At 40.8% G+C, this 70278-nt stretch overlaps 6 protein-coding genes and 1 long non-coding RNA gene across 11 annotated transcripts in view; 4 read left to right on the plus strand and 3 right to left on the minus strand.

Moving 5' to 3' along the window:
• LOC108890481 (kelch-like protein 12) overlaps positions 1-8404 on the minus strand; it is a 9022-nt gene extending 618 nt beyond the window's left edge. The window contains exons 1-12 of one of the 2 annotated variants that reach the window (XM_018687349.2): positions 7865-8404; positions 6753-6979; positions 6333-6486; positions 5030-5247; positions 3325-3474; positions 3102-3216; positions 2909-3015; positions 2627-2822; positions 2364-2522; positions 1915-2013; positions 1642-1828; positions 1-612 (exon numbers count right to left, since the gene is read on the minus strand). The exon at positions 1-612 is cut by the window's left edge and continues 618 nt beyond it. In XM_018687349.2, the coding sequence (XP_018542865.1) occupies positions 486-612; positions 1642-1828; positions 1915-2013; positions 2364-2522; positions 2627-2822; positions 2909-3015; positions 3102-3216; positions 3325-3474; positions 5030-5247; positions 6333-6486; positions 6753-6979; positions 7865-7922 (1797 nt within the window). In that variant the 5' untranslated portion in view covers positions 7923-8404 and the 3' untranslated portion in view covers positions 1-485. The remainder of the gene's footprint in view (positions 613-1641; positions 1829-1914; positions 2014-2363; positions 2523-2626; positions 2823-2908; positions 3016-3101; positions 3217-3324; positions 3475-5029; positions 5248-6332; positions 6487-6752; positions 6980-7864) is intronic. The other variant, XM_018687350.2, reaches the window with a different exon arrangement.
• A 729-nt stretch (positions 8405-9133) lies between these two features.
• On the plus strand, positions 9134-18168 carry ptpn1 (protein tyrosine phosphatase non-receptor type 1). The gene is made up of 9 exons (XM_018687351.2): positions 9134-9444; positions 10680-10770; positions 12511-12611; positions 13382-13480; positions 13588-13725; positions 14143-14352; positions 14631-14792; positions 14935-15095; positions 16036-18168. Exons 1-9 carry the CDS (start codon positions 9388-9390, stop codon positions 16322-16324), a joined length of 1308 nt encoding a protein of 435 aa, XP_018542867.1. The 5' UTR covers positions 9134-9387; the 3' UTR covers positions 16325-18168.
• Positions 18169-18269: 101 nt separating this feature from the next.
• On the minus strand, positions 18270-34574 carry LOC108890487 (uncharacterized). Of its 2 annotated transcripts, none has more exons than XR_007813443.1 (3): positions 34379-34574; positions 25007-25083; positions 18270-18933 (listed from the first exon to the last, which is right to left on the minus strand). It is a non-coding gene; the product is annotated as an uncharacterized LOC108890487 (long non-coding RNA). The 2 variants fall into 2 exon arrangements; XR_001962166.2 differs by lacking the exon at positions 18270-18933 and adding an exon at positions 20538-22502.
• Positions 29657-31274, minus strand: cebpb (CCAAT enhancer binding protein beta). The gene has a single exon (XM_018687352.2). The coding sequence runs from the start codon at positions 31049-31051 to the stop codon at positions 30146-30148; it is 906 nt and encodes a 301-aa protein (XP_018542868.1). The 5' UTR covers positions 31052-31274; the 3' UTR covers positions 29657-30145.
• Positions 34575-34712: 138 nt separating the features above from the next.
• On the plus strand, positions 34713-41206 carry peds1 (plasmanylethanolamine desaturase 1). Its single transcript, XM_018687353.2, has 6 exons — positions 34713-34915; positions 36424-36543; positions 36700-36791; positions 36932-37076; positions 37180-37392; positions 37474-41206. Exons 1-6 carry the CDS (start codon positions 34780-34782, stop codon positions 37593-37595), a joined length of 828 nt encoding a protein of 275 aa, XP_018542869.1. The 5' UTR covers positions 34713-34779; the 3' UTR covers positions 37596-41206.
• Positions 41207-41762: 556 nt separating this feature from the next.
• Positions 41763-46623, plus strand: ube2v1 (ubiquitin-conjugating enzyme E2 variant 1). Of its 2 annotated transcripts, XR_007813442.1 has the most exons (5): positions 41763-41851; positions 42854-43002; positions 43651-43776; positions 44880-45186; positions 45897-46623. XR_007813442.1 is itself a non-coding variant. In XM_018687354.2 (4 exons), exons 1-4 carry the CDS (start codon positions 41830-41832, stop codon positions 45024-45026), a joined length of 444 nt encoding a protein of 147 aa, XP_018542870.1. In that variant the 5' UTR covers positions 41763-41829; the 3' UTR covers positions 45027-45492. The 2 variants fall into 2 exon arrangements, 1 of the variants encoding a protein (XP_018542870.1); XM_018687354.2 differs by lacking the exon at positions 45897-46623 and having other exon boundaries at positions 44880-45492.
• A 3595-nt stretch (positions 46624-50218) lies between these two features.
• On the plus strand, positions 50219-56511 carry slc52a3 (solute carrier family 52 member 3). Of its 2 annotated transcripts, XM_018687380.2 has the most exons (5): positions 50219-51282; positions 53156-53229; positions 53608-54697; positions 55195-55318; positions 55649-56511. In XM_018687380.2, the coding sequence occupies exons 3-5, from the start codon at positions 53685-53687 to the stop codon at positions 55865-55867; spliced, it is 1356 nt and encodes a 451-aa protein (XP_018542896.1). In that variant the 5' UTR covers positions 50219-51282; positions 53156-53229; positions 53608-53684; the 3' UTR covers positions 55868-56511. The 2 variants fall into 2 exon arrangements, with proteins under 2 accessions (XP_018542896.1, XP_018542895.1); XM_018687379.2 differs by lacking the exon at positions 53156-53229 and having other exon boundaries at positions 50221-51282.
• Positions 56512-70278: the final 13767 nt, after the last annotated feature.

The raw sequence follows: 70278 nt of genomic DNA on the forward strand, positions 1-70278 counted from the left end.
CTGTAACTATCATCAAAGTCAAATGGGAGGCAACATGAATGTAGGCCAAAGTCATAAGGCAAATAGCAGCAACTGGAGTCTTAACTGTGCTCCAACTTCTTATGTTTTCTTACGATGAGTAGAAATATATTGCACTTTGAAGACAAACTGAAAAAATAATCTCACAGGTAACGACAGCAACAAGAACCACCGACGGACGAGAGTCATGCAAGTGGTGATGGGCTCCTCGGAGGCCTCTTTTGAGGTGAAGTCGACCACGGCGAAGCTGAATCTCTGTTGCACGGTCCAAGTGGCAAAGGGTTAACCATCCACTGGAGGTGGCAGCCCAATCTGCTGCACTTTTTTTTTTTTTTTTTAAGAGAGAGATGGGGAGAATCTATTTGTATATTGGCAAACAAACATCTCCCTTTGTGGCTCTGTTGTAGTGGCATTTTAGCAAAGTCTAGCTGCCTGTCCTCCCGCCTGCTTTTTCCTCTTGGCAAAGTTCACTTTTCTCGTAGAACGCAGACACCTGCGTCGCACCGCTGCGTCGCCATCGAGGTGACAACTTCCCAGGAGTCAATGACCGGGTCGTAACATTCAATACTGCTGAGAAGTGAGTTCCCATCATATCTAAAGAAAGATACAAGCAAAGAGGAACTGAGAGTTTGAACCACAACACTCAACACTGCTTCACACTGTAACCTGAGAATTATCTGCTTCAGTTGTTCTCTTAGGGCCTCCAGCAAGTTTACATGTTGATAAACTTCATGCTGCATGCTAATGATTATTTGTACAGAACAAAAACACCCCCACATAAAAAAAAGGTGAGCGGTTGTGTTGGTGAAAGCGTGTTGTTTCACGGTCCAAGAAGTCCAGTCAGATCAACAGATTCATGACTCTGAAGGATCGTAACACTGTAAAACAATCTATAATACTGAAGCAAGACTTGGAAAAAAATCAGAAAAATTATCAGCATCATTTTAACTTTTAATGTGAGAGTCGTGAGGTGAACAGTAGAAATATGTCGTTTGTGTTTCAAAGTAATCTACCAGGAACGTGTGCATGCCAATCGTTGGCCTCATTTAATGAGTGAGGAGGCTGTGCAGGGCTGAAGTTGGTCTGAACACAGATTAACAGATGGGATATACACACATTATATCTAAACATGTCTACACTGAATATTTTATTTTGTTCTTATAATTCTGCACTGAAGTAATGAATATCAGTCTAGTCTTCATTTAAAGGATAGATTGTTTTTGGTTTTTTTAAGTTCATTTAATATAAGGCTTGCATGCTATATGTACATTAAAAGAGTCAGCTGTAATCATTCCTCCTCTTTATACTGGTCTGTCCAGACTACAGTCATTCTGACAGGTGCTGCAGTCTCAGTTTGCCAAGTAAGTGTTTTCCAAACGTAATCTTTTTTTAGTCTGAAATCCCCTACTTGAGTTCCCATGGACAGGGTCTCCTAGCTGAACCATGGTGGAGGTCCAGTTAGCTGTGCTGCCAGGACCAAACTGCATCAGTAAACCTACACTAGATTTGGTAAACTGAGACTGCTGAAGCTTCATATTAGCTTTGTCTAAACTTCAGGATGCAGTTTTGCACAGCACCAGGACTGTGGATTTTGTCCCCCATTTCTAGTCGATTCATTCTTACCCAGCGATGGCGTAGAGTCGTCCTCGGAGAACAGTTGCTCCTACGTAACATCGAGGAGTGGTCATACTGGCTACGGTGGTCCAATAGTCTGTTCTGATGTTGTAGACCTCAACAGAGTCGAGGTGTGAAACACCATCAAAGCCTCCCACTACATAGATGTGGTCGTTGAGTAGAGCCACACCAGCCCCTGAAGACAGAATAAAAGTCTCAGATAAACAGTATCTCACACACAGCTGGCTGTAATATCGACTCCGGGTCTCTTATCTCACCCACCTGACCGCTTGGTGGCCATGGGTGTAACACTTGTCCAGTGGCCTGTGTGTGGGTCATACCGCTCCACTGAATTCAGGATATTTAGACCATCGTATCCACCTGTGAGGAGATAGGAGGGATATGATAAGTTTAGAGATAAGAAAAGATTGATTAGATGATTGACAGAAAAGTAAACTGCAACAATTTTAACTGTCAATTCATAGTTTAAGTTGTTTTTCCAGCAAATATTCCCTAGTTCTAGCTCTATTGTTAGGATTTTCTGTTTTTCTTATGTGACAGAAAAACATTTAATAAACAAAGTGATTAACTGATTAAGTGAGAAAATAACTGACAGATTAATTAATAAAGTGAATAATCATTAGCTGCTGAGACATTTACTTGCAGATTACTAATCTGCAAACATAATCGTTTCTTGCATCCCTATTATGACAAGATTTTTTTCTGCATACCCAGACAGTATATGAGTCCACTGGCCACCACCAGCCCAGCTCCTTCTCTAGCTGTCTGCATATCTCCCAGCATGCTCCACTGGTCAATGTTTGGGTCATATCGCTCCATGCTGGTGTGACGCCGGCTGCCATCGAAACCTCCAGCGACATAGATCATGTCTGTAAAGAGCCAAACACAGAGGAAAAATAGTCACACAGGATTTTACAGAAAAACAACGTCCGAGAGGATGTGAGTCGTCTGGCACAGAGACTCCCTCCCTCACCTCCCAGTGTCGTGGCCCCTGCGAGGCCGCGGCGCACGTTCATGGTGGCGACGGTGTACCAAACGCCGTCCTCATCCGCCGTGTAGTCCAAGCACTCCACGGAGCTGAGCCTCGACCGCCCGTCGTAGCCCCCGATCACGTAAACTCGATCGTGGAGGGACACCGTGGCGACGTAACGCCTTTTCCGCGCGATGTTCTGTTTGAGAAAAATCTGTCTGTATCAGCGAAATCCACTGAGATGATAAGAATCACGCAGCTCTCTCTCATGTGTTCAGTACTTACAGGAAGGAAGCTCCATTCTTGTGTTTTGGGATCATATTTCTCTACTACGTCTATTGGTGATTGTTGGCTGCCAAACCCACCGATAACCAACAGGACTTCTTTGGCACCTGAAAACACCCACAAATCACTTCTCTTATCAACGACAGTGTGGACAACCATAGGGCTAAATCTCAGTCAAGAGCAGGATTCCTACCTAATCTGGCTTGTGTGCGCGGGCCCTGCATCTCACTCCTCAGCTCTGGTCTTAAGTGGAATTTCTTGGCCTCGTCGACGAGGTCTCGACACGGCAGGCTACACCGAATGAGGGGCTAAAACGTGTCAAAACTTGCTTAATTATGATGGCAAAGGTAATAAATGCGTCAACAGGTATACCTTCACTGGAAGCTTGGCGTGTGATTACACAACAACCTGCTCACCTCAGCATCAATGACATCTGTAATGTAGCGCGGAGTCAGCAGCGGCATTCGAACGAACTCGAGCATGTCTGGCAGATAGGGCTCCCGCTCTTTACGGTTGTGTTTGACCCAGTTTAACACGGCTTCGAATACCGGCTCCTCCGAGTCCACCTACACACGCACACACAGCATAAATACAGCGAGAATAATTACAGCTGCATTAAAGACATAAATAAACATGATAATTTAACAATTAGCTGACGGCTACTGATATGTATTAATGCTTCAGAGACACAATGCGTAAAAGTAGGACTGTGCAGTCTGCTGAAGGTAAAACAAACCATAAATTCTCACCCTAAAGAGAATGGTTTTACAGAGGGTAAATTATGTGTGTCTGCGATTTACATGTATGGTCTAGTCTTTATTTTTTTAAAAACAACAAAAATGACAGGAAGAGCCATTTGAGTGAATTGATGATCTATAAATCATCGTGCGATAATAACTGTGTTTTCACAAAGCAAGGCATGCGGTCGGGAAGAGGAATTTCCTGAGCGCAAAGGTAGACTTAAATCAGGTTTTCTTCTCTGCAATTTCATTGTCAGCCTGATCTGCACACCAGAGTGGGAACTGGAGGGGGACACACTGACTGAGATTACAGCAGGTTGGTACTTGCTTTTCTCTTTTTGCATTCAGGTGTTTGAAAGACAATATGAAAGCTGTGAAAGTCGAGCTCAAATCACAGCATTTTACGCTGATTTTAACTATTACAGTTACAGCAGGTATATACACAGGTGTAGCTCAAGTCGAACAAGATGGCCGCCCACCCGGGTTCTCCTGAATGTACTGGAGAGTGGATGTGTCTTAATTACAGACTGGTTTCAGGTATTTCCAGTAACAAATGTAGTTCTCCATAGTATTCATTAGGTGATTTGCTGTTTTTTAACAAGAGGGGAGGCCCAATGGGAGCACCCTGGTGCCTCATTCTTAATATTATAATATGCCATTTTTGTTTTGATTTAACAGAACTGCTATTAGGCTATATAGATATTTTTGTGTATGCCTATTATTTTAGTGGATGTGGACATTAAGCATTTTAATAATGCTTATTTTTCAAACCACACCATAATTTTGTTGGTTTAAATTCTACCAAAATAATACAAGTACAAGCTATGTCTGTAGTCATGTCTCCCCTTGCAATATTTGTTATAAAGGTAGATTGGTCTGGGCTGTATTTTCAGCAGCACTGATGCTACTAAATGATCATAGAAATATTAAAGGAAAATTACAGGAATACTGCAGGTAACAGTGTGTCTATAATCTTCTTACTACAGAAGTACATTATTTATTATCTATATCACATAGTGTAGTAATTATTATAAATCTAAGATTAAACTGACTGAGAGAAAAAGGCACAATTACAAAACTGTTTGCTACCTCAGAATCGCAGAGAGCGCCATGTATTTATGAGCACACAGCACAATAAGGCTACTGATAATTAAGAGCCATAGTCTGGGCCATAGATTCTGACTTCACCAACCTCCGTCAGATAAAGAATCAATGAGTCAGGCAGACTAAACTTACATATTCAACTACACAAACCCTACTCCTCCTGCAGCAACCCCATCATATCATCTACTGATAATATTCAGCGACAACACACCAAGCAACCTCCACAACACACTTGACACCAAATGTTCGAAAAGCTCAGAAAGTCTAGTTTTCCTACCTGGATTTCATCACATTTTATAAGCTTCTCCACCTCTGTCTGGCTGAGCAGCATGAACTCCTCGTGCTGAACCACCTCGGAGAAGTGCTTCTGGGAGAAAAGCTCAGCAGCCTGCATCAGGTCGAGGCAATTGTGAGTTTCGGCAAAGTCTCGAATACCCAGGCAGTTGGAGGGATCGAGCTGACTCTCCAAAAAATCACAACACGCTCTTTTCACTCCTGAGGAAAACAAAGGTACATCTGAATATTCACACACATGTATCGTTCAAATCAAATGTATTGTGCCACGGCATGCCTCAGGGTTTCTGCAGGGTTCAGCGAATTAAATTTAAGGCTTTTAAAGATCTTTTTAATACCACATAGAATTACATTTACCATCAGAACATGTGAGAACCTACAGTCTGGTTAAGTGTATTCATAAACCGTGTCTGTGCCCAGCTGGGACGTGGCATCTTGCCTCTGACAGTGGAAACTTAACACCTCCATTCAACTCCAGAGGAGTGTAAGTGTAAAGTGTGTGATCTGGAAGAGGTTGAAAATCAAATACACCAATGTAAACTTCAGTATCTGATGTCTATCGACAGTGTAGGAGGGCGCTTTATGTTTGATGCGTCAGAAGTACAGTTCATTCCTCAGATATTATGTTTAATAGCTGTGATGTCCGAAGAGCAGGATTGTGCTCATATCTGGTTTGACACGGAGTGACGTGTGAGGACCGGTATTATATTTGTTCTTCACTCTCATCATGTTACAACGATCTTATCTTTATTTGCTCTTGCTTGTTATGTTTATAGCGTCTTGTGGGCTGGGCACCTTTTTGGTGTATGGCACACTGAAATAAAACTACCTACCTACACACAACCTGTTTCATGATCACACCGACAGTATGAAAACTAGTAGAGATGAGAGAATTATTTATACTAGTGTCACATTTCTGTCAGTATTTTCTGTACCTATTTTGGCTAACAGCGGTGACAGGTTTTGCTACAGGTCAGATGATGCTGAAAATGGACACAATCCTCAGTCCAGCAATCACATTTTTAGTTTATAGGTGTGTAAGGCCTGCAATCACATATGATAACGTGTCAAAACTAACATTACTGCCAATGTCTTTTTTTCTTTTTTAAGAGAAAATATACATTTAATGTGAGGCCTTTAATGCCTTCTAAGGCCTTCTTTGAGGAATTGAATTCAACCCTTTTTAAGACTTTTAATACCAGCTGAAACCCTGTAGTGGTTCTCACAGCGATATCAACTAGCTTAAGCACTTATTTTTCAAATTACAGTACAACAGGCAAACCTACCTTTAAGCTGCAGCAGGCACGCTGCTGGGAGCAGCTCTTGTACATTCTCCACTGTGACTAACACGGTCTCTGTGTAGACAAAGTCCAACAGGATCTCCATAGTCGATGCAGTGAGCCCCTGAATGTCGACAAAAGATTTCCCCTTCTCCGCAAGCTGCAGAGCCACAACAACAGAGTCAATAAGGTGTAATGACAGGAAACATACAATTAAGGTTTTACTTATGAGCATCAAGTATTGGTAAAGTAACACTGCTTAGAGACTCTGATAAAGCAAAAAAGAGAGAATAGAATGAATAGGGTAGGCTGAGAATACAAATTATATTCTTTAATTCTATCAAGTTTTGTACAGTAGAGGCTATGAATGTGATGTATTTCTTTTTTAGCATGGAGAACTCAACAAATAAAGATCTTTAGTGTTACCTCACTGGTGAACATGGCACAAAAGTAGTCACTGCAGGCCGCCAACACAATCCGGTGAGCTGGAAAATCTGTGTTCTCCACCCTCAGAGTGATATCGCAGAGTGTGTTACTCTTGCGAAGTGAGTTCATTGCATTGAGGATGGATTTGGCATGGGAATTGGTCATGATGTCTTTGGGAGCCATGCTGCTTTGAGAATCTCTCAAGGATCTCAAACTACTCAAGGAATCTAAAATACACAGACAACCTGTTAAAAATCTTTATACAGTGAGTATAACAACCCTGCTACTTGTGTAATAATTTATAAATCTTAAAAAATATAGATGAAAAGTAGCAGAACATTATACATTTTCACTATCGGTTAATCTGTTGATCAACTAATCGAAACAGTTTCTTCTGGAAAACATAGGAAAATAGTGAAAAATAAAGATATTAATTTCCCAGAAGCCCAAGGTGATGTCTTCAAATACCGTTATGCATATGATCAATAGTCCAAAACTCAAATATATCATAATAACTTTAACATATGAGTGGAAAACAGTGACAAATCGTCACATTGGAGAAGCTGCAGCCATGAAAACTTTGGCATTTTTTGTTTAAACATGGACATAAATTAATTAATTATCAGACTAGTTGCAAATTATTCAAGTAGTCAATTAATTGATTGTGTGATCAATTAATTGACTATTTGTTTATGTTCTATATAATATCTAAGTGCAGTACTTCAGTACTAAGCTGATGATATTTAACTTCTGCATGTTAAATTTGTGAGATTACCAATGTATTTCAAATAGAAATATTATCCTTTATACAAATTTATTCCATTAGCTGTAGTTAACAGCATATGATTTCCCATACAAAACATACCATAGACTGATAATAATATTATGCTTTAGTTTGAAAATACGCCACATTATAGCAACACTTAGATCTCCACAATATTAAAATATTAAAAATACCTTTAGCAGGAAAATCAACAATTTAACAGACTGAAATGTTCATGTCTCCTGTGATGATACTGAAGTATTTCCTCCGTTGCAATTTGAGTGTAGGACTATTACTTTTAATGCAGTATTTTTTGCATTAAAACGTTAGTATTGCTAATGCAACTTACCGTTAAAAGATCTGAATACTTTTTCCACCACTGGGAGGCAATAACTATAGCTACACATTAGCTAGCAGCAGCCAACGACAGCTGAGGGCTAACGCCAACGCTACACAACAACAACTACGAAAACACAGCCATATAAACTGAGCTGATAGCCGGAGGAAGACAACACATGAAGCGACACACACAGAAGGACTTGTCATGAATTTGCATAATACCTGTCGCAGCAGTAAAGCTGATGAAAAACGTCTAGGCTAAGTTGCTTTAGCTGCTAGCTAACGTTAGTAGCACCAAAGTCCCTTGTCCCAGTTCTTGCTGTCAGTCAGAAACCACACTCGGCTAACGGCTAATCCATGATGACCTTTGCTAGGTCACTCCGTGCGCGGCCTCCCCGAGGACACATATGTCTGCGGTTTCAAAATAATTTCATATTAACCCCCGCTACGAGTTTAAACCAGCCAGAATATTTCGTGAACTAAACTGCAGCAGGTCACAGCAGCAGCACTTGAGTCCACGGTTTGGACGTAAACACAACACATTACGTGACTGTACGTGCGCGCTCCCGGATCGGGACGCGTAAAAAAATAAAATAATAACAGTATTTATATTCAGACGTAAAGTGGGATCATTTACACTTGACATATATCATATGTACATATATATATAAATCAGCTGGCCCCAGTAGTTCAGAATTTGACACCAAATTTATTATTATATTATTATTATTATTATTATTTATTATATTAGAAAAAACATTTCTAATATTGATAAATTATAGTTAATTATAGTAATTACAATAAAACCAATATATATATATATATATATATATATATATATATATATATATATATATATATATATATATGACCTACTGTAATTTTGTTTGTCAAAACATAATTTTGAAAAAAAACTGTGTAGGAATTTATAAAAAAAAGTTAAGTGGTATGTTTTTTTGTGACAATGCTGCACGGTTTGCCATGTTTACCAAATTTATTTTTACTTTACTTGGATTAATGTCTGTTCCCTAGTTAGAGATTGTTCATTATACGTTGTTTAATAAAGTTTTTTTTTTTTAAAGATGTCTTCCGCGCCTCCTCTGGTCTGTGTCTATAACAGTGAGCAGTGACTCTCTTACACAACAAAGTCACATATCCCGGTCTGAAAAAGAGTTTTAAATCCTGTTTTACATCCAGAGAGGCCACAGCCGAATAATATCTCTGTAAAAGAAAAAATATATACATTAAAAAAAAAAAAAAAAAGAAAAAAAAAAAAACACCCAAGGACGGCAGCAGCTCTTGGTGTGGGAGGAGCCAGCGGCGTGTTTCCGCTCAGAACAGGCCGACAGAGGTGATCTACGCAGCCGTGCGGAGAAATTACCGAAGAGTGGCGGAACAGTACCGAGGGGACACTGTTACTGAACACGATTTGTCTAATCACCGGGGAGCCGCGCGGTTTGTCCACATCGGGGTGGGTGGAAAGAAGAAGAGGAAGAAGAGGAAGAAGAAGGAGTGGCAGCTGGACTGTCAGCAATGGAAGCCGAGTTTCGGGAAATCGATGAAAACGGGAGCTGGAGCAGCGTTTACCAGGTAGGAGGACCTCTCCGTGAATCAAGGTGGAAACGGACCGTCGGTCGGCGGAGCTGTCACTTCTAGGCCAGAATAGGTTTCTACTGCACAATGAGTCTGCAGCATTTCTGTAGTTAACCAGCCCCCGCTGCTGTAGTTTAGTCCCGGGTTCCGCCTGCTCGGACCAGTCCGACGACCGATGAGTCTGTCCGGGTCTCAACCAAACACCACGTCCCATCACTGATCGGTCTCATTATCTGCTCTGTGTCCGTGTTTGTTACACGTGTTTTCACATAAATATCTCCGCACTGGTGGAGGAAGTACTCGCGTCTTTTACTTAGTTACTCAGAGGCTATGTAGTACTCCATTACAAGTAAAATTCCTGCTTTAAAAATGCTGCCAGAGAGGGTGATCAGTAGGACTGCAACTATGATGATTATTTTGTCCATTAAACCCAGAGATATTAAGTTTACTACCACATACAGCTGCAACCTTAGTCATTAATCGATTAGTCGATCGTCAGAAAAATAATTGATAACTCTTTTTGATAAAGATTCATCATTTAAGTCCTTTTTCAAGCACAAAAGGATCAAAAATGTTGATTTTAACCTCTCAGTTATTGTGATTTTTGGTTTTCTAACTGAATCAAAGAAACTGGGATGGATATTTTTTTCTCCTTTTCTCACTTTTGTTGATGATTAATTGAGGAAATAATTAACCAATGATGAAAATAAGTGTTACACCATCATAGAGTGCAAAGAAAACTAGGTAATATTCACATTTGAGAAGCTTTCTTACTAAAAATGACTCAAAATGATGACAACTATCTCAACAGCTGATTCATTTTCTGTCCATCGGCTAATCAATTAACCGACTAAGAAACTGCTCATCACATTGTCTTACAGCAAAGGTAAAACCATAAAAGCCCAAAGCCTGAAAACAGAAAAGGCTTTTGGAATTTTTGCAACTAAGAGATTAGGAGTAAAAAGTGCAATATTTCCCTCTGAAATGATGAGGAGTATAAGTGGCCTAAAATGGAAATATGTAAAGTACAAGTACCTCCAACTTTGTACTTAAGTGTAGTACTTGAGTAGATGTACTTAGTTACTTTCCAACACTGGCTTTCAGTCACCTCAGATTAAGTTCTTCATACATCAACAGTATGAGACTGATGGTGACTTTTCTACAGAATTAAAGATGGGAGAGCACGGTCTTTGCAGACTAACTTTGTAATCTATTTTTTATTTCTGTCACAGGAGATTCGTCAGCAGTCGTGTGAACTCCCCTGCAAGGTCGCCAAATTACCCGAAAACAAGAATCGGAATCGTTACAGAGACGTTAGCCCATGTAAGTTGCCCTTTTCCCAACTTCAGCGCAGCCATTTAAAATGTTTTAAGTTTGTGACTCTCTGCAGAAGACTTCGCCCACACTGCTGGGTCTGTTCCAACGGTAGCCTGTGGTGACTTATTCTTCAGAGTTTCTGAGTCTTTTATAGTCAAAGGTTTCACAAAACTGTTTGATCTCAGGCCGGGTATCATAATAATCATCCTAAATGACACAGTTTTCTTATTACACAACAAGCAGAACATTGTGTCACTGTTGATGGACTGACGTAAAGAAAGGATCTGACTCCCAAGTCATGGCTTTGGTTATTACTGTGTTTATTAAGGTCGTCAGTAATGGTGATTAGGGGTGTGACAGTTCTGAAACCAAGACCGAAACCGCGATATAAACATCTGCAATCTCATATCATGATACGGGGAGATGGAAATACAATATGCCCCCTCACACACACACACACACACACACACAAACAAACAAACCCCAACTCACGGTCACCACTGCTGAGCTTTCATTACCTTACTACTGTAACAAAACTCACCTTTTATTCCACACGTTACACAATAACTCAAATGTATTCTTCTATTTTATTGTGTTGTATGTGTCATGTCATGTGTCGTGTTTTGGTCCAGTTGTGATCAAGCACAAGCATTTGGAGTCGTAAACAGCTTTAATGGTGATAGTACGTGTAGGTAACGCAACATAAGGCTGCAGGTGATCAGACTGCCAATATAATCCTTTAAAATTATTCTCATTTAATTATAATTATTATACCCAGAGATAAGTCACTTTGTATTTTGTTTATTTGAATATTTTTAAGCAACAGTAATATAATGCAGAGCTAATGACTGTAGTTGGTTAAGCTTTTTTGGTGTTGTTTATCTAGCTTTTCCAAGGTTTTGCACACAGATGTGGGAATAAAATGGTACAAAATGATGTGACACATTGCAGATTTTAAATTGAAACCTTTTCCACCAAATACTTGCTGTTACTGCCTAACACAAATTTAGGGAAAACACTGTAACAGCCTTGGTATAAATGGTGCGTAACAGCTAATTTGCTCACACATTCCAGACACAACTTTATGCTGACAAATGATAAAAAGTATTAATACGTTCCATCTTGTTTTATCTTATCTCTCATTGTTTTTCAGTCACTCATCTTTAACGTTGTAAACATTGTCTAAAAAAGGCAACGTACACTATAAATAAATCTAAAGAGTATTTTATATGTTGCATGTGATCATTGTTCAGTCGTCCTGCCTTCGACGGCTGATAAGTGTTTCTGTGCGACAATAACAAGTCTAGCTCAGTGTGTGAAATTAATTATTATTCAATAAAATGTTTTTCTGTAACGTCACAATCCAACAGCTGAACTATGTGGTTTCCTCTTTTTCACACTGAATGATCTATGCAAATTGTACAGACAGGGTTGCAAATAGTTACTGGTATATGCCACCAAGCGTGTTTTTTCTATTCACTTTTAACAACGTGTGAAAATGAGTAACCTGAAACTTCTTTCCGCTGTTTACTTTTTAACTTAAGACGTTCTTTGACTGGATATCAAGAAACAGGGACGCCTCGGTGCTGAAGCCAAAACCTAACACCTGTGTTTTGTTCAAAGACGGACGACCCATTTGTTCTCAGCAGCTGTGTTGAGCTGTGAATTGCATCTACGCTCCCTGGGGGTTGTGACATATTAAAAACACACAAGTATTTACATTATTCTTTTTTTTTTTCTCCTCAGTTGACCACAGCAGAATATGTCTGCAGCTGGGTACGAACAACTACATCAACGCCAGCCTAATAACAGTAGAGGAGGCACAGAGGAACTATATCCTCACTCAGGTGAGAATATAGATGGAGATTAAAAAGAAAAGTCCATAAATCACACACTTATTCACCACTCATTATCTAGGGAATTCAGTGTAGAGGACTGTATAATGAGCTCAACAGTATGTTAAAACACTTTAGAGCACTACTCAGGTTGTTTTCACTACGTCATCGCTGTCGCACAATTAAAATGTCCATCCATACATTTATTGCTTTGCACTGTAACTTTTATTCTTATATTTTATTTGTTCTACTGTATCTCTTAACTCCTTAATAACTATATTTAATTGTACTTGAATGTCCATTTTACATATTTCTTTTACACTTTGTTGTATGCTTTTCAAGTTTTATCTAAAAAGCACAACAAGAGTTGTCTTGTTGAAATGTGCTTTCCTGCGGCCGTTTGTGTTTCTCACATTGCGACCACAAAGCATAACAGTACATATTGCTCGGTTAGTGACCTTTGGTTTGATACTGTGAGTCCACTATATACAGTTCTCATTATACATTCAGATAACTAAACAAAATGGTGATCGCAGTATGTAGTGAGTAGTGGGGGATTTTGGAAACAGTGGAAAAATTCTGGACCATTGGTCATTTAGCTAAAGTTTAGAAATGGAGAATATTAAGGCAGAAGACTGATGTTTCAGTCTACTCATCTCCTTTTAAAGCAGACGTTTTTAAGAATAGTAAGATCAACATTATCAAAAGCCTTGCCAGAGTCTTTAAATAGAGGCCAAGAATAAAATCCACTGTTCACTGTTATTCTGTTATTCTGTTTTTAGGGACCCCTTCCAAATACATGTGGCCACTTCTGGGAGATGGTGTGGGAGCAGAGGACCCGCGGTGTGGTGATGCTGAACCGAGTCATAGAGAAAGGATCTGTAAGCAGCACTTTTACTTTCCTTCTCCTCACAGTTAAACCTCTTAACCTCACTGCTTTTCTCCGTCTGTTATGATACTGTAATGTGCATCTTTCACTTGGTTTCAGGTTAAATGTGCCCAATACTGGCCACAGAGGGAGGAGAGAGATGCCATCTTTGAAGATACCAACTTCAAACTCACCCTCATCTCCGAAGACATCAAATCTTACTACACAGTCCGTCAGCTGGAGTTGGAAAATCTGTCTGTAAGTTTTCTTTATCTGTGGTTTCAAATTACAGCCTTAATTATAATTTGTCTGTCTACAATAAGTCTGTCTTAAGATGGTAGTTGAGTAGTCATATAAACCTCGAAACAGGTTTTGCTCGCTGTAATAATTTGGCCGTTAAAGGGGCAATTAGTAAGTTTTCTCTGCCGCTGAGCGTGGTTTCAGGAGCAGGTGGAGTTTCAGCCACTGCTGAGTTTACAATACATGAAGTTATAATACACCCTCTGAGCAGTGCTACTTCTTCAGGACAGCTACAGTGAGTCACTATCGGAAAGTGATGAGACAGGCCTGGGGCTAGTTGGTTAGCATGCTAACTTCAATAGAGGAGAAGAAGTGCAAGAACTAGAAGCAGCTAGTCTAAAATTACATGTTTGTCCATCTGATCTTTCTCTGCAGACTCAAGAGACTCGTGAGATTTTACATTTTCACTACACCACCTGGCCTGACTTTGGGGTACCAGAATCTCCCGCCTCGTTCCTTAACTTCCTGTTCAAGGTGCGAGAGTCCGGGTGTCTGAATTCAGACCAGGGACCAGTGGTGGTTCACTGCAGCGCCGGCATTGGTCGCTCTGGGACGTTTTGTCTCGTGGACACCTGCCTCTTATTGGTTTGTACCAAGAGCTATTGAGAAATCATGATAATAATAGACTTTATCTTTTACTTTTTACATTGACACTGTACAGGAAATTAGCTCACACTTATCTAGTGCAACAGTAGAATGACACTAGAGTCCTTGATCATTGTTACTAGCAACCAGTAATACTATAAGAAGCATGACTCTAGAACTCATCAACTCTCTCTTTAAAATATTTATAAGCTTTAATTAAATTACTCAATCGACTGCCTAAAACTATATATGTTTTATATTTTTGCTGTTAAATGTAGATGTCCATCCGTAAGGACCCGTCTTCAGTGCGTATTCGTGACGTGCTGCTGGAGATGCGACGCTATCGAATGGGTTTGATTCAAACAGCAGATCAACTTCGCTTCTCTTACCTTGCTGTCAATGAAGGTGCCAAGTACATCAAGGGAGATACGTCTCTGCAGGCGAGTGCTTCCTCTCTGTTCTGCTCTTCCTTCTCTCTTTTCAGATTAAGAAACTGCACATGTACTTTTTTGTCAAGAGAAATAAATACTACCAATTTATTTTTTCTGCAAACACTCAAAGGGATTTTTCTTTTTTCTGAAGGAGTCATGGAAGGAGCTCTCGAACGAGGAAGACGATCCTCCAGAGTTCACCCCTCCTCCTCCCCTCCCTCCTCCCAGAGATCCTCACAATGGCAAAGTTGAGCCAACGTTTTTCCCTGAAAATGATGAGATTGTTCAACACTTGGAGATCCGGAATCTGGGGTAAAAGACAAAATCAAGCCTGTGAAAGATTTAGTTTCAGTTTCATTCTTTGTCATAAATTGAAACAATTCTTCTTTAGTAGTTGCACCATCTGTTCTGAAAAACCTATGACTAAGTTTTCGTGCCACGCGCCGCTTGTTAAAGACGGGATATGTGATGAATGGAGTGCAGGCGGCAGGTGTAATGCTGTGTTTCTGTCAAACAGCAGCAGTCAGTAGAAATACTGTGGTGTGTGCTTTTCTGTTGGGACTACAAACCATGTGAAATATGTGTTTATTAGTCTGTCTTGTTTCCTGCTGGTGTACGTGGGATTTTGTTAATACGCTTCACAGCAGTATAAACAAAAATGTAAACGTCTTAGCTAGTAAAGAATTTACTGATGTGTAAATCGGTTGCAAGGAAACATCTGTAGCACCGTCCAATCACAAATGATCAGTCATGTAAACAGAAAGTCACTGTAGCATCGCAAGTTGTAGAATAACTTGTGCTCCAGCTGGAATATGACAAGACCTGACAGAAGTTTGTAAATATAGTTATGTAGTTATGACTTTGTTTTACTTCAATGTGGATCTGAACATGACGTTATTTGTTCTGATGTTAGTCTAATTAACATTTTATCTAAACATTAGCAGGCTAAAGTTAGTTTTGGCAGTTGCGTTTGGCTAGTGGGTGTAAATATTTAGTAATAGTAAGAGGTGGTTTTTGTGGAGCAGTCCATTTTAATTTTGATTTAATTCAGTAAGCACGTTATAACTAGGTGAAGTCTGAACCTCGAAGAGCGGCTGTATCCGGCTCCAGGACTGTTTGTCAAGGAGAAATCTTTTTAAGCTGGCACCTCATCTAATAAAACTAAAACAAATAGCCCCCTAGAGACATTAGAGCTCCTCTCTCCTCTCCTCTACTCTACTCTCCTCAACTGCACTCTCTTCTCCTCACTCAGGTCCTCACAAGAGCCGGAGCTGAGAAAGCGAACCGTTGCCATCCCTCAGCCTCGTTCTGACGATGACAATCAGCTCGATGGTCATGTTGGAATCCAAGACCTCACCTCCAAAGCTCCAACCAAACCCCAGCAGCATGAGGCCGAGGAGCAGGAGTCATCTGAGGCGGCGGAGCAGCCAAATGAAAGCTCTCCTGTGCCGGGGACTTGGTCCCCTCTACTAGCCAACGTGTGCCTGTGCACAGCGCTGGCTCTCAGTGCTTACGTCTGTTATCGAGCCTATTTCCACTGATGTCTGTCCCGTTCCTTCTCCCTTTCGTTCCTCGCTGTCTCTCCACTGATTTTGCAAAGTGGACTACGCTGGCCAATCAGCCTGCTTTGACTCCCGGGGGTTTACTCTGCGAGAGAGTGAGTGGATTTATTTGGACTTCAGCAGATTCAGGTTCACTCGTTTCATTTTACAAATGCAGCGCGAGGGGGTTGGCTGCCGCTCCTCGTTACCCCACCCAAACATTCTTTCAGTACGTCATCTTGGATGCTCAGGGCCTCAGTTTTTCAGGTGTCACATCCCAAATACGTGTGCCGACTTAAACACAGACTCAACAATATCACAGTACATATCGCGGTCAGTAGAGGGAAAAGGATTGTTTTTAGCTTCCCCTGAACCAGGATGAATGGCCTATCAGCCCATTTTACATGTGTCTCCTCACTTTCTTCACCAAATGACACATCGTATGAGTTCTTCCATTTCATCCTTTTACTAATGTGTCCGTTAGAATTTCACATTTTCTTTCTTTTGCTTACATCTTTGACCAGCCTGTCTGAGAATATGCCAGTAGGGGAGACAGTTTTTTTTTTGTTGTTCTTTTGTTTTGGGTCAATATTAAACCCAACAGTAAGGTGAAGTATGTGAAAGTAGGAGAGAAGCAATCCTGTGCCCACTAGATAAGAGATGCATGCTGTGGGGTGGGCACTGTGTTGTTATCTGTCCTCACTCGTGGCGTGTGTGTGTGCGGCTGCAGGAGGCATGCTGGTTGAGTCCATATAGTATGTGTGTGGGGTTTTTTTTTTTTTTTGTGTGTGTGTGTGTGTGTGTGTGTGTGTGTGTGTGTGCGCATACATTTGTGCGAGTGATCTGTTATCTGAGCTTTCTACTGATGCTTTACTCAGTGAGAAATATTAATATAACATTTACAGTACGGTAAATGTTAGATATGACTGATTTCCTCCACGATCCCCCTGCGTTTTCTTTCCCCTACGTGGTTCAACAGTGACACAGAAAAGTTTTTTTTTTTAAACTAAAATGGTGCAGGAACAGGGTGACATGTGACTCTGTCAGTTTGTGTGGCAGTCTCAAATAATATTGACATATTGAGATGTTTTTTTAAAGGTTGTAACACCCTGATTTTGCTTGTTTGGGACTCACAGTGGATTTTAAAAAATGTGTGGAGAATGTGTAACCTTAACCTGAAAGCAGCTGATACGCATTGTAAATGTAATTGAATGTGTGTTTGGCCAGCTCAACGAATGGAGACGCAAAGTAGCTAACACCCAACTCTTTTTCGCCAGCAATACAAATACTCAATAATGTGTCACCCTTTACTTAAACAAACTCTTTTGAGTTTCACAGGTAACCAAGGATTTTGAACAAACCAAAAAATCAAACACCAGCACAGGGATGGAAACAATACACTGTAGTAATGATCCGTTGTATCATGGTGTGGCCCGGAGCTGGCAATGTTCTTTTGTATGATTATGTTTTGTTTTTTAGCATGCTGCATTTGTGAATCAACAGGTTTGTCCTAAGAAGAGATTAGTTAAGCTGCTAGCATTCAGTTTACCTTTGTGACTCGACAACATTCAGTACTTGAGTCCGACAGCTGTACCTTCCTTTTAGAATGTATAAACGTCCTATCCAAGGACACACCCTTATTAGATAAATATATATTTTTTTTCAAATCAGGTTTCAGTGTGCTGATTTTTTTTTTCTGCTTTAGCGAGGGATTAAATCTCAGCACCTGTGCAGCCATTGCACCAGGTTTTCCTGTTTTCTATACTTATGCTGAGCTCAAAAACATGTATTTTTTTATTTACATTTGTTGTTTTCCTTTTTAAATAAACAAAAAGTCTACTGTTGTATTTGTTCTGGTTTTTAGAACAGATTCACATCTCTAACCTCATTCTGAGTCTTACTTCTGAATAATGACTATGGTAATAAAAGGTCACACAACGCTGTGTTCTTCATCTTATTGGTGGGAAAAGGCAAGTTTATTATTGCACCAAAGGCATGGAAATACATAACAAATAAGACATTTAGTTGCATTTAAGTAGATCAGAGATGTATTTAGACTTTAGTGCTTTTTAGGCAAGTGACTAAAATAAGATAGAACTTTATTAATCCTGAAAGAGATTCTTGTGCCACATGTAGCTCCAAAAAACGGTGAAAATACAGTATACAATAAAAACTATTATTAGAGACTGTTAAATATAAATGACATTCAAAGTAACATTGAATGAATGTAATGTAAAAGTAATATTGCACATGAAAAATCTGTCCTTTGACACACACAAGAAGCAGGTGCGGTCAGTTAAGGGCCGGTGTGATGTGCTTCATTTTGTTGGTGTTAGTGATGACTCTGGACGAGCTGCAGCTGTGAGGACACGATTACAAAAGGCAGATGTTTGTCCATCCATCCATCCATTTTCCTCCACTAACTTGGGGTCGGGTCGCGGTGGCAACAGGTCTCACTCGCCCTAGCAACATTTCCAGCTTCTCCTGGAAGATCCCAGAGCGCTCCAAGGCCAGATGAGACATATATGTACCGTAATCCCTCCAGCGAGTTCTGGGTCTACTCTGAGGTCTCCTCCCATTTGGGCTCGTCCTGGTGGACTCACCACCTGCTGGGATAGGAATTGATGTCAGGTGGTTTGTCTATTGGGTGTTTTTGTTTTGAATTAGACAGCACTAGAAAAACATCAGAGAAGCACACTTTTTAAAAAACTGTTATTTAAATAAGTGATCAAATAGTTCAACTAGTAAATGGGAGAATTCACAACCCAAAATTAGGTCTGATTGATGGTTTATAGTTGTTAGTTTATATCTTATAAATAATGCTGAAACATCTCCGGTGATCTCTGGAAATCCTCCAGTGATAACCTTTACACTGTTATTGTGCTCTTTACATTTCCTGTATTTCATTGCAGAAAATGTATTTTAACATCGTGAGCTCAGGAGCTCAGATGAGTGGAGTGAGGTGCTTTAAACACACCACAGGGTGGCGCTGTGGGACCATAATACTCACTGTCTCTCAGTGAATGAGGAACCTTGGCTTCTACTTGTTGCAGCCCACTCTTTCCTGTTTTCTCTGTTGTACCTGGGTTTGCTCATCAGTTATATTTTATTTACAGTGGACTGGAGTCGGGAGTGTTCCTGTACTGGCAGCCTGTACAATACCTTCAGTTGTTGAGAGGATAACTGTGCTGCACACCTCGAATATGGCTCTCATTTAAACTATTTTTCATATTAAAAAAAAAAAGCTCTTTACCTTCCTTAAATTGTGATGTTTATTCTGGCCACTGTTACCACAGTCATTACGGATATAAAATTATTTCTCAACAATTTGTTGTGAAAACACACCCAGTTCCTTTTTAATATACACATACACAATCAAACTTTTAATGCTGATGTACAAACTATAACACTAAACAAGCCCCCAAGAATGAGTTCAAGTTTGTCTTAGTGTAACGACCACCACAGTGTCCGTGAGGGAACACTACAGGAAGGACAAACATGTCTAGAAACACATGCACTGCTTGAGTAAAACTCCACCACACGGGTGTAGCACAGATGATTTGGCAAGAGTCCTGGCTAGAACTTCCTGTTTGGGAAATAGGAGGCAGGCACTGGTACGTGCTGTCTCTGTACAGGAATGCAACTTAAACAGAGTGAGTAATAGCACAACCACCGCTCTGCTGACGTCAAAGCGAACCAACAGGCTAAGACAAGCTGCCGTAGGAAAACTACAATCAAGGTGTGACCAGGGGACCGGAAGTCATCTTAAAGCCACAGTTGTTTATATTGAAACTATAGTCTGTCTGATCTGACAGCACTGTCATGACTCATGCTGTTTGTGGCAAATTCATTGTCTTTTTTTATTATTCTAAATAAGTGAAATGTTATTCTGAATGTATGTCACATCTATGTATGTCATCTCCCAGGCCCACTCTTTTTCACATGGTGTGATTTTGATGGGAATTTCAGATTGAATAAATGTCAGAAGTGCACTATGTGTTCTCCTATGGTGCCTCCTTACTCAGCCTAATTGTGCACAATGCTGACTCCACACTCAACAATCGACCAAAAAGGATATCTGCCCTGCCCTGCTGACTCTTCCAACATGTGTCCTCGGTTTAGTTATTAACCTGGAACTTCCCAATGGCTGGCCAGCTGTGAGGGTGGGTGGGACGATCTTTGACTGTAAGTCTCTTTTGTAGCCTGCAGATCATTTTCGCAGGGAGCCAAGCGAGGATCAGGAAATTCCTGAATGCGAAGGGAGTCAGGTCTTTCCAAGCGTGACTCTGCAAAGTCTGAGTCACCACAAACACCAAAGTTGTACAATGGAAAAATGATACCAAGAAGTGTGAGTACACCATCAGGTGTACCATGTCTCTTCATGCCCTTATCGTTTCAAAACTAAAAACACTGGGGGAGTGTATGAGACTTACACAGCTTTCAGTATCGACCAGTGTTGGAATGTAACTCAGCACATTTACTCAAGTACTGTACTTAAGTACATTTTTCAGTACTTGAGTATTTCCACTTTATCTGACTTTTACTCTACTAGACTTCATGACTCTATTGTATTTATCTGACTGCTATAGTTACTAGTTACTTACTAGAGTAATACTGATAAAATAAAAAAAAAACACAAGCTTGTAAAATACAACTATTAAAGGAATTGTTGGACATTTTTGGGAAATATGTATTTGCTTTCTTGTTGGGAGTTAGAAGAGAAGATCTATACCACTCTGTGTAGTAAATATGAAGCTAAAAACAGCAGCTGGTGAGATGCTTAGCTTAGTTTAGAATAAACCACAACAACAAACAGGAGGGAACAGCTAGCCTGGCTGTATCAGTGATTTATACATATCTTCAGTTTAATCTGTACAGAAACTGTAAAAACCAGTCGAGTTACTGTCCTGTCTGTACGCTTCCAGTTTTTGTACGAACATTAATCAATGAGATTTAAAGGTGCTGGCAGGTGGAATTTCTTATCTTTGGATAGAACCAGGCTAGCTGTTTCTAATCTTTGTGCTAGGCTAAGCTAACTAGTGGTAGCTTGATATTTAGCAGATTTGAGAGTATTTGTTAAAAATCCTCTCGCCTAAGTCTCTGCAACAAAGCAAATGAGCTTATTTCCCTAAATATTGAACTATTCATCAAAGATTAAACCAGTAATTCCCAACTTCTTTTAGCTTGCGACCCCTCACTAATAAGCTACATTTAGTTGCGGCCTCCTGTCAGTGGTTGTTAGCAGTTACACTAAAGACACATTTCCCTTTTAAACTTCTCAGATACTTTCCTTTAAATACCTGTCCATAAAGAATTGTGTAAAACTTTCCTTCTTTCCTTCCACACTAGTCATCTCATGACGCCTCAGATTTATCTTGTGACCCTTTGGATGGGCCTGACTCAACTAGATTACTTTGTGTAACATGGTTAAAACTAGCTCCAACTCAACCAGCTACAACAGTAAAATGCTACATAAAAGTATTAATGCATCAGTATATAATCTAATAATGTGGTAATATATCAGTCACAGGGGCAAGTTTGTGCAAAAAGGGGACTTTTGCTTTTGATAAGTTAAGTGCATTTTCAATATCCTGTACATGATCTCATTACGTCTTCACCGCTGGTATGGACTCCCCCTTTTTAGTCTTTACTTAAAGATGGCATTTTTCTCTACCTTAAATAAACAACTTCTTTTCCAAACTAAGCAGATTGATTGTTTTTTTGTTTTTTTAATTCAAATGGAAAAGCACTGTGTTGTTGTTCTCATTAAGCTGCAGCTTCTCTGTCACAGGCTGATGTCTTTGGTTGTTGTGTTTGGTCTGTTGAGACATTCACCCGTGAGCAGTTCCTGTTCCTGTTCCTGTCCCCCTGGCTGCTGCTGTTGAGGACCAACCGTCAGGCACACACACATACTGATAGTGACATATAATACCTTGACTGTCACAGCCTAAGTTGCATGCATGTAGGTCATAGCGTAAATACTAAGAGGTTGGAGCTGGTGCTTCCCCCCTTGGTACGCTTCAAGGCTCCCGCATCCTTCCGCTGAATGTCGAGTGATGACGTCGACGTTACATATTATGGTCCGCATGTAAACATAAGTGGCTGACCCGCCTGCCTCACCACAGATGTCACCATGATGTTCTTTTTGGGTTATTGTTGATGTTCTCAACAAGGCGGGCTGTGGAAAAACAAGACAAAATTTTGCATCTGTTGCATGACCACAAGTGAATTCTGGATTTTGGTATTGAGGTGAAAGGTAAAACATGGTGAACGTGAGGATGGTCACATATTTGAAAGCTAGTGTGGGTGGTGAATATTTTCATGGCTGCCACCATCGTCAACACACCCTGCTTCCTGTTGCGTAATCTGTACATATCAAAGCCCACACATCATTAATACAATTAAATCTAGCTGGGATTTAATGAGTGTACAGCGGAGAATTTACTCTACATTTTGTTATTACAGCAGCTCAGTATTAAAATATTCTCCCTCAGGCCAGGTCTTACATGCAGTCACAAGATCAAGGGAAAATATTCTTTCTCACAGATTTTATCTTCCTATCATTGATCTAGACCCACATCTGTCCTCTCTTACTGTATTTTTGCCCCTTCAGGTGGGGCAACCTTTCATTAAAACTGAAATATAACCTCCACCTGCACGATTGTCCTAGAAATCATCAAGGAAACTTTCCTTCCTTGATAGAATAACAATGAACCAGTTTACAGTTACTCACGCCCTGACATTTGCGCAGTTTGAGGGAGAGTTTCGTGCTCACTACAGTGGAGAACAAATTTTCACTTCCATAATATTCACACTTTTCGGCTTGGTTGTCAAAATAAAACAGGATGTTAGCTTAATTGACCAGTGTGTCAGAGTGTCTAGTAATCTAGGAAAGTTTTAGGGGTGAGCTTTGAGGAACAGTGCCGTAGAAACTTTGACACCTCGAAAGATCAGTTGGGCGTCTTCCTTTTTTCCAAGTCCCACGTCTCTGTGTGAACTATATGACATTACAGAGGTCTACTTATATCCATGGAGGAGCTGGGACGAAAGATAAAAGCATGTCAGTGTTAGATCAACTTTGGCTCGTATCTGATGAGAAGTGATTTGTTGACTGTGAATGACTTTCTTTGTTTGAGGTGATGCTGAATGACTGAAAGGACTCACATCTGCAATTCAATCACACCTGATTAGGAAAATATTATCAGTTCACTGTCTCCTGTCCTAAATAAAGAACATTAAATGTCAAGCAAAATCACTGCCGCACTTTAGTAAGATTTTTAAAATAAAAAAAAGAAAATACATTTTACTTCCAATTCACCATTATATGTTTCTTTATAGCTCTACTCCACTGCAGTTCGGAGGGAAATGTGGTAGTTACTTATACTTCTATACTATTGTATATGACATAACACTCTACTTTAGAAGATTTTGCAGATAATATTAATGTACTTTCATTAAGTAAAAGGTTAAATGCAGGGTTGTTTTTTTTTTTATAGTAGTGTGACATACCTGCATGAGTAATGTCCTCTACCACTGCTTCCTTTTATCAGTAAATGTATACAATTGTATATAAACAAAGAACATATTTAGAATAAAATGTCAGAAAATAGTGAAACATTATGTCATGAAATGTGTTTATTTTGCTTGACCAATGGAGATATTCAGTTTACTATCACATAGGACATGACTCTAACTTGACCAACCTGACTAGCTCCAGTGTGCTGAATAAACTTTTTAAAAAGTAATCCGATGGATCATCCTTAAATGCTTTTATTGCACTTATCCAGCCATTCTCTCAGTAATGATGATGAAATACTTATTATGCCTCTGATCTCTCCATCTTGTGAATGCAATATCTCAGTGATGCCCAGAGGTAATTTCTTAAAATTTGGTATAAACATTCACTTCAAGTAAAGGATGAACTGATGAAATTTGGTGGCCACAGGTCAAAGGTCAAGTTCACTGTAACCTCACAAAATATATTTTTGGCCTCATGAACATGATATCTCAGGAAAGCTTTGAAGGAAATTCTTCAAATTTGGTACAAACATTCACTTGGACTCGATGAACTGGTTAGATTTTGGGGGTCAAAGGTCATACGTCACTGTTTTTTTGCCAGTTAACATAATAAGTGCAACTGGACTGGTTGGCAGAGGCATACAAATGTTTTTAATTACCCTGACAAGCAACTAAACCACCATAATCCCAATTTACTCCAATTTGGCACAAATCATTTTTTCTATCTATAATTGACAATTTTCCGGTCACGTTCCAAAATTTTGTAAAAGCCCAGGGGAAAGTAAAGTTTCATCAGGCTTAATTTATATTAAAATGTATAAATGAATTCATTAATGAGACATCATTACAGTGCAATGTGTACATTTAGGAAAATACCCATTGATCACAGCACACAAAGCCTCAGTTAAACCTTCACATACTGCGAGTGTATTGAAATAAACTCTTCTCACTCTCAAATGTTGCTCTAATAATTAAGCCAACGCTCATTTTGCAAGGATGGCCCGCTGTTACACAAGATTTGGGCAGTGATACTTGCTGTGTAGTGACCGCAAGTCACTTCTGCTCATCAGTTTTTCACAGTCATCTACAGCAAAATAGCAGAAGTGAATGAAGATGTCGAAATCTTGGTTCACTTCAAGACAGATCATGTTCTGGTCCGTTTACCGTAGCTCAGGCGGTCTGGCTTCCCGTTACAACCCATGGTCCGGATATCCGCTGTTCCCTTTCACTTAGAGGAGGAACTGTAATTAAACATGTAAAATCACAGTGTTACTTATAAGTCATATTTATAAATATCTGTTTTAATTGTTTTGCTTTTTGCGATGTCAGATATTTCAGGGGCTCTGACAGCTTGAACATCTTTTGCATTGACTTGTGAGTCATAAGATGGTTTATGATGGTCAGTCATCTTATTTTCTGTGCCTAAAATGACATGGAAATGACAATGAAATTTTGGTGTATATGATCATTCATTTAGCTCTGATCATAAGTCAGTCTATGGGATGAAACAGGATTAGAAAAATTATGAACAACTCTTACAAATTCAAGAAGAATGGATCCTAAAATGGAAGCCACAACACAACAGCACCTCTTTAAACCTGTTGTTTAAATTGTGAAAGGAATCAAAGTCTGATAGAATCAGCTGCTTGACAATAACTGAGAATCACTGGGTTAAAAATACCACCTCAATTTTATCTGCATTCAGCTGGAGGTCATGTGTGACTTCCTTTCAGTCAGCAAAACAAATTAAAGACATAATGTGCAAAAAAGACATATAAATAGAAAAACAGAAGAGGACCCAGAACAGAACTTTGAGGTACTCTGCAGATTAATTGTGGTCTGATGGAAACAGATTATATAGGAGCAAAAGTCTAAATGATTGTCAGTCAGTGACAGATTACACTATGTGACAAAAGTGTTACAGAAAGCAGAAAGAAAGTGTTGTTTCCCAATTGCTTATGTCTAAAGTAAATGGAAAAGACCTAATTGTGTTCTAGCTGCCTTAGTGATGGCATCACAATGCTGCAAGAATTCTGTAGACACATTCTGCTATGTTTGTGGCCATTTTATCAACACCGCATATATTGAAAACATGAAGAGAGACTATATTGGGGGGCTGATATGTGAAAGTAATTTACATTACTGTCTCGAATCTCGAAAAACTACTCACATTTCTGTTCATTTTTGTATAACTTTAGTAGAAATACATGTAAATCTTGATTCATACGTTGTTTTATTGAGACCCTATGTAAACGAAAATGTGCAAATTTGGGTGTTTTTACATAGAAAATAGGTTAAGTTCTAAATTTCATTATCCAGGTCGCAAAATCTCAATAATGGCCATTTTCTATACTTTTACAATGTAAGCAATTAAGAAATAACACATACTATCTAGGAACAAAATTTGTGTTACATGTGTTATTAACTAAATTATTACTACTGTGGATATTCTGTATTTCACTTCTTGTAACAAATCCCATAAAAAGACCAAAACCAACAATTAATTGATTCCACCAGCCAGTGCTGTGTGTGTAGTCAAAACCTGATATATCATATTCCTCTGAGCACATAGAGGTCCATTGTTCAAAACACACCTTTTAGCCACAGTGTTGCAATAGGTGACATGTTCTTTCATTACTATAAACACTGGCACTGTAGTTTATTTTGACTCAGTCCCACACACACTGACCTGCTGCTGGAAATACTCACCACACCATCAAATCTGTCGCTTAATATAGTCCCTCAAAATGTACTCTGCACTGCTACTAACTGTTTTAGGAAGTTACAGAGCCTTTAAAAAACTGAAAGTATGTATTTGTAACTTCTGTTTAAAGATGTATATCTTCAATAGGAACCAATGAGCTTGAGGCTGAGCTCCACAGACAGGGTACAGAAGTATCAATATATTGAGAAACGGACTAACACATTGTTGATTGTGGTCTTTTTGTGGGATTTGATGACATCTGTTTAGATGCATGTAGTTTAAAGTGGCTTTTAGCCACAATTTTTCACTGTATTGATAGAAAACAGTTAATTTGTTATAGCTGCGATGTGCTGCTTTCTGCTTTATGGACAAAACACTAATCATATGGTTTACATCAGGCTTACATCTTGAAATGTCTTGTTTTGTCTGATCAACAGTACAAATGCAAATATATTCAGTTTAAAATCATGTGTGGCAAAGAAAAGCATCAAATCCTTGAATCTCAGAAGATAGAAACAGTAAATATTTGACATTTTTATTTACAAAATGACAAAAAAATTTGACTATCAAAATAATTGTGAATCAATTTTCTAATAACTAATCATTGCAGCTCTATATCATACATTAATTTGAACATGCGTCATACACGTTTCTAAATGACTCTGTCTGTGGAGATCCTACAAATACTATTCCACCCATGTTCAGTGTAATTTCATTTCAACACACATCCGCAGGTTGTGGTATTCATGATGTAAAACAGCAACAAATGTGTTGTGTCAGCTGAGACTCTGTTGAGCTAAATAAGTCAGAGAAACTGGACTAAAGCCAAATCAAATTATTAAAAGCGTTAAATAATCCCAGACTGCATCTTCAGCGTTGGACTTTTTTTTGACTAATTAGGGAAACGCAATCGGATGCAACATTATGGAAAAGCATTTTGAGGAACAAACAGTTGCTAATGAGCGTCAAAAACATATTAATATGAGTCAGAAGAACAAAAAAAATTTCTTCCATTTCACAACTGGTACAGAGTGGACATTAGGGTGACAGGTGTGTGTGTGTGTTTGTATTGCTTTATCAGAGGAGTTTTTAGGAGGCCAGTTGGCCTCTGGAAGGGCCTATGATGCAATGAGGAGTTTACGGACAGTCACTGCCCATTGACGGTAAAATGTTGAAAGGGGGCTGGGCTAAACTTTCAAGAAAAGAGGTCATCCTGTGTGGGAATTTCCCTCTCTCCTGTCAGCATGGGAGCCAGGAGCAGGGAAAGACTGCGTGGGGCTTAAATGGGAAATATGGGGTCATCGAAGAAAAGAATGCCTAGAATGTTTGAATGAACCGGTGCCAGCGCTAAAAGAGCTACGATGAGAGCAGCAGGAGCAGGATCTGTGCTGTAAAAGCCACAACAGTGGAGTGTTGGATGACAGATTATCCACAGATTATTTAAAACATCACCTTTTTTTCTGAGATTGTGTCATAATAATTGTACCACTCTGCTTGGAATCTGTTTAAAATTATCACTTTTGCTCGCACTGTTTTGTACCCAGTGAAGCCTAAAGCCAGGCCACAACTACTTACAGCTATTGTCTTGTACATGGAGGATAACAATGTCTTATTTAAAAGTGGGTGTAACATTCTTCAAGTGGTGATGTGTTGGAAAGGGAGGATATTGCACAACAACTAAAAGCCAAACTGTTCATCATTGAGTGTGTTGAAATATCCACTGTATTCAAAATGTCATTTCTCACTGCTCCAAAACAACATCACACAGTTTTTATACTTTTATTTAGAGACGATAATGTGACTTTTCGGTACCAAATGTCTTTGAAAAGATGAGCAGAGGTGGTTTTTCCTTTTTGCTGTTGTTTGAAGCGAGAGGTGGAAAACATTCCCCCACCCCTGAATCGTTGCAGATCACCTACAAATCCCACCGTGCTCCTTTTTCTTTATCTGAGGGTGGGTTTGCTCGCTGGTGACAGATAGGTTTCATATTGTGTACACAGTGAAATGCAGTCTGAGGGCTTGGTAAATTCCACCACAAACCAATTGTCAACTTATCTATCATGTCTGGTGTGTAACCTACTTTGTCACTCCCATTTTTTTTAAACTTCTACATTTTCTACATGACCAGCATTTTTTTTAAAACTGAGTGTTAAAGGAGGTTTGCTCAGGATTATTCATGTCTCTGTATTGACTCCGAGCCAGCTCTTGGCTGTCTAAGCATGACCTGAAGTGGTGTGAGGAGGTTAGTTGCTGATTAATTTCCATGCAACCTTGAACCCCTCTCTGGGCCAGTGGACCCAGCAGACTATTGACACAACCAATGTGCTAAAGATAAAACATTTCTGTGCTGCGTGCAGTGTGACAGTCCTTTTTTTTTTTGCTCCCTTTTCTTTTTGCTGCTCTCAGCAGTATCATTTCAGCATAAATCAGTTGGATATATTTCGGTTTCTGAGGACTTTTTGTGTCAAATCACTAAGTAAACAGAAGCAGAAAATGGCGGTTGCATTAAGAGTTAACCCAGTCACAGTGTGGAGAGTCTGCTTCTTGAATTTGATTCATCACCTCACATTTGTATTGTGTTTAATGGCAACAAAAAAACAAACAAAAACAAAACAAAACAAACAAACAAACAAACAAAAAAAAAACCCAAACACCCCCCCACTACAAATTCACATATGAATCCTCGTTTAATATTCTCTGTTCAGGTACGGAGGAAATTTCTGTCACTGTAAAGCTGTGCTGATCAAACCATGGATGCCATTTTCAATAAATCATAATTAACTGTGATAATGATTATCCATAGCATTATTCAAATTGTCTGTAGCCTTATTGGTGATCCCTCTGTTTATAAAATTCACCCTATCTCCAAAAAGAGACATCAAATCCCTACAGTGCGATGGTGTCTCTTTCAATTTTGGCACATTGGATTAACTGGCAAATGCCTCATTGTCAAACCAGTTCTTATCTGCAATATGTTGTAACTGACATACATGGTAATGCACAGCCTGACTATCATGAGTGTGAATGTTGAAGGGAAGCATTACACCCCCTGTCTGTCTCAGCCTACACCTGCTTCAAAGGCACAGAAAAGAAGGAAATTACGAAAGAAATTGTTAAGACAAAGTATAAATCTGTTTAATTCAATAAAATATCAAGTACAATTAAAGCATTTCACCTTTTAATATTAAATAATTAGACTTATTTCATTCATTGCCAATACTATTACAAAGAGTTGCATCATTTCACTGCAGCACAACTCTTCCCTTGACAACCATTGCTCTGAATACACATAAATGTAGAAATTCACTCGCATGTATGTAAAACCTGCACAGAAATACTGCATACACCAAAAAAATTACATCTGAGAATAAAGCTAAGGTGACATGATGAATCGTGAATGATTGCGCAATCCATGCACCCACTTCAAGTCCCATTCAAAGTGTCCTTGTAAACTGGCGGTCGCTGCCTTCACCTGTGAAGCGTACCGTTTTCAACACTTGCTCAGTGGATCACCTCCGGCTCTAAAGTCCATCAATGATTAGACAAGCAGCCACAGAGATCCGCTTGGAGTCTCTTGGCGGAGGTTTTTTTTTTCCCCTCTAACATTGTCCGGTGGCAGAGAGCAGGTTGCGCAGGGTGGCCAGCTCTCTGGACAGCTGCTCCACGCGCTTTTGTAAACGATCGTTCTCCGCAGCCAGTTCCAGCACTTTATGTTGAGTCTCCAAGTTGCGCATCTTGGCTTTGTCCCTGCTCTTCCTCACGGCGAGATTGTTCCTCTCCCGCCTCAGCCTGTACTCTTCACTGTCCTTGTCCAGGCGTTTCTTTGCCTTCCCGCTGGACATTTTGCCGCCGTGCGACGGTGACCTGCTTTTACCTGACGGGGCAGGTGTGCCGGGCGGGCTGGAGCAAGTCGAAGACGCGGTGGAGATGTTTCCAAGGCTGCCGCTGGTGGACTGGTAATGAAGGTAGGACCTCATGTCAAAACCAGACGACCCGTTCTCCATCTTTGCGTCTTCCTGACTGTCGTCTCTCTCAGCAGCAGCAGCGGCAGCTCTGTAGCGACTCCCGACGAGTTCAGGGCTGAGCACACTATCCACACGGGTCTCCTGCAGCTCAGTGTAACCCAGCGAGTAGGGCTCCCTGGGGTCCCGCAAGTTGTCGCACTGACTCGTCTCCAGCTCGTTCAACAGCGAGTAGTTCTTGTAGTTCTGTAAAGCTGTAACTCTCTTGATCTTGTTCTCCGCCAGGAAATCTGGGTAAACGTCCCCCTGCTGCTGCTGGTGGTGCTGGTGGTGCTGCTGCTGCGTCTGCGCCGCCAGCTGCGGACAGTGCAAAGCTGAATCCAGGTAAACACTGAAGTCTATCGCTCTCTCCCGCTCTTCAATGCCCAGCTCCGACATCGAGTCGCCGAGCCTCCAGTAAGAGCCGCCGCCGATGGGACTGATAATGCTGTCTCTGGTGTGGAAAGCAAAGCTGCCCTCGTCGTAGAAACCGGCCACTTCCATGGATCTTAACACCCGCCGGATTGCAGGAGCATGGAGGGCTGAGATGAGACGCCCCGAGTGATTTTTCTTAAAGTTCAAAGTTGCCTCAGTTGTGAAAATGTCTCAAGTGTCGAGAACGTGGTGAGTTTAAATCCCCTCTTGTGTCACCGCTTGTGACAGCATGTGAAGTGAGGCTACTTTGATGAGCCTCTGTTCATGGATTGGGAGGAATTGACAGGTCTTCCTGTCTCGGGGGGTTTTATTAGAAGCGAGGGGCGGGGCTCAGGTGTGTGACGCGTCGCGAGGAACCAACCCGGACAACCTGTGCTGCTTATAGGGGACCTTTTCCTACATTCAACTAATTGTACTCGGACGTTATTAAAAGAAAATAACTTGACGTGCTTTTTTTGTAGCGTTAGTTATGGCACAGACTCGGGGTTTGAGGAGACATGCCTCTGCGGCTTTCACTGATTTATCACGAACAGAAACGGAGACGCAAACTACGTCAACAGCAAAGAAATGAAAATAAAAAGTGAAAATACGACCCGAAAAGTCATTTAACCCAGATTACCAAACTATATCTGAATACTTTTTCACCGATTCTCCATCACAACGCGTCCATTCACGCCCCCTACAGTCTCATCTCATCAACTCGACAATAATGGAAAAATCCAACTCAGTGGCAACCTGTTTACCATTTTCTAACTTCATGCGTAATAACCTCATAACGGCGACGCTCATGAAAGCACCCCTGGACACATCTGTACACAGCTGTTTCCACACAACATTCGCGGACCAGTTTGAACCAGTCTGTGTTTTGTTGTGTGGTTGAGCTGTTGGGGATGATGATAATGATAATGATGATGATGATGATGCATCCACTCCAATACTGTATAAAGGTCAGGGCGGGTGTGTTTGGTCAAGTTCTGCTGTCTGCAAGGATTCTCTGTGTTTCCACTGACAGCCAGGAGGATTTTCCATATGTGTTGCTCTCAGAACAAATAAAAATAAACAAACAGCCCATAACCAAACACTCATACCCACACACAGTGACCTGACTCCTGGTATCATATACAGGTGTTCAGGTGGTCCAGTGAGTCTAAATGCACACAGTCAGTTCTCCTCTCGACCCTCAGCTCTGTTGGTACAGTTTGTGATCAGAGCTGAGTGGTTTGGGTTTAAGGTGAGGTTTTACTGCCATCTTGTGCTGTGCTGCGAGATCGTCAGTGTAAACGTTTAGGACGTGTGGCCCCCCTGCTTCCCTCCATGAACTATTTGACTGGTATGCAGCCAAAAACACTTTTCTGTTTGAGTACATCTTCAAAACATCTCCTTCCTTTTCCCAGAAACGTACGCTCTTCCCTCTTCCCACATAGATCCCCAGCACATGCGTGAACTGGTGTTGCACTCCATTTAGTGACTCATCACTGTTTGTGGCTTTTACTGGGAATTGTAGATGCTTTTTTGATTAATTGCTAACTGCTGTTACCATATAACAGTGGCTTCATAGGTTTGCTCGCTTAACGCTGGATTTATTAACATGTTGGGAAGCCCTGGGGCAATAACAGCACCCAGTTTTCTAAATAATAAAGATCTTAACTGAGAATAGATCCTAACACAAAAACCAGGCCATGAGATGATCAGTTAACAAAATAAACCTGGGGCTTTGGAGGTCGCCTCGGGGTCAGTTGCCTGCTTTGCCTGAGAAAAAGTGCAATCTACTGCAATGCAAGTAAACGACCTGAAAAGAAAAAGTACTCATTATATAGAATGGTCTGATTCAGATTATCATTGTGTATATTTCATCACTTTTATTATTACTGATGCCTCAAAGGATGACTCTGGTATTTTTGAACCTGGGCCTTATTTTCCAATGTTTATGGGTGCAAATGATTGATGGGGACAAAAATCTGTGGAATCAGTGCAGTATTGAGCAAAAACTGTGTGTGATAATTTTACTTATGTAAAGGATCTTAATAATTCTTCCATCACTGAAATCACACGACAACACAAACAAGCTAACAGGTCGAGGCAGCAGCTTACAAGCAGCTCCTGTGTTCTGCTCTTTAAAATGGTTAATTTAGTCTGGTGGTGATATATAGTGATGTTTCCAGTTGAACAGAAGGAATCTCACTCTTCAATAAAACGTTCTCCGGTATGAATCCTGTGTATAATGTTGTCAGACACTTACAGTAACAATCTGAGCCTGTCAGTGGCAAAAACAACCACACGAATGGACAAACTTTGACGTGGACAATGGCCCACTGGATTGCACTGCAGGAGCAGTTTGTGGTTGCTGGGTACACCGTTATTGCTCAATACTGCATCGATTCCAGAGACTTTCCTCTGTATGAATCATTACATCCCCAAAAACATGGGAAAGTAAGGCCCAGTGTTATCCTGTAAAACTTAATAAAAACTGCTCTTAAGCTGTACTGTGGTTAAATCTATAAATTTGTACGATGATAATAATTTTTGTATGTAAACATATCAAACTAACTGGTGGTCAATTAAATGTATTTATATAGTACAGAGTCACAGATTTTGTGGTTGGTATTGTGAGTATTAGTAAAATGTCAGTAAATACATTTACTAAAGCACCGTACTTAAGCTTGTACTTGTACTTAAATTGAGTGCCTCCATTTTATGCAACTTAATAATTCTTCTCCACCCTGTTTACCAGCTGCAATATTAAAATGTTGCTCACAGAGTAAAGCATCAGTTATTATAACCAATAATATTGGATACTGATTGATAGATTACAGAATGGGCCCCAGCAGAGACAGACATAGGGGCCTGAGAGGTCAGGGGGCATCTGAATGAAATGACTGCTAGTATTTCTTGTCTGGAAGTCATAGAGCTAAGTTAAAAGACACAAAGGAAAAATGCAAAAGGAAATGCAAAAGTGCTCCGAAGAGACATGAAACAGCTGCAAAGAAACACAAACACCACCATAGATATGCAAATAACTACAGAGAGAAACAAAATGACTACAAAGAGACACAACACGCCCTTAATGAGAAGGCAAAACTATCACAGAGACACAAAATGATGAGAAACAGCGTCCTTTTGTATGTCTTTCAGTCAGGGGCTGCTATGTGTTAAGTACATGTTAATATTTCTTGTTTTAAAGTCATAGTAGTCATAGTGTTCAGTTAAAAGACACAAAATTACTGCCAAGAAACAAATGCAACGTCGTGTTGTGTCTCTTTCAGGCTGGGACGCCCTACAAAGGAGGGGAGGGGGGTCCTTTACCTGTCTGTACACGGGGTCATAATCCACCCATGACCTGAATTTACACGATTCAGTACTTAAATCTTCAGTATTTCTTCCACTGTAACACCTCACCTGATTATATGTTGTCAACCGTTGGCTCTTTTCCATAGTTGAAGCTGTAGCATCACAAACTGACGAGTGACAGATGTCGCTCTAACACCTGTTCCGGTGTTTTACGTGTTTAATGTCATGTATACACCGAGGACTCCATCTACCGTACATCCAGCAGAGGGCTGAGAGAGCACACAGGACGGGTGGGGTCGGGAAATGCGGTCTTTCCCCTCGCAACCTCCTATTGGTTACTCTGCTGTCTGTGGAACGTTTCCCCGTCCGCTGATTGGCCGCGGTGCTCACCGGCTTTACTCTTGATTGGTCTAAATCGCTACGTTGTCTGTGGGCTGAGAAAGTTGATGATTCCGTTGGTTCCTGGCTGTGAGTAGAGAGACCGAAGGGGCTGGGCCCACAGCAGAGAAATGGCGAGAATGGTTAACGAGAACGGGTGTGGAGTGGAAACACAGAGCCTGGAGCCGCAGGGACCGGGCCGGGGACCGGCTAGATGGGGTCCACAGCACGCCGGTGCCCGCGAACTGGCCACTTTGTACTCGCCAGGTGAGTCGATCCCCTCAGTAGCTCCGTCTTATGAGCTTGTTCCCCCGGTTCAAGTGTCCATGAGTGGCGTGACATAACGGCTGGTTTTATGTAGTTACCAAATATGAAACTGGGGGGAAGAACTATTAAAATCACAAACAGGAACACCGGTTTATCTTCAACCGCCGCAGTTAACGGACACCGAACAACCAGCGACAGTTCTGGGCTTGTTACAGCCACAGTGTTGTTGTTGTTGTTACACAATAGGAATCATGTGAAATTGGTTGAATTTGTGTTTGAGTCGCAGTTGTCCTTTGACATTTCGAGCATCAGGCAGAGGTTAGAAGGATCCACTGCTTCTGCTTTAGGCTCAAGAGCCTCATTTGTCCATGGAGCCGCTGTGACCTTTCATAACAGTGTTGTTGCTAAGTCAGCCCATATACACTGTCAGTGCACAACCAAAAACAAACAAACAAACCAAAAAACCTAATAGTCGAAATAGTTTTTTTTTTTCCAGATCTTGGGCCATTCCACTGAGCCAGTCCTCCCACCACTTGAACTTGGCCAGAGTGAATGGCCCTCCCGCCCATTACACAAATACTTGCCTTTTTGAGCTGCTCATATTCAGTTGTTGGACCTTGTTAGCATTGACTGGTTATGAGAAAATAGGCCCCTGGGCAGAGACATGCGTAAGTCCCTCACCCCTCCACAGACTACCTCTATACAGTCACTTTATGTCTGCATGATCGTTTTGCGTCTCTCTTTAGTCACTTAATGTCTCTGTAGTTGTTTTATGTCTCTTTGTAGTCTTTTAGGGTTTCAGTGTGGTCGTTTTGCACCTCTCTTTAGTCATGTTATGTCTCTTGTAGTTGTTTTATGTCTTCATAGGACCATGTTGCATCTCTAGCCACTTTTACTGTCATGGGGTCATTTTTCATCTTTAAATGTTTTGTGTATGTTCACATTTTGTGTCTCTTTGTGGCCATTTTGAATTTCTTTGCTGTTGTTTTGCCTCCTTTTGGGACTGTTTTGCATTTTGTTGTGGCCATTTTGTGTCTTTTCTGTTACTTTCACACAAATATTAACAGTCACTTCATACAGCCCCCCTGACCTCCCTGGCCCCTGGACCTGTGCTCATTGTACCCATTAATCTAATCCATCTATGCTTACAAGGATCTCAGTTTTGACTGCGTGGTGATTAGATGTTTTACCACCACAGATTGCAGCTTTCTTTGCGCTGTAAAATGTGGACAGGTATTTCAGGCCCAGCTGCTTGACATTGTCATGTAACTAGCAAAGTGCAGAGGAATGAAGCATCTGAAAGTCAATCATGCTGACTAGTTTACTAACCTTTGGCCATTTTTAGTTTGAATTATATAATATCTCATTAAGCTCAGGTTGCTGTGGACTGACTGGAGACATGATACGACTGATAATCTTATCAGGAAACTCATGTAACCAAAATTTTTTTTGCAGCAGGCTCGTGTGCTCTACTTGTACTAATATATCTGCTCATGTTTCTCTTTAAGGCAAAAGATGTCAAGAATGGCTAAGTGTTGTCCTCTGCTTCTCTCTCATGGCCTTCAATTTCATTCACCTTCTTGCCAATTTCCATCTGGGGCATCTGTGGTACATTCTGTTGGGCATTGGTAAGTGCTTACTGAAAAATTATATAATGTCCTCATCTTTTATCAGTGGTTGGTTAGTTCTGTTGTTTTTTTTTCAGAGCTGCAGTCCAAGTAAGTGTTGGCTGTTTTTTTCTTTATAATTATTCTGCTCTTTTCTCCTCCTCATTTCATTTTCAGTGGCAGGAATACTCACCGCAGACTTTGCGTCAGGACTTGTTCACTGGGGGGCCGATACGTGGGGATCAGTGGATCTACCCATCTTTGGAAAGGTAAGGTGTCCATGTTTTTTCCCTACAAAAACTAGAATCCATTGTTTGCACTCTAAACAGTCTGTTTTGTATTTTCCCTGCATTTACAGTGCATATTTCTTGTTTTTCACCCGACTGTACTGTGTGATCTGTCCCTGCAGGCCTTTATACGACCATTTAGAGAGCACCACATCGACCCCACGGCCATCACCCGTCACGACTTCATTGAAACCAATGGTGACAACTGCATGCTGACCATAGTCCCTCTAGCAAACATGGCCTTCAACTTCCTCACCCTCTCCCCTGGTGAGTTTCATATCAACAAACCCAGCCTGACATTTCCTCCAGTGTGAAAATGCTGTAATCTGATCTAAACATCACCATGTTTTCTGTCTTCCTTTAATTGCAGCGGAGATTTACCATATCTACCCCTGGTACTGCTACTTGTTTGCACTAGCCATCTTTGTGACCCTCACCAACCAGATTCACAAGTGGTCACACACGTACTTTGGCCTGCCTCGCTGGGTTGTGTTCCTCCAGGACTGCCACATCATCCTCCCCCGCAAGCACCACCGCATCCACCACGTCTCTCCCCACGAGACGTACTTCTGCATCACCACAGGTGCGTCCCAGCCCAGTTGTTTTGAAGATGAGAGTGGATGGGAGTCAGGCAGGTTTGTCACTGAGCTTTTCGTCTCTCCAGGTTGGCTGAACTACCCGCTGGAGAAGCTGGGATTCTGGAGGAACCTGGAGGATCTTATCCAGGGCGTGACGGGAGAGAAGCCCAGGTCAGACGACCTGAAATGGGCTCAAAAAGTCAAGTAACGCCGCAGGCTAACTGCACCCTACCTCAGAAGACACTGGCTCCGTCCAGGCTTCTCATCCCCTATTTTGCCTCACTTAAACTGTAATCCATAGGAAGGAAAACTAACAAACAGTTTCTGATGCCATAGCTTTAAGTCTTGCACATTTTGTCTATTTTTCAAGAGGAGGGCTTTGTTGTTGACAGAATTTTTCATTACTCACTCACGGAGATCGTCATTTCAAATTGCAATATATCCTTAACTCTCCGTATGTCTAACACAACTCATAACTTTTTTTGGGGTGATTTTTACAAAGGCTCTTGCTAGGAAGGTTTGATCAGGTGCATAATTTGAAATCGATGTCCAAGGAGATTAAAAGATTTCCGTCACGTCAGAAAAATTCAAACGATCCCCAAGAAAAAAAACTTGAAAGCGTGATTGCTCAGTCTTTTTCTCCTCCAGAGCCACAACTGTTCATTTGGAGAGTTGATAAATCAAATTATATTTAGCACTGATTTATTTTTTCTGGATCAGTCTTTTCATCTCCACCTTATTAAAAGTCTTTGTGATGTGCAAGTGAATTTAGGCCGTGGTAAGTTGTAGGATTTTAGGATGCTTTACCAATGTTGATAGCTAAAGAACAAATTGGTTAATTACTGTTACATTTGTTGACTGTTTTTTGAGAGGTGATGATGTGTATTACTAATGAGTGGCCATTGTTGATTCTAGTAACTTGTTAACAAATCAAACTGCAGCCATATTTAATAGTTGAATCATGAATTTGTCAATCAGAAACAATGACTACAGTTACAGTGAAGGAGTCAAGGCTTCTTAACAGGCAGATTTGTCCCACCAGGATGCTAAACAACAGGTCAGACAGCTCAGAAAAAACACTTTTAAATTAACAAGCTAAGAAGAATATAAAAACAAATTGCTCAAATTGCTGTCAGATCTTAACCAGGCATTTTAAAAAAATTTGTTGTCTGGATTATCAGGACTGTTTGCATTTTTATTTTTGATGACAGTGTAAACACAGAAGATGAGAAATTTTCAGGCTAAACAAGGACACACAGTAATTTAATCTGCAAAAGTCACATGAAACCGGATGTAACTGTAGTCAGTGTTGATGCCAGATCATTAGAAAATCTGGATAAATATACATATATCATATGTGCTGAGTCACGCTGGCCCTACCAAGTAGTCTTTTCAGATGATCACAGTGTCCACTGTGAAAAGCATTTTTAGGTTTTTGCCTCCTGGTAAACAGACAGCTCTGCAGGAAAAAAAAGAGGCACATGCAGTTTTGTCAAGCTGCCTTACACACTGTTAATGCAGTTCTTGTGTCTTTCTTTTGTTGTTCTGTTTCATTTGCAGCACTCCTTCGAGTCGTTGCAACGGAAACTTTGTCTTTTCTGGGATTTGTGTCTCGATTAATCAGACGCAAACACTTCCAGAGTTATGTGCCAACTGTATGTAAAATCGTTTTCACTCCTCACATCTTGCTATTCTTTTGTAACGTGGGAGGGTTTCAGAGCGTAACATTCCCCGCGAGTAATGTTGCCACAGTGTTACCGTCTTGGTAACTGTGACAAGTTGACTTGGTGATGTTACAAGGGCTTCAGTGAAGGCTGACGATCCAGGAATTTCTTGACTCCTATAGATGAGATTATGTAATTAATTAATTGGTTGAAAGTTTTTTAATGCTTTAGTCAGTACTTTGTAAATGTATTGTACAGCGAATAACTATGCAGTGTAATAAGAGGCCCTTAACTATACGTCTTAACTCATACGATTAGGTTAAAATGCCTTTCTTTTTTTTAATAGTTTACAGATATTTGCTTAGTTGGAAGAACTGGAGCTCAAAAATTTAGCTGCTTAATAAACTGCATGACGAAATTTACTTTTACTAATTAAGATGTCACTTACACAGACGTAAGAATGCGTGCATGCATACAGCATGTCGGCTTGTGCAAGCAATATACTGGGTCACCAGCTTTCCTTTGAGTTTGTGTAAAGCAAGACACCGACCAGGGAGGATTTGTGCTTGCTCCAGGTGAAATTAATTGTACCTCTTTCAAAAAGATGACCCCAAAACTTTGATAACTTTGACAAACAGTCCCAAAATGTTATCTTCATTCCAAGGCAAAGGTTTTCAGGTTTAAATGGGAGAAGCTATCCTTGCTGTTCAGTTGGGTTGACCAGGTTAAAGGCTTAATTATGAAGCATCCTGTGCTTTGCTCAAAGTAATGATAGTTATAGTTAACTTTAAAACCAAAATTATGTTTTATATTATGTAATATTCCAGTTTTTGAATCCTTCATACTTGATTATATGAAATTATCCACCATAGGTCAACAGCAGAAGTACACTAAAGATTGCATAGTGCTTGTAGAGTATTGTGAGAGGCAGTTCTGTGTGCGCTAGCTGGTGTAATGTATGATGCCGTTATGTGTCACTGCATCAGATCTTTAAGGCCTGCGTTCAAGTGCTACTCCTGTGGTAGAAGTTTTTGATCAGTATTAGGCAAAATCTTGTTGGGGCTCCGCTAACTGCAGCCGGTAGACACATTTGAACTTTGACACACAACTTATTTTCTAAATAGGAGTTTGGCGTCGGCCCTGCTGGATGTTTCAGCGCTTCAGGTAAATTGCTTTTTTAAGGATATTCTGCTTTTCTGTAATACTGCAAAATAGGACAAGCTAAGGATAATGTTTAGGAGAACTGGACATGAGAAGCCATGATTGGTTACAACCTTACATAAAAAGTAAATGGTGAAGTCACTAGGAATCCATACCATAATAATCTTTGTTTGGAGACAGACTTGCTACGGCTGTTGTGGCTGGGAGTCTGGCTGAGAGTATGGATTGAACATTAATTCACTCTTATTCTCCAGATGATCTCAGGATTGTGGTTGAGTCGATTATGGTGGTTTAATATGAATTTGTAAAAAACAAAACACTCCATTAGTGAAGTTAAGGCCATTATTTAATCATTGAAAGTTGTTTAAATCACTTATTTCTATCAGATTTTGTTGGCCAAAATAGCTGAATTGATTTTAAAGGCAATATAGGTTCTGTCGTAGCCATACATCAGTGCAGTTAACTCGACCTCTTGTTATTGAGGTAGAATTTGTGATTAAGCTGTGTTTGATTTTTCTGCTTAGAGACAGTGGGCTTTCATTAGTGGATTTGAAGGGTATTTTGTGACAATGTGTGGTTAGCTCAATATTTTCCCACTGGAAAAAAAAATGTGGAAGCAAATTAAACTTGTGGGGTGGGCAGTCGTCGTTGGTATGTTTAACATGCTGTGTTGAAATTGCTTTTGTAATAATCCTTGGACTTTTTATTGAATTGCCTTATCCTCTCCCTTATTGATTTACTGTAAATCTTGCCAGCAATATGGGAAAACAATTCATTGACTGACTTTAAATTGCCCTTCATTTGCCTCTCACGTCCTCTGAGGCAATGACCCATATGGATGTTGTAGTTGGTTATACAGTATATACTGGTGGTGATGGAGTTTTAGATATCAGAATAATGCCTTGATGCCTTTTTGTTGTCTTCCATGTGGGAGACTTACAATGTATATATTAAACTGTATTTATAAATAAACTAAATAAAAGGTTGATAATTACTGCTCCTTGTTTTCTCTGATGCATTCCTACTTTCTCTGCATATTTAATCTCACTCTGTTGGGAGCAAGTCTGTGTTTTTTTAAGAAGATATTTTGACATGTCACAACAAGAAAAGCACAAATGAAAAATAACAGGACCACTATTAATGTTATTAGTAATTCATAAGTTCTTTCCCCACAAAGACAAGTCAAACTGTCTACTGTGGAAAAGGCCTATTACTAATTTATAAACATGCTGGCACCTGTTGGGAAGCCGGCCTCTGCTGGTTTTATTTAAAGGCCTTATTATTACAGTAAACATAAGCCATGAAAAGACGGAATCCAACAATGTGTTCGTGCATCTCTCAATAATGGCTCAGAGGAACAAGGTAATAACATACTGATATTACTTGTTGACATAATTATCTCATTACTGGATTTGGTCTTTTTGTAGAATTTGTTTACAACAAGAAAAATACACAATATCATCAAGGTCGTGCTTTGACTGGCCTCACAATCTCTGTTTCTCGGACTAATTTGCCTGAGAACAACAAAGGAAGCGATGCTTTGCGTTTCTTCAACGCGCACGCACCGTTGGGCACAATGGCAAAGCTACGTGCGCGCTCCCGCTGTGTAGCGACAAGATGGCGGGCGCCGCCGGATCAGGTAAATGTTCGAGAGAAATAAATCACCATGAGAAGCTGTCTTTAAATAATCTGCTTATTTGAATTTTCACGGTGTAGCTATCAAGGTTCATAGTGAGGTTGATTATCTACAGATGCACCAGCTCTGTGAGAAGATACGTGCTAATGTAAAGCCGGAGCCGCCGAGGAGAATGAATAGGAAGCGATGCTATTAGCTAAGCTAACGCAAGTTAAGTTGGACAACGGGGATGCAATATGACTGCCGATAGATGAATTTTATATCGTTTAATTGTCATCTTATCGTTTAACACCAGTCATCTGCAGATATATCATTATATAACTTGTTAGCTTTCATTTAACAGCGTAAGTTAGCATGGTAGCAGTGTCGAGCGCTGACGGTTGTGAGCCACAGCACCGCCACCCAAACGTCTCGGTAGCTTATTTGCGGCATAAATGTGTTTACCGACTCCGACAACGGATGTGTCACAAACCGGGTCGTTAGCGTTAAATTCATCAATAAATGTTGTTGAATCAACAGTCAGTTTTCGTGCTTGGTTAATCTCTCGCTGTTTAACGTCAACAATGACGGCACATTTTCTGAGACAGACTTCTGGCTTATGAAGAAAACATGATCCAGCGTTCTGCTGAGTTTCAGTGAGGGTAGACTGAGCTGTGATTGCTGCATCAGCTGGCAGTGTGTGTGTGTGCGCGCGTGTATGTGTGTGCATGGCTCAGTTAACAGTGCAGCACCATCGCATCTCACTGCAGAGGCCAAATGATGCAGCATCGTCGAAGCCAGATGCTAAATTAGAGGAAATGAATAACATCTACCTCAGTGAAACGGCTAAAGGCGTTCCTTATTTTCCTGTTGTCTGCATGAGTTACGCCACGACCGACGCACACCTTTATAACTGCAAGTCATTTCTCTGGCATGCACAGTGGCACCTATAATCCACTTGACATGTTGGGAGTGTACATTTGTGGCCATAACAGCCTTGCTTGGGTATGTTTTCCCGAAAAACAGGCGTTAAAGTTCCTCGCAATTTCCGGCTCTTGGAAGAGCTGGAGGAAGGCCAGAAAGGTGTGGGAGATGGGACGGTGAGCTGGGGTCTGGAGGATGACGAGGACATGACCTTAACACGATGGAGAGGAGTGATCCTCGGCCCTCCCAGGGTGAGTGGTGCCATTTTTTAAGCACCTCAATGCTTACTGAACAGTCGTCATTAAAGTGGGCCTCAGTTTTGATCGGTTTCCTGTCAGTGTATCAAGATGTAGTAGGGTATTAGCTGCACACTGCTCTGAGTACATCAGCTAAGTTTAAAGGCAGGTGCAAGGGGATGGACTGTAATAAATAAAATATCACAACATAATATCACAAAATGACAGGAGGCAACAGGTAGCTGTATCATATAGCACAGGATGAATTCCCTTCTAAAAGTCAACATTTTAACATTGATTATTTAAACATCAAATGCTGAAAATGTTTTCCTCTTTTTTTGTTTGTTGAGGTTGACTGCCTTTAGAGGCAAGTTAGTACAAGTGAAGCTTAATATGAATCTGCAATGGAGATCATCGGAGCTGGATCGTTTTCAACTTAGCTTATGTCAGACTACAGCTGACTCAGCCGATTCAGGTTTCCCCAGTTTAAACCAACATATTTACTTTTCCTGTTTATCTGGGTAAAATATAGTTTATAGTTTAATGGTTACAATCATGGATTTTCTTCCATCGATTTCAATTCATTTAACATTTTATTGCTGTTTGTTGATGTTTAGTGTGCTGTCCACTCACTGAGTTCTCCCCACTCGTCTCTGTCCACAGACAAGCTATGAAAACAGGATGTACAATCTGAAGGTTGAATGTGGGCCAGGATACCCAGAGTCACCGCCGTTTGTCAGATTTGTGACAAAGATAAACTTGAATGGCGTGCACAACTCCAACGGTGTGGTATGTAAATCTTATAAACCAGTTTTTTTGTTTCAGCTTTATGATCAAACATTTGCATGCCTCGGCTGTTGGCTGCCTATTTGAGATACATGATCATGTTCTTGATCATGTTCATGCCTCACTGATGAATACAGTTTTAGAAGCAGCATTTGGCTCATGTTTGTTTTGTAATATCGACGCTTGTCCAAACTGAAATTGAACTGCTCATGTTGAAGAGCATTACATGATTTGGTTGCATGTGAATGTAACACAAAGCATGCTAACACATTAGAATAGCATTCATTAAATGAATTAAAGTTGCACACAATTAAGGGAAGACCTTTTGTGCGTTCCTTTGTAATGAGTTTTCTGTGGACTGGTCATTCCAGATGAGCAAGATGTTCCTGTGAAGTCTGTGACAGCTGATGTAACCACTGCATTAACTCGGGCACAAAATCCACAGTACTGTGCATTCGGTATTTGGTGTGAGAGTATGTTGATTCTCCATATAGGAGAACCAAAAACATCGTGGCCAACATGATACATACAGTTTTCTCTTGCAAGGCAGTGGACAACGTGCACTTGTTTTTTTACTTCTTCACGAGTGGTTGTCCTCCTTTCAATTGTCACTTAAAATTTAATGAGGAAAGGCCTGTGAATATTCTCATTCTCCAGGTCATAGTTATCTCAAGGAAATTTCAATCGAATGCAACTGGACTCAGTTATTGTCTCGGAAGACGTTTCACCTCTCAGTCCCAGCCTGGTCAGATGCGAGCATGAACTGATGAAGCCTTCCAAGACATTAACTAAGTCCAGTTGCGTTTGATTGAAATTTCCTTGAGATATTAATGAGGAAAGCTTAATTTAAACATACCACAAACCGAAGTAATAGTAAACAGGTTTAAAAGCAGTTTATCTGTTAGTGAGGAGGTGAGGACAAACTCAGGTTTGGACTCAGACAAAACTAGTGTGAAAACTGATCTGAACATAAAGATCTCCACTATAAATTATCTTAAAATCAATTTCTGACATTTGTGATGTCTGTGATGTGCAACACAAATCATTCCAGTGGAAAAAAAAGGCAAAAACCCCCCAAAAAACCTAATTTGTTCTCTGTCCTCCAGGTTGACATGCATGCAGTGACTGCACTGGCCAAGTGGCAGAACTCCTACAGCATCCGGATGGTGCTGCTGGAGCTGCGACGGCTCATGACGTGCAAGGAAAACATGAAGCTTCCTCAGCCACCCGAGGGCCAGATCTACACCAACTGAGCCCTACTGCTACTTTTGCCTCCATCTTTTTCTCCTTTCCCCTCCTCTCCCAACTCTTCTGTTTTGCTTTCATCCCTTTATCCCCATCATCCGCCATGTGACATTCCACCTCCTGCCAACACCTTGGCTGAACACACAAACACACACGCAACAATAACAGGTACATGCAGACACACTTACACACACACACACACGCACACACACATACACAGGCACACACACACAGACACTCATATATATCTGTATACACACTTATTGAGCATTCATGACAGTCATTCCAGGCCCCCGCCCCCTCCCTCTCCCATCACTGGAGCTCTGGGTGGACTCGATGTGACGAGGCAGGCGGAGTCCTCGGTCCACACCAGATATGATCATTCGAATACTGTACATCTTACTAATCTTTTTTTATTATTATTTGTTAAAAAATGCAGATTGTACAATAACATAAATAATCTTATTGAGTGTACCTCTTTGTCTGTTGCCTTTTTGTAACATTGAAAAACGGCCACTTAACATAACTGCACATAGTCCACTATCAGACGATTGGTTGCTGTTAGTTACGAGATAATCTTCTCTCAAGGTTCATATATATATATAAAGCCCCGTACCCAAAACACATTTAACTTGGTAAATAATGTTAAGAATGTCTTGTCATGTGTCCAGATGTCTAATGAAATATTTTCTTCAGTGCGTGTTGACATAGGCACAATTTTTTCCCTTCATAGTATGAGGCGTGATTGATAAGTTCATGTCTTAAGGTAGAAGGAAATGAGTTAAAAAGGTTTTGGATAGATGCAGATGCAGCTCAACTCTTTGGGTGATTGTGCAGAAAGTTTGAAGTCAATTACATTTGTGGTTTTTCTGTTTCAGGTATTTGAGAATTGCAAGTCAGCCCTGTCTGAGAAAATGATCTACAGCAGCAATGATGTCATCATCTATTGTCAAAATGGCGGCTGCTGAGCTCCCTCTGTATCTCTCTTGGAAGAGGTGGCAGACTGAGGGGGCCAGATCAGGTGAACAGGGCGGGTGTTGGGCGAGTTCAAATCAGCATTTGGCTGGTGTTCATTTTCTCAGATGGTGCTGACGTGCAAATTTTAATTAGCCAAAACAGAAAAACCACAAAAGTTATTAACTTCAAACCTCCCTGTAAAATCACTGAAAGAGTTAAACTGCACGTGTCTGTAACGAGAACTGTTTAACTCGTGTCCTTCAGCGTTAGGCCACAGACTCATCAGTCACCCCTCAGTTGTGAATGCATGGCTGCAGCTCAGCAAGGTGCCTGGAAGTGGTCACCTTTAGTCACACATGGCTTTTTTTCTTTCTCTTCTATGTAAGAACTGTCCCAAAGTGAACGTTGTATCTATACCACTATATCTGATCTTAATATGCATATTAGTGTAGTATGCATATCTGCTGTAGGTCTGCAGAAGTCCCAGTTAAAACCATGCTTGAAAGTAGAAGTGAAATCAGCTACCTCTTTTGGGTCCTGTGTAACGTCAGAGGAGTTTATTTCTGACTTTGTGAAACTGTCTTTGCTACTTCATGTGACAATTTGTTTTACTTCACTTCTTTCATAAATCTGACTTCATGCTTTTCATGCATTTGTGTCATTGTAGATCACTGCGAGTGTTACAGTGCTCATGGGTTGCATGAAAGTGTGTATGGAGCATTTTTGCGCAACGACTGGTGTCATGTACAGCGTTTATTTACATGACTTCTGCAGTAGGATGAGTAATAGATTCAGCAGAAGCATGATGCAAGCACAAACCACTTACGGGCGTAGATCATTATTATGGGAGATGTGTTTGTTCTTGCAGCGGTTTAGATGAGATTAATACCACTCTACCACTGTCTATAAGCTAAATATGAAGCTAAAGCCAGCATGTGCTTAGCTTAGCATAAAGACCGCCTTGTATGCAGTTAAGATGTTTCATATTTTTGGTCAGTGGTTTTCAATCTGGGGGTCAGGAATGTCCAAGAGGTCCCAAAGCAAATCTGAGGGGTCATATTTCTGTTGCACAAGATCAGTGGGGGATGAAGCTAAGGCTTTGTAATATTTAGGTTTAATGCTGTCACCCTGAGGACACATTTGAAAGTCCCTTGTTGCAAACTTGGCTCAGGCTTGTAGGAACCGAGGGGGTCCACACACACACACACACACACACACACACACACACACACACCACACACACACACACAAAAGTCCAAACCTAAATTATGTTGTTTAATTAGTGAGGAAGATATGGAGTGTGGAGATAAGAATGTGAGGCATGTATGGATAAATGAAAGCATGTGTGTCAGTGTGGTGAAACAGACAAGCCCAGACTGAACTAAAAGAAGGTGTGGAGGATAGGTTGAGGCTGCCCCGTAAGAGAGCACAGCCCCCACACCCACTCCCCTCAGGTGCAGGCAGTTTGCTCTGATGACCCACCCACCGACACACCTACAGGAGGAAAACACTGCCACTTTATGTTGGTACTCCACTCCCAATTTAGAGGGAAAATATTCTACTCAATACGTCACTACATCATTTATGACAGTTAGAGTTAGAGTTGCTTAACAAATTAAGATTTTACAGATACAGACATCATTAACTTATAAAACACGATTAATTTTCATAAAGTAACTGACCCAGACATATTTAAAACAGTTAAAATTAGCTTTAACTCAATCAACTAGCATAGGAAAATGCCATTTACACATTAATAATAATATATCATTGTGTAACTCTCAAAGTAGTTCTCAATTTAGTGCTTTTTTTCTCCAACAATATTTTTATTTATTTTTTTTAAGAAAAGAAACAATCCCAATGATCAGGTTCAATGTGATTATGAAAAAAGAAAACACATCTATGTATAAAGATGAATAGAAATATAAATAAGTAAATAAAAACATAGCCGGTTAAATGACAAATTATTAGTCCATGTCCCATTTTCATTCTCGGTAAGAAAGTGTGCGTTTAGAGTTAGGAAGTCACAAACCTTCATATTAATTAGTACTTTTACTTTTGATCCTTTGAGATTACTTTGCTGGTAGCAGCTGATTATACATTGTAATGAAGTATTTTTACATAGTGGTATTACTATTTTATTAAAGGACCTGAATACTTCAGCCACCACTGCACAAAGTTACTCAACAATTTGACTTAATTTTCTCTGTCATTTCCCTGTTATGTCTTATCCTGGTTTTAATCACATCCAGAATATGATATGGAACATAACCTGGTCATTTATATCAAGTTTCTGGTCATCTGTGTAGAGAGCGTTTTGACATTGAGTTACAGTATCATCAATGTAGACTTACAGCTTTCCACATTTCATGAGACAATATTTATTTAAATACTAATTGTTCTCCTACATTATACAATTTAACAGTGCTCACTTTAGGGCCTGCATCAAAACAAATAAAGCAGTTTAGGTGTAGTTTACAGCAGAGAGGATGTCAGGGTGAATCTGTTGTGGCAGGAAGGTTGACACTGTTAACCTCAGCATAAACAGCAGCTCATCAAAGATGTGGTTCACATGAAAACGTCACTGAAACAGAAGCAAAACCTCTGCTTTCCTTAAGTTGTTTACTGCTGATCATTAACTGACACTGTGTGAACATATTTATTTAGTATTTTATTTTGTCCATTTCAGTTATTTTATTGCTCCATGCCTGCCCTTTGTAAAGCACTTTATAATCACAGATTTTGATAAGTAAATTTTATTATATTATTGCTGTGGTAAATGTCACTGACGTGTTCCGGCTTTACAGCTGTAGGTAAACCTCACTTTGGTCTTATTAAGTCCACAGGCCAGAAAACTTGAGGTGGTGTAAGGGAAACTACAGATGGGGTAAAAATAGAAAATGTTTATCTGATACGCTTGAAGCCTGAGGCTATGAGTTAAAGTTAAAAGCAGAACTGAGAACACGTACCAGCTGTGAGACAAAAGTCAGGACATGGCACCTGTTTGTAATGAGATAACGAGCGCAAAGAAGATCATGATGTTTTCACACATCACAGGTGTAACTAACGATGGCTCTGTTTTATTTCAAGTGTCCCAGTAAAGCAGCAACAACAAAGGACGACACACTGACTGAGACCAGGTTTATACTGTTCTCTGTCTTAGTTTAAGTGTCACTTCAAGTTAAACCTCACAAACAGACACAAGAAAGTTTTTCCAAGGATTTAAGAATTATTTTCCACAATCATCTCCGGTTCTGTCCGGTTATGAGCAGCTCCTCCATTTTCCACTTACGCGTTGCATTGTGGGAGAACTGCGTCCATCAACGGCACACTCAAAAATGAAGGGTTTTTAGCAATGCTAGCGGCCTGTCCACCACTTTGGTCCAGACCAAAATATCACAACAACTATTAGCTGTATTGCCATGTTCAGCAGAAGGAGGAATCCCACTCACTTGTGGTTTTCAGTGTAATGTCTCGACAGTTACCGGGTAGTTTGTCATGAAATCTGGTTCAGACATGCATGTTCCCCTCACCCCGACTGTAAGACTTTTGCAGATGTTTTTATTTAGCACCATCATCTGGTCAAAATGTTAATTTGCTCAGATACAGATACACATATTTGTGTTCCCTCTGGCTCAATATATGCCTGGTTCTTTGGCCTAAGTCTGACCCACATACCACATGACCGTCCCCACATCTGGACCACACAGAAAATCCTCCTACACTGCTGGAGTCAGCCCAGATGTGGAAGCATAGGGGGCAACACAATGATTTATTGGGCCAGAAAAACAAAAATATTTTTGCTGTGTGTCTTTGCTGTGCATAATTTATATTTGGTGTGTATGGAGCTGGGGCTCATGAGACAGTGGGCCAGCGAGCACAGTACTGTGGGAAAATGCATATTAAAACAGTTATTTAAAAGTAAGTAACACAAAATGGGAGACAAATAGTTGTAACAAGAGGCAGATGTGAGCTTCACTTTGCATGAGGGCAGCAGTTCAGTCTTACTAATTAGTAGGAATGAAGAAGTGTCTACTTCCCTAAAATAATTTTGCAACAGTTTGTTGCACAAACCTTCCCACTAATGTGTTCACGTGAACAATGTGTCACACAGTGTATGTTGCACCTGAGGCCAGTAGTGGGCGGTGCAGGCTTTAAGGAGTCGCTCTGGTTCCACATGAACACCTGCTTGAGCCTCCCATTTGATCATGAGTAAAATTTCACTTGTGTGTGAGAGTACGATTAAAAAACTGCTTCTGTTAATCTGGAAACATGCTAACACTAACATACGGGTTCTTTGGGAACCAACGTGACGACAGGAATAATTTAAACCGCTAAGAGTCGAAGACAAACCTTATCAAATTTGCTCTTGAGGTGTCAGCAACGTGTTTTATAATTATATTGGCAAACTGGCACAACTTAAAGTATGCCGAATTAGCTATTATCAAGTATTGTTTGCAAAATACCCGTTGGTTTAGAGACAACTATCATTATGTTACTTAAATATTAAGGAAAATCTTAAAATATGAGTATTCTCAGGCGAGTTCTGAAGCGCCTTTTCCCCCATGATTTCTAAGAGGATTTACGGACGTGATTTCGAAATAGGCATCGGAGATAATGGTGTCCCCGGAAAGTGTAAGTCACACTGAATCCAAAAATATTTGTTTTTTGTCTGTATGCCCAGACTTTATTGAGTTTAAACTCCTGAGAAAGAGGGATACGATTTTTGACCCAGACTCCCCTCACGCATCGCGTCTCTTTCCCCTGCTTTCCTGGGGAGGCTATTTTGGCTTCGTCCTGGAGGTTGCCCGTATCTATTAGTCCATGTCTGTTACAACCGATGTACTGTTTTAATTTTCTGAAGGGTAAAATGCCGTTGTGTTCAATTAACCGAGGAGCACACTGAATATTTTATTCCCCACCTCCTCTCCTTGTAATAACAATCCAATCCGGATGGTGGGGGTGTGGACAGTCAAAAACAACTACAGCAGCACATTTTGTTTTACTGTTTTTCTACTGGAACAGGCAAATGTGCGTGAGCCAAAATGTCAAGGGCACCTCGAAGTGCTTCACTGACTTGACCTAGTTAAAGAGGTGGGTGCAGTGAAGAAAGCTCGGTGGATTTAGACACTGCCCTCTGTTATCCAGAGGAGCTGATCAGTGGCCGCAGTGGACTCTGACCTACCCAGGAGCCATGTGATTTCCATCAGCGTGAGTATGTAACATCAGCCAGAGGAGATATGTCACTAAACGCTATGTAAGATGACAGCAAGTCGTATCCAACACCATCTGGGACTCAAGACACTTGTAAGTACATTTCCAAGTATAAAATGCAGATTACTCAGAAGTGGGAGTGTGGTGAACTCTGTAAACATGAGAATCTGAGCATGGACCTCATTTTCTTTCAGTTATCTTCAAGTGATCCACATTATTTAAAGCCAAAATACTGTTTTTCTCAGCAGCCTGTTTTGACAGTTGCCTGAACAAACATAGACAAACCATGTGATCATTTTCACAAGACATTGTTGGACTTGTTTTGTCCAGCATCATGGGGTCAGGGTGGAAGTGACAAAGAGACAGAGCGTGTGGTTTTCTGGATTCCTCTACAGTCTGTGAAAGGGATGTGAAAACCGTATCATATCCTTTTTATATACAGTCTATGCTTGAAACACAAGTCGTGAACTCAGGTTTTGGTGTAAGTTTTCTGTCAGGAGAGAGGTCATTTCCCACCGGCTTGTCCTTGTTTTTGCTTTGTTACATTACTGCATATGAAGTTGTAACTGATAAAGTAACTGAACTGGCCTCAGCTGACATTTGCTCCACTTAAAGTAGCACTTTGAAAACAGGGCTCATAGATTATCAGGGAGCAGTGGTGGAAAGTACATTTACTCCACAACTGTTTTAACCTTGATATACTTTCCATTTTATGCTTCTTCTTTGCCACAGACTAAGTGAGAGATGTTAAAACCAGCTTCACCTCCAGCTACAGCACTAAAGTGTTGCTCAGACAACAATGCAACCATAATAGTAATTTAATATTTTGAATATTAATAGCAGAACAATCACAGGGAGTATTTACCTGCCTAATAATTACATTTCAGTCTAATACTTTAAGTACATTTTGCTTATATTTTACTTAAGTAATGTAGTATTTAAACTAGGCTCTTTACTTGTAATGGAGTATTTTACACTGGTTTGAGGACTTCTACTTAAGTAGAAGATCTGATTGCTTCTTCCACCACTGCAACTATCTTCATTATCCCCAGTGTTTCACTTCACTGCATAAAACATTTATTTATTCAGTTCCAAGTAGCATGCAACAGTTAATAGCATTTATCTGACAGATGTAGCTACTTATTACATTTATACAAAAATTGTTATGGTGATCTTATTACAAACAAAACATTGTTAAAGGTTAAACCAAATGTTTCTTTCCTTTTTGGAATAATACATCAAAGTTTAATTTAGAGGAAAATCATCCAATATCTCACAACAAAAGTAAAGTCCAAAAATGGAAATAAATTTGTGAAGTGGAATTTTGTTTTTTCTTGTTTTCGCTCCCATGAATCATCTCATGACCTCTCTGATTTATCTAGTGACCTTTTGAAGAAGACCCAGCCCCTATGTTGGGAACCACTGGACTAAACTACCTAACTGTATATAGTTGTAGTAGTAGTCGTTAAACAATTTCCACCCGCAGCAGCTACAATAGTAACTAATAATGTCATATATATTAATCGAACAGTCACAGAGGCCATATACATCTGTACTTTTACTTCAGTTGGTTTCTAAATGCAGATTTCAGTAAGTACTTCTCCACCACTGGCTCTGAACATGAGTTTTAATAAGTCACAATATCTAATTCATCTGATCTCAGATTGAGTCGACAGCCCACAACTGATCTTCTCCTCAGCAGAAAGTTGTATCCAAAGCGTCCTACAATATGCTTATCAAATACCTGTGTAACTGAAGTAATTACTTTAATCGCCAATTTATTCAATTCACACTATAGTTTTATCTTGTGTAGGTGAATTGTGTGTCTATTATAACCAACATTACATATAAGAACTAAAATGACAGTGTCCTGTTTTGCAATAGTACAGAGAATGGAATGATAGTGGTCAAGATAAACTACATAAACTGATAAGACTGCCTCATCTCAGATGGGAACCACTCACAGTCTTATCGAGCTCTGACTGGAAGCTGAGCGATGATAGCTACTGATGTGTGGGAGGGAAGTCAGGGATCGCAGACGTACGTTCCTGTTCATTAATTTATTATTTGAAGCTCTGCTTCCCATGCTGCATGTAACAAAGGAGTCTTGTGTGTTTAATTAAAGAGTTTCATTACAGTTGTTTAATTATCACTTTCAGAACTTATAATTCAGGTCCAGTGGATCGGTTGCTTAATTCATCATCAAGTTATTTAGAAATGTTTTATTCACACATTCCTCCTAGCATGCCTTCAGTTAAGGTTAAAACTCTCCTGATATGAAGAAAATCACATGATGGATTTGTTATGTGTCTTTTTTATCTGAGTTGGATGAACTCAAGTCCTAAACATGCCCAACTCCTTCTCCTTTTTAAAACAACCTGGCTTGATTTAATGCTTCTGACGTCTGTGTTCCTGCAGGTATGACACACGGCCGAGGTGGAACCATCTGTTTCTTCTTCCTCCTCAGAGTTTCTTCAGACTAATCCAGCTGCAGTATGGCTCTGCTCGTCCACATGCTGGCCTGTGCCTTCGGCCTGGGCTCCTGGGTGGCGGTGAACGGCCTGTGGGTGGAACTGCCGCTCATCGTCAACACCCTCCCTGAAGGCTGGGAGCTCCCCTCATACCTGACTGTCATCATCCAGCTGGCCAACCTGGGACCCTTGCTGGTCACCCTCATGCACAAACTGTGCCCGGGTCGTCTTAAAGAGCAGGTTGTCATTTACTCCATCCTCTCCATCGGCATCCTCTCCTGCATCCTGCTCGCCTTCTTCTGGGACAGGACGATGATTGTAGCTGGAGCATTGCACAGCACCGCCTTCTTCATCATCACCTTCTTCCTCTCTCTGGTGGACTGCACCTCCTCAGTTACCTTCCTGCCTTTCATGATGCAGCTTCCAGCAAAATACATCACCACATATTATATTGGAGAAGGGCTAAGTGGGTTCATCCCCGGCGTAGCTGCTCTGGCTCAAGGTGTGGGCATCGCCAAGTGCGTTAACTCCTCTCAGACTGGAGGAAACCACACAGGCGAGAACGTGTGGTCCTTACATACAGAGTATCTCCCTCCAAACTTCTCCACAGAGGTGTTTTTCTTCTTCCTGGCAGCCATGATGTGCCTAAGCCTGGCTGCTTTTGTTGCACTGAACAGGCTTCCTCGGACGTTCGAGCTGTCCACGGAAAACCTTGTGCCTGATGCCGTGGCCTCTGTCAGCTCCGGCCTGGATAACCCTGGAGCGGAGACCGATGGAGAGGCTGTGAAATGTCAGGGTCAGGGTGAGGGTGAAGCCCAGAGCAGGCCTCTGCTATCTGCTTCAAAGCACTCAGTGTACCAGCTGATGTTCATCTACTTCCTGGTGGTGTGGGTTAACACCGCCACCAACGGCCTGCTGCCCTCTGTGCAGACGTACTCCTGCATGCCCTACGGGAACCTGGCCTATCACCTCTCTGCTGCTCTTGCATCAGTGGCCAACCCAGTGGCCTGCACCATCGCAATGTTCTTCCAAAACAGGTGAAAAATAATGTTTAGAACATAGATTTTTCATTAAAGGAAAGTTTTTTTTAAACAATAAGTAAAAAGAGGGATTTTTACTCAAGATATCCACTTTAATTTGACTAATTCAGAACACTAAAGTCTCGTAAACTTCAGATAGACTTTGGAATTTATTTGTGCACTGGACAAGGACTGTGGAGTTTGTTCCTCCATCATCTACTGTACATAGTGAGGTAATTCAAAAAGTCTCTTAATGGCCAGTATGAACAGGAGGGATGATTGCAGCAAACAAAACTGGCTTGTTTTAAGACAGACTTGAAAAACTGTGTATCTTTGACCTACTTGCTTGTTTATTACGCGTTTAAAAGTGGCCTGGGAACATACAGTAGTTTATATGGGATAATAGAGGTTAATTAACTACCCTCCTGAAAGAGAAGTTTTCTTTTATCTCTAAGTAGATTCCTAGAAACTGAGGAAATCTCTGCAGATAAGAAATAACCAACCTTTGTTTTCAGGTCACTGGTGTTCCTTGGTGTCCTGACGGTGTTGGGGACAGGATTTGGCAGCTACAACATGGCCATGGCAGCCATGAGTCCGTGTCCTTTGTTTCATGGGACTGCGGTGGGACAGGTGATCATTGTGAGTAAAACTCAAACAACTTGTTTAAGAGACCTGTGGTGTAGAAAAGAATAGACACAGTAGCTTTATCAGGGATATTACCTGTGGCAAAGTTCAGCTCCTCCTTTACAAAACACCGGAGTATTGAGCAACTCTCCTCCCTCTCATAACTGATGATGAGGTAACATATTTGGGCTGTTAGTGTGTAACTGAGGAAGGCGCCAGCATTTAGAAATGATGATTCATGAAATCCTGATTTGTTTTTCAGACAGAAATGATGTTAAACATTTCCCAGATCGTCATTCAGGTGAACCGCTGAGTCCACTTTGTTCTTGTTCCCTCCATCACCAGGTGCTGTCATGGCTCTCCTTCACCGGAACGCTGTCCTACGTCAAAGTCATGGTGGGTGTCATCCTCAGAGACCGGAGCCACAGCGCCCTGGTTTGGTGCGGAGCAGCGACGCAGATCGGCTCACTAGTCGGCTCCGTCACCATGTTCCCACTGGTAAACGTCTACCGGCTGTTTAAGTCGGGAGACTTCTGCAACACTAAATGTCCTTTAAGATACTGACTGGTGGAGACATAAACAAGCCACATGGTTATAATAATAGTAGCTATAAAAGTAATAATGACAGTTATAATAGTTATAATAGTAATGGCAACAGCTATCAGCCATTGAGCAGGATCGTAGGAGCAGCAGGAGGCATGTCATCACAGATCAGACTCCACAGATTCGGCAGAAATACCTGCAGAGAGCTACAGAGAGAAAAGAATATGTTTCTTTCAGTCACTCACTGCACTGATATATCTCCAGCAAGTACCTCCCTACAGAACCAAAATTTGTTGTTTTTACATGTTGTTTTTTGTACAGATTAAAAAAAAGAGATATGACATGTTTATAAGTGAGATTTAGAGGTGCTGGTAAGTGGATATTTTTACCTTTGGATAAAGCCAGTCTGGCTGTAGATTAATATTTAAGTCATGAGAGTGATATTAATCTTATCATACTGTGCACAATAAAGCAGATGAGCACATTTTCTCAAGATATAGAACTATTACTTTGTTTTGTTCATCTCCATCCTTTGTTATAGAGGTACTTTTTTTTCTTGCGATTTTTAAGCCGTGTTTGCACTTAACTTGATAAATGTTTGTGTCAAAGTCATTTAATACTCTCTGACAGGAAAAGCTTATTAAAAATAAGTAAATATAAGAATACTTTAACACGGAAATGCAGCTCTATTATTCATTCTCTTGCCAAAAAGAGCATTGCATCAGGCGTGAAACTATTACTTTGTTTGGCCACTAGATGACGCAAGCACACTTCTAAAATCCTGTTAATCCACATTCTGCAGACACTGATCACAAATCCCTCCACATGAAATACATTTATCCTGTGTTCATGAGAAAATAAAGCGAAGGATTTAATGCTGACATTTATACACCTATTACATGGCATATTTACCTTCAAATCAAATCAAATCCATGCAAGTATAAGATGAAAAATGCTTATAAAAACAGGTTGTTGATCCATTTTATCTCTGTGAATATAACAATAGAGCTAGTCGGGTTATAGACAGATATATTATGGTATTATATCACCAACTCCAGCTCAGGAAAAGTCAGTAGGATGTAATGTATACGTCTGGCTCCTGTGAAATACAGTTACATATAATATACGAATGTGAACAACAAAAGTCCTGCAGGAAATACTTAACTTTATAAAGCTTAAATAGTTTAATTCATGTTGAATTGTTGTTATTTTGTATATATATAATAACTAAACATATTTCCCCAGGGGTCGTATCTAAGTAAATTTTTGAGGTACTTGTACTTGATTACCTTAATCTTATGTCACTTTACACTCCATCTTCACTAAATTTCATTGTAGTTTTAGTGATTTATTCAGGTTATTAATACAAAATATAATGAAGTAATTAATTATGATGTATTGCCATGGGTTAAGCTACCCAGAAGTACATAAAGTAGTTTGAATTAACCCCACGTTTACCAGCTGTGACCATAGAGACCCTTCAACATTAATGCATCAATAATTAAAATCCAATAACATAATGTATATCATTCAGAAACTGGCCATTCTGCATGGTGAGTACTTTTACTTTGGGTACTTTTAAGTATATTTTGATGCTAATACTTTTTTAAAAAACTTTTACTTAAGTAAAGCTTTGAATGCAGGACTTTTACTTAAGTATGATTATGTGCATCTTTTCAACCACCAAATTAAATATTGTCACATATAATATTATACAGTATCAGTCACAGGGGGCATTTTTCTGCAGAACAAGTACTTTTACTTTGAATGCAGAACTTGTAATGGAGTAGTTTTACATTGTTGTTGTGGTACTTTTACTTAAGTAAAGGATTTCTGACCATTAGATAGTCCAGCATTAGATAGTCACTTTAATTTTTAATTTAAGTGACTATCACAGGCCTCATAGAGGTCTTGTTAATGTTAATGTTGCATTGTTCATGTATGTGTGAGTCTTGCAGCTCCACTTTTCAATTGACTGAAATGTTTGTATTAATAAACAACCAACAGATCAATAAATCACCATCTAGTCATGGAAAATAGTGATAACAAACAAAAAGAAAGACAAGAGCCACGAGAAACCAGATGAGACAATGATTCTATAGTACAGCTGGTCTGAGCCTGTCATCGTCATCATAGATGCTGCTGCACGTCCTCTGAGGAGGACGGAGGGACGCTGGTCATCCATGGGAACCAGAGAGTGGTTTCCCATCAGCAGCTGTTCCTCCTCTCTGCCCCCAGTGCCCTTCAGAAGGAGAGCGAGAGGTTCCCTGGCCTGGGTCTGTAGGGAAGCACAGAGAAGAGGAGGAGGAGGAGGAGGAGGGCTCTAATTACTGATGCTCAGCGGGGGCTGATGGCTGTTGCTCCTGCCGCTGGTCACTTGGGAGCTTCCCTGACCCCGACACTGAGTAAAAACAAAAAGATAAGGAAGGGAAAATGGGGCCACAATTAGCCCTATGTAGCCTCCAGGGCCTGGGATCAGTGGAGGAGAAGCACAGATGGGACTTTCTCACTTGGATTTGTTGAATCTACATTGCAGTGTGTGTAAGCTGCACGTAAATCACTGCGGTCGATCACTGATGCAGATTTGAAAGATGGGTTTGTTAGAAATCCTAATCACCTCAAACTGTGTGTGTTTTTGTCTTAACGTGAGAAGTCTGAGCAGTGACAGTGTTCACCTGACGGCTGCATGTAAATGCTGCTCTCCTGTTGTTAACATGACCTTGAGTATTTCTATGTAATCAAAAGGATTTTCTCTCAAGCTTCATTAGCTAAATTCCTTGATTGGCTCGGGGCTTTTGTGTTGAGACAAAACAAAGCGGCAAAGAAAAGTGTATCATTTTCCTGCGAGTGTCAGATGGTCCCATCGCTCCTCCAGCTGGACAGGAGGGGCTGTGGCCACCTGGATGCCGTGTCCCGGTCCTGTGAGATCCTGCAGTCTCCTCTGCCATGTGAAGACTCCACTTACTACGCCACTGAGAGGTCCATCTGCTCAGGACGACACCTCCCAAAGAGCCCCCCCCTCTGCCCCAACACCACCACCACAGCCCCCCCCCTCCCCCCAGCCATTCACCGTGCCTCTCAGCTAAATGAGCAGCGTGTCAAATGGAAGGAGGATTTACCCTTCCTTTAACTGGATAAGAGAATGAATCCATAGCACCATGATGCAATGAATGACTGAACGAACCCACCTGCACTCCTGCAGCCCGGCTGCTGAATCGACAGATATGTCACCTGTGTCTGACTTTGCACGAGCTGAGGCAGGGTTCACTGAGTAGCACGTTAACATTTGACAGAACACAGTAAAAGCACGGCCGCACTAAAGGAAGGAAGACAGTTTTTTTTTAGGCCAAAAATAACAAAACAAGTGTGGAAATTCGCTTGGGTGAACCCGCAGGCCCGACAGATTTTGGCAGCTGATGTTCAGGTGAACAGCTTGTGGGTAAACCAATTGCTGATGCATGCAGACAATTCACAGCTCAGACAGTGTCTCACAGCCTCTCTCCCATCAATTTCCACACACACCTCATTTAATAAATGCTGTCTATTTATTTGAAATTGAATGTGACAGCCCTATGTCATTTCGCTATAGTGTCTTGGTGCAGACAGTGATGCACACGGGCCCACTCCTCGTTTTCTATCAGCAGGTATTGATGTTGCTTTAATGAAGTGCCTAGCACTCCACCCTAGGAAGAGACAAGTCTGTCAGCATATGTAAATGCTTCCTGCCTGTCATTGTTGTGGAGGGTTCAGCATGGGTCAGCATAGATTCCCCCTCTGGGAACCCTTTGTTCTGGGGCCCGACTGTGCCACATGAGGGGACCAATTACAGAGCTGCGCAGCAGGACGGGGGTGCAAACTTGTTACCCTGCTGTAGTGAGCTAATTATTACCTCCACACTGTTGGTAGCATAGAGCCAGTGCATCGTGGATGGGAAACAAAAGCTAGCTTGCATGTGCACTTCCAGCTTCTAAATAAATGGTTTCTAAAATGTAAGATAAGACATTTCTCCTCAGTGAATTAGTTTATATTGAAGGCACCATTATCACAGTTTTTGAAAAGGTCATCCTAATTTTCCAGCCATAAATAGCTACTGAACTACTGAAATCCCAGCGGAGTTCCTTTGCATTGACAATGCAAAGGCAATTTACAGGCTACAGGCTGCCAACCACATAACCTTGATGTGGTGTCAAGAAATGATTTATGAAAATGCATCCTGCTCTCCCCTGTCCCGAGTGAGACCTGGCTGGACCCGGAGTGTTGACACAAAGCCCATATGGGCGAGCACAACAGACACTCACTGAATTATCAGTCCTATCATAACATCTCGATGGGCCTTTGTTTCCACTTCCTGATGAGATATTGGCAGTCTGTTTCTCATCAAGGAGTGCACGAGATTTGCCAGGTTTTCGCCAAGCAAAAAAATGTTTCAGCTGATGTGCAAAAAGGGTGGGGTGGGGGTTTTTTATGTTGGTGCCAGAGAGCGGAGATGTAAGTCAGGTAGTTCATGAAAAGTAACAATGAGCAAGTCAGCCGTTGTGGGTAAACACACCTGAGCTGTAACTGTGTTATTAGAAGTGTTTTGGAGGGTAAAGCAAAGGGTTTATTTTAGAACAAAACACCAAACACACCTCTTGCTCCATATAGACGCTCTTCCCTTCTTGCTATTAGCCCCCGTCCCTTACATCCAGCTCATTCATCTCCGTCTCCCCACCCCCAGTGACCAGCCCAGCTGCTAGGGGCTACCAGTCCCCCTCGTGTGTGGGGCCAGTCAAGTGGAAAATGGCTGCTACCAAGAGAGCCCACTTTAGAGAGCCATCATCCTTTGAAGGGGCATGATGGCCTTTGACAGCCACAGTGTTAACATGGAGCCCACACGAACACAGCACTGCTATTATTGTGTTTACTAAAGCAAGAGCAGAAGAGAAGGGATCAAGGGGAGCCCCCGTCGGTTGATGTTTGAGTCCAGGGGTGGCAGGGTGCTTGTCTGAGCCGCGGCGCAGTGGCATGGTGGGGAGGCAACATGACATGGGATCACTCACAGCCAGGTGGAGATTGTATTTCAACATGTCAGTAGAGCTCTTAGTGAACAAGTTGTTCAGTGTGTGGTGTGGTGATGCACTGTTGTTTGTTCTTATCTGGGTACAGTGTGATTACTACACAAACATCCACCTGTCTCAGTCAGATATTGCAGCATTCTCCTGCCCATGAACAAGTCTCTCTCTTGCAACCATTTATGCATTTCTTATTGCTTTCATACAGCAGTCAGATGTCTTGTGTGTATTGTAAAGACAAATATCAGCAACAGTGTTTCAGAAAATGAACCTAGGCAATTGAGAAAAACAGTCACGTGCTCATTAGCTGATGCAGTGTGCTCTAATCCACCTTTGCCCTTATGCAATGTGTGCAGCCCCAATTTATGGATGCAGGTTGAACCGGCAGCAGATAAAAGCTGAAACCGTTTCATGCGGCCCTGCTCTCGCTGGCTCGACTCCAACGCTGGGCTGAGAGCTGATCTATGGCTGCAGCTCCACCGAGCTCCGGCACATGTTGCTGGAGGGACACACGTGGAGGCTCAGAGTGAGCAACAGTGATTTTAACTGCAACAAATGGCCGAGGTATGTCATTATCCAGATTTTTGTTGAAGGGATCATTACCTGCCACAGATGCCACCGTTGTTTTGTGTCTCCGTTTGTCCTGAGGCTAGTATAACCCTGATACTTGAAAAGAGCAGGAGGTGCCTTTGTGTAGACGCACACCTGATCTTAGCAATCAATTGGCAGCCCTAACCTCACTCAAGTCTCCCAGGCTCTGCCTCAAGGCCGTCCATCTGTTGCTGCAAGGATGCGTGGCTGTGGGTGAATGTGCCAGTGTGCAGGTACAGCATCTATCTGTGTGTGTGTGTGTGTGTGTGTGTGTGTGTTGGGAGTGGGAGGTTGCAGAAAATATGTGATTTGTGGTTTTGCGCCTGTTGACATCTCTGCTCCCAGAGGTGTTGCTCCCTCAGTCTCTGTAGTCATGAAACTGATATTTAAAGCGGAAAGAGGTGACAAACAAATGTAGCAAGACGCTCAGTGTGTAATTAGTACAAACACAGTTAGCATTAGAGAGCTGGGAGGAAACACTCAGATCTATATGTTGTGATGAAAGAATATTACACCCTTTATCTCATCCTGTAACCATATGTAGAGGTATACGTGAAGTGAGGAAATGTGAGGTAAAAAGGACAAAAAGATGCATTCTTCCTAACGTACTGTAACAACAGATTTTTATTTCCTGCTGAGTCTGCATTATACTGCCGTTTCACGAGCACCTTATCTTCTCTGAGACCATTAGAAAAGCCTTTTGATGGTGATGTTGAACGCCTTCAGCATTAAACACTCCTGCGTCTGTGTGTTTCTGAGGGAAAGTGCCCAGACGTTTTACACAGTGTCTTATCTCAGTGAAATTCAAAGAGAAAAACAGCGCAGAGCACTAACGTAAATGACTAAACGGTGTAACGTCCTTGAATGTACAGGATTTTAAATGGTCGCCTATTCTATCACGTCCATAACACTTGGCCTGTCCATCGCTCACTGTGAAACATGGTTACAATGAGAGGAGGTGAGAAAAGTGAATAATAAAAGCCTATAATTTACACACCTCACAAGGCAATGATACTATTATTACACTTTCTCTCTGAGGGAAGCTTCCTTTGCAGCAGTTATTAAAATACAAGACAATACAAGGCAGGTTTGGTAGAAATTTTAGCTGAGATGAAGTCACACAGTCATATATACATTTATTCTTCAAATTCTGGAAGCATATCATAACTCTGCTTTACAGATTCTGCAAAAACATACATTTTCCCAAAGCCTCAGTTGTGTTTCCTGGTATTTTATTCTATAGATACCCAGTATTTACAAAACCACTCAGTGTACCTTATTTTAAAATGCCCAAGTTTTACTGCCTCATTTAACATAATTTTGTTTTCTTGCACTGTATATTTACATACCAGTGTGAACCAGTAAGTAGTTTATTGGTGCCTGATACATAGTTATATTATTCTGAAATATTTAGGGCAGTTACAGATAAGGTGTAAAGAAAATAATAATGCTAGAGAGAAATACATTTAAGAACAAATAACAAACAAGCCAAAGACATAAAGTCAGGAAACTAATGAACAACAACTTTGTGAGTACAAGGTGCACACACTTGTGTGCTTTTTATTCTAGGCATTTTAAGTTTTGAGCCCAGGCTCTGCATTACAGTGAGGAATATCTGCATCCAAAGAGCTCAGGGTGACCAGTGACCTTGTAATTATTGAACCTTTCTGATAGATGCGTGGTACGTAACCTGATTCACTGCCATTCCTTGTTGAGTCTATTCATATTTGATGTACATAATGTATAAGAAACTGATAAATAATTAATGGATAATGGAAAAGAAGCATGTGTTGCGCTGTTGCTTTGTTGCCTTGGTGTGTGTTGCTTCCTTTATTCCTTCCTTGATTAAAATAATATTTAATTTGCAGTTTACTTTTATTGAATCTGTGTGACATTTGGTTTTTGTAATTCCTTTTAATTGGTATCAAAGGATTTGCTGGTTGTTTGGCAGTGACCAGTGTGGGTTTTTAAGCTTCAGTGATTTATTTCATTATCTCATACAGATTATTGATCTCTTTCAGGCCTGCACTGCTGCTCTGTAGGTAGAATACTTGGAGATGGAAAACAGTAATATGCCATGTTCATACCGGTGCCCTCACTGCCTGTACGCTCTCGCTTTAACATGATTTAGTTCATTATGGGGATTTGGTGCTGGAGAGAATGTCATATGCTAAGTTAACCTCTGCATGCCTCCCTGGCTCGGTGCCAGTTATGAAAGGACACGAACATAGACACACTCTCTTTGATGATGACAACTGGCAAAGTCCCCAACCTTTAAAACAACTCGAGCCGCTGCTGGATGTATCCGATGGCGTGAGTGCACTCAATAAATCTGCGAGGGTCTGATTCAGACTCCCACACATCGCCATCCAGTGTCCTTGAAAGCAGCTAATGCCATATCAGTTCAGGAAACACAAGATCTCTCCGCTCCGCCACAAGTCAATGAGTCGCTGAGAGCACTTTTAATTGTGTAGATAGCGAGTGATGTCCATTTCATAAATATATTGGGTAAAATACTCACAGATCATTTCAAACCGACCCCACCGAGCGTGTCTTTTCATTGGACAGCCTACTGTGAGGACAGCCAACAATCCCATTGAGAAATTAGCAGGGTCCCCTGTGCTTTCCTCTCCTTTAATGAATAATTCAGCTGTCAGGGTGAAAGCAGGGCGAGGAGACCTTGTAACTGGTGACTGACTCAGCACTCTGTGGCCTGAGGGTGACACTCTAAACCTGAGCATTGCATCCTGTTCCCTCCATAACAGGTTGTGGTGCTACAGCATGGCTCCTGTGTTGGTGGCCACACAATCATCTGAGTGCAGAGGATATATGGAGGAGGAATGAGTATGGACACACTGAGCTTCAGCCTTCCATAAAAGTTCATGGACCCCAAAGGATGCATCCTAATGACTTTGGTGGCCATCTTTCTTTTCCTCTAGTGCAACCACAAGGTTGGAGCTTGAGTGAAATATCCCGACAACTACTGGATGTACTGGCGTTAAATTTGGTGCAGACATTCATGTTGCCCTCTTTATCTTTTTTTTTTTTTAAATTACTGATCTCTTCACTTTTCTGCTTGTGCCATCATCTGGACGTTCCCATCAGCCTCAGCTGTACAGAGTTGTGCAGGAATGGGTCCTAAAATCCAGAAGTTAGCATTTTAGCATGACCCACTCCCTCGTCCCAAAGTCAATGATTTTTATTAAATACCTACAATAAGATCTGTGATTAATACAAGCTCAGGACATTTTCGAGTTTTATTCTAGGACATAAAACACGCCAGAAAATACCCCACTTGGCAGTTGCTAACAAGTGAGACTACAGAGGTTGTCGACGTCATAAAACCGATCTACTCGCCTGTCTTTACAGCCTCGTTGTGTTTATACTCACACTCTTTCAAATTATTACTAACTTTCTAAGAAGAAAGGAAGAAGAAGTAGTAAGTGCGAAAAATCTAATTACAAGTTGGAAGCTTAGTGGTGGTGACGTAGATGTAATGCGACCATGGAATGGTTGGTTTATAGCCGAACATTAGCTTTTTACTTATAGTGATTGTATTTAAGCTCCAAACATCAGAACAGTGGTGTTCATTTGTAAAGATCATCTTGGTGAACGTAACATGTAAATATCATGGAGTTAATTTTCTGCAATAATGGAAAGATCCCATTAGCTTTTTGTTGAAGGAATGAAGGTAATGCTAACTTCCGGGTTGGCCTGCAAAAATACATCATCCCTGCACCACTCTATTAGCAAATGTTAGCATGCTAACACCCTAAACTAACATGGAAAACATTCTTAACAGTATAACAGCTGAACATCAGCATGTTAGCATTGTCATTGCGAGCATGTTAGCAAGCTAATATTGGCATTTAGCTCCACCCTTGCAGAGTTGCTAGCACGGCTTGGCCACGATATGGTAGACTCTCAAACAGCCAAGCTGGATGTCCAGTCGTGGCTGTAAACTAACAAGAACTGTGTTTAAGGAAGTGTGTGTTGGTGTGGCAGCTCAGACTCTGACTGTTCTCAAAATACACCAGAAAATTAGATTGTGATTATTCCTACTCATGTCTTTGCATTGGCTTTGTAAGAAATCGTTCCACTGCTAAAATTTGTTTGATATTGTGTCTGAGCACACCTCAAATCTTGTTTTGTAATGACAGTGATCCACATAGGAAATGGCAAATATTGGTGAAAATACACTGTTTTCTACTCTCTGTCAAACAAATCTTTCCTTCCATCTATTTACCCTAATTTCTGACACTAATCTTTATTCCAGAGTATATTTTATCCTTTCTTTCTTTCTGCTGGGTGCATTATGCCTGTGGCTGTCTCCTGCATTCATAGCCAGTGGAGGAGGAAGGCATTTCAGCACAGTTACAAAAGATGATTCCACATCCAGGGCACACAAACCCCCCGGGCCCTGTGCATTTGCCTTCTATGGTCCACAGGGCTCTGAGCAAACATCTGTTTTGCTCTGGAAACAACCTTTGATCTCAGAACGAAGACTTGCTGTCAAATTAATGAAGAAAGGGATCATTACAAACACAGAAAGTGAAAGTGTAAGGTCTGTTTTCCTGTTATTGATCAGCCATGCAAGCGCGAGCTGAAGGATGATTCATTTCTTCAACCTCTGCTCGTGAGCTTATCACGATGGATCAATGCATTTCAGGTTGGTGGAAACCCACACTCCGCAAGTATCACAGAGAAAATACTAGATAGTACGACCCACTGTGAGTCCATTAAATGTGTGTCTGTCACAGTGAAGACCTGTTCACATGTATACAGACTGTGTACAGGGCTCTAATATTTAACTTAGGTCATGACTTCAAAAAGACATCAAACTCTGTGAGTATTTCTTTTATATTTTGAACTTTATCTCATTAGCTGTTGAATTATATTTTCTGCCAGTTTTATGAGATAAAGCAGTTCTCACAAGGATAATTCAGGCTCAAAAAATTCTCAGTTTTCCCCTAAGCAGTACCAAATTATAATGTTTCTCCAAGAGACTTTCATGGAAATTATCAGGAAAATTACTGACCTGTAAAATAAAGTGTTAAAGTCTCATTTCAGAGGTTGAAAACCACCATGGTGCCAGGAATTTTAATAATCTATGTCAAAAAGATACTGGAATCAGTATTAAAAGCTCCCCTCTGGTTGCTGAAATTCTCAGAAAAATATGGAGGAAAGGAAAGACCATGATTTAGTCTTGTATTTACTTGTATTTAACAACATTACACCATGAAGATATGATAAGATTCTGTTGGTAAAAGACAAACAAATACATCTATGACCCGAGCTGGTCCTAAGGTTCAGTGTCAGGGCCAGCTGGGCCATAAAATAATGGATCTTTACTGGATAAAATAAAGCATCATTTCTTTACTGTACTTGAATATGTTTTGATAACTAGGCTCTGCACTGTGCGAATGTGTGAATGAGTGTGAATGTTAAAAATCACGTGGTCGCACTAGTGATTGAATCTGTTTTGACGCGAAATACACAGACTCAGCTACAATGCTGCTAATTACTACAACGTCACTTTCTTTGGTTAAATTGAGAAGTATCCCCGGAGGTCATCTCAGCTGTCACTAATTAACGTTAATTCAATGAGTAAGTTAATGGCAGGGCCTAAACTGAACTTGGTTAAAGTGACTGTCCTGAGCCAAAGATAGTTTGTGAGGTTCTTCTTTGTTTGACACCATGAGTGTTTCTGTACTTTCGAAACTTAAAGAGTGTATCAGATATATCAAATTATTAATATAATTTTATTAACTTGAACCAGTATTTGGATCAAGTAACTCATGAAAAATAAGGTGTGCCTGATTTTGTAGCTACAACTGTTATTTCAGTGGGTTGGATACGCAATTAAATAACGTTTAGGTAAATGTAAATGTCAGTTTAGACCCAATAATAAAGACTTGGATCAGGATCCGGACCAAAGGAAAACTAAATCACAAAACAATTCCCAAGTCCTGATTTTACTTATCTCTTGGGTTTATGTGAGTATTTACACATCAGAATGACTCATCCTGCATTCTGGGGCATATATACATACATTTATCCAATCAAACAGGATGTAGTGTGACCTTAGTGAAACTCACCCATCATTTAAAACTTCACCTCACTGTTAGCGGCCTGAGCGATACCATAGATTAGAGGTGTGAGCATGGATCTGAGTTTGTTTATGTGGTTGTGCTCTGATTTATTCATATGTCCCTCGTTCTCTTCCTCCTGATATAATAACGCAGGTGAGGGAGGTGATCGGATCTCTCATATAACTACACCTCCCCCGCATATTCTGTTTCACTCGAGCATACATCACATTACAGACAGTGAAGACGCTTTAACTGCTGTTTCACTGTGACTGTAAGTATCAGTAGTTTAGCGCTTATTTAAGCAACAACCTTTAAATTGAGATAATTTCCTGTTATGAATGGCAATATAATCATATTCCATGAGAAAACCATCGAAGCCTGTGTTAATCAGACCACGTTAAATTTCCATCTATCCATCCATCTAGCCTTCCATCCATTATGTATACCTGCTTATCATATGCAGAGTTGCAGGGGGGCCTGGAGCGTATCCCAGATCACGCTGGGCGAGAGGCGGAGTACACCCTGAACAAAGCCCAGTCTATCACAGCCAGGATTAATATGACACATTAAATGAACAGTAGTTATAATGTAATGATACGTTTTGTGATTAAAGGGGCATATATTTTAATAATTATACAGTGTGCATATCAAATGGTACCAGGAGGTTTCACAGTGTTGACCATAGTTTTTTAAGCAGTTCAGTGAGTTTGTCTGCCTTTTGACCAGTGCATGCTGGGATACGCTTCAAGCATTAATTGGGCAGTGTATCAAGAAGATGAGCTAATGGACCACACATTAGCATAGTTCCACTAAGAGTTAGATTTTAGCCGTGGTTTTAAAAGAGGAAACAGATTCCTTGACTATCACTGTGAGCCCATCAGTAAAAATAGAAACATTACAATCGTTCTCATGAGAAAAGCGCAGTAGAAATCATCAGTGATGTAGAGAGAAAGATTAAGTGACAACAGCCTTCTCCCCGACATAAATAAGCCTTTTATTGAGAATTCAAACAGGTGTCATACTGGTTTCTGAGAGGCAAAACAAATGACAGGCTACTGAGCCGTAAATAGCACAGCAGACGATGGGAGATTGGCCATATGTCCACTGTGTGTGTGAGCGCCAGCTACTCTGGCTTGGTTTGAGACTGGATTCTTTTGGGAACATCCCAGTAAGAGCTCCTCTGGGACAGAGAGGGATTCAGCTACAACATCCATTCACTCAAATCTGAAATGCTTAAACAGTGCAGTTATCTTCTCTGAAGTTTGGGTGTATTAAAACGAGTGTTATCCGTCACTGCCACAATCAAAACATTGCTGGAGTTGGTGGATCATTGCTTGAACTGATCCAAGATGTTGCCAGAGCATGATCAGTTTGAAATTCATATTTGTGGACCTCATTAACCCTCCTCACGTCCCCTGTACATTCACTACCAAGAGAGCGCAGGGTCTGGAGACTCCTGTGCGTGCGAGCCTATGGGTGTTAGGGAAGGATAGAGCGTCCTCAGAGGAGCCCACACAGCTCCATCTGGGCCAGAGTAATTGGTCTGCTATTCATATTCAGCGGTGTAATAGCCTCTAGCTATTCATACAGTCACACATGAACTAGTTACTTGGAGAACAATCAAAAGATGGGTTGACCCAAGTGTCGGTTTTTTTCAGGAGGGAGATACTGAGACAACACGGGGAGAACATCTAACCTGGTTTGATGGGATGTGTAAGAAAATAAATCCTCATCTGCTTGAATCTGTCAAACATCATTCACAGGCTTCTGCAGTATTTAGCAGGAGATGCAGAAACACTGTTAGATTGTGCTAGTTGAACGACTACGAGGGTGAAAAAAAGAGAGCAGTGAATCCCAGCAAGTCAGTGAATCTTGCATTATGATGAACTGCCATTAATAGAACCTGCTGCACCTTGAGTAAGAGAAAAAAACTGCCCTCCTTTTCCTGAGAAAGGCCTTCAGCAGCTCTGCTCTCTGAAATGTATGCAGTGAATCATCAATTACAGTGGCACATTATGGTGAATTATTATCATATTGAATAAATAATCATGTTAAAGCACCAAACGGTTGTGACTGCAGTGATAATGATGTGCACAATAACGCTGTATTTATGCATAAACATTTCCTCGGCTGCCACAGAACACGACAACAATAAACTGGGTCTGTTTCACCTTTAAAACCATCCCTCACCACCAACAGTGCAGAGGGACGACTGTAAAGCCCCGTGCTGTAAAGGTAAAGCTGTCGCTGATGTTTTTCCTGTGTAAAAACACCTATAATTACCTGTGTAATGGAAGAAAGCACCCTTCATCATCTGATCATTCCTCAACAAGATAAATATGGTGGTCAAGGCATTTAGAGACAAATGCTATCCTCTTGGTGGCGAGGGGTTTGGAGTGGTGTATTTATCATGGTTTGAAGTGGTGTCTGAGTCTAACCAAAGTACTGATTATTCAGACTGAAGAAGAGCTGCCAGCCCATTACCTCCCAGAAAATAACAATGTGAACACCCGCCTCCCTGGCCTTTCCCAATGTAGTCTGTCAGAGCTTGTCAGCTGCAGCACCATTCATTCAATCTCAACAAGCACCGTGCTCCAGGATTCATTCCTCGTCCTGCGCTATCTCTCTCTCCTTTTAGCTCCACTCTCCCTCGCATTACCTCCCCAATGTCTTGCAGGTTGCCCCCACCCCCGTCGGC

The sequence above is a fragment of the Lates calcarifer genome, linkage group LG6, assembly GCF_001640805.2.
Source record: "Lates calcarifer isolate ASB-BC8 linkage group LG6, TLL_Latcal_v3, whole genome shotgun sequence".
Classification (NCBI taxonomy): Eukaryota; Metazoa; Chordata; class Actinopteri; family Centropomidae; genus Lates; species Lates calcarifer.

Bases quoted from the DNA above. Each gene is read 5' to 3' on its own strand.
- ptpn1 (XM_018687351.2), top strand. From the start codon at position 9,388: ATGGAAGCCGAGTTTCGGGAAATCGATGAAAACGGGAGCTGGAGCAGC. The intron at 13,726-14,142 runs GTAAGTTTTCTT...CTTTCTCTGCAG, and splicing joins TGGAGTTGGAAAATCTGTCT to ACTCAAGAGACTCGTGAGAT. The intron at 14,793-14,934 runs GCGAGTGCTTCC...TTTTTTCTGAAG, and splicing joins AGGGAGATACGTCTCTGCAG to GAGTCATGGAAGGAGCTCTC.
- cebpb (XM_018687352.2), bottom strand. From the start codon at position 31,051: ATGGAAGTGGCCGGTTTCTACGACGAGGGCAGCTTTGCTTTCCACACC.
- peds1 (XM_018687353.2), top strand. From the start codon at position 34,780: ATGGCGAGAATGGTTAACGAGAACGGGTGTGGAGTGGAAACACAGAGC. The intron at 34,916-36,423 runs GTGAGTCGATCC...TTTCTCTTTAAG, and splicing joins GGCCACTTTGTACTCGCCAG to GCAAAAGATGTCAAGAATGG. The intron at 36,544-36,699 runs GTAAGTGCTTAC...TTTCATTTTCAG, and splicing joins GTACATTCTGTTGGGCATTG to TGGCAGGAATACTCACCGCA.
- ube2v1 (XM_018687354.2), top strand. From the start codon at position 41,830: ATGGCGGGCGCCGCCGGATCAG. The intron at 43,003-43,650 runs GTGAGTGGTGCC...CTCTGTCCACAG, and splicing joins TGATCCTCGGCCCTCCCAGG to ACAAGCTATGAAAACAGGAT. The intron at 43,777-44,879 runs GTATGTAAATCT...TCTGTCCTCCAG, and splicing joins TGCACAACTCCAACGGTGTG to GTTGACATGCATGCAGTGAC.
- slc52a3 (XM_018687380.2), top strand. From the start codon at position 53,685: ATGGCTCTGCTCGTCCACATGCTGGCCTGTGCCTTCGGCCTGGGCTCC. The intron at 54,698-55,194 runs GTGAAAAATAAT...CTTTGTTTTCAG, and splicing joins GCAATGTTCTTCCAAAACAG to GTCACTGGTGTTCCTTGGTG. The intron at 55,319-55,648 runs GTGAGTAAAACT...CTCCATCACCAG, and splicing joins CGGTGGGACAGGTGATCATT to GTGCTGTCATGGCTCTCCTT.